Source organism: Mesoplodon bidens, assembly GCF_964165515.1.
Source record: "Mesoplodon bidens genome assembly, chromosome: X".
Taxonomy (NCBI): Eukaryota; Metazoa; Chordata; class Mammalia; order Artiodactyla; family Ziphiidae; genus Mesoplodon; species Mesoplodon bidens.
The window spans coordinates 18,003,428-18,075,516 of NC_138163.1; positions in this window are offsets into that span (position 1 = coordinate 18,003,428).

Genomic DNA, 72,089 nt, shown 5'->3' on the forward strand with positions numbered 1-72,089 from the left:
GGAAGGTAGTTCCTTGTATCAGAAGCCCTTGCAACTAACGACCATCACTGATGGTAGAGGGACTCCAAGATATATGAGAGAAGGTTGCTAAAGCTCCCACAGTGAAGGAATCCCGGGGGGCCGTAACAGGAATGCCTGTTCTATGGCCATTCAGGCAGATTCTAGTATCTTTTTACCGGGGGTCTCATTCAAGTTGGGCCTATTTGCAAGTTACAGAACAAAAAAAAAGCTTTGTAAATGAGGAGTGTTGCCTCCAGAATCTAAACATGTCGAAAACATGTTGGGCTTGTTTTAACAATGTGGGTCCTAAGAAGACTAAAAGCTGTTTCTTGACACTGTCAGGACTGGAGCAGCCCTCAACTTACTAAATAATTTTCAGGAGCTTAACTGAAGTGGTGGGGCCCTGTACTATGGGTCTCATGTGAATCTCCTCAAAGGAGGATGTCATTAGTGTGATGTCATAACTGTGTACCCGAAAAAAGTTAGAGCTGGTTAAAATATTGCCTGTGAAGACTATGTGAGATGGCAGGCCTGGAGACTGAGCCCATTGAGTACCCAGGTGAAGGTGTATTGTGTCCCTTTAAAGGTGAAGGTTAACTGCAGCTGAGAGGTTGTTGAACTAGGCACTGAATAGAACATGCTAGCCAAATACTTTGCTCTAACTGCAAAGTATTTACCAGTTACTTATTTATTATTGGGTGGAATCAGTCATTTCAATAGGTGGGGCCATGACGCCAAGGGTACGAATTCACACTGAGGCACCGGTCCTGTTTTGCCGGGTTTAAGAACAGGTAAAACTTGGCTGTTAAATGCAGCAGAAGTGGGGATAACCACACCTTCTCTAACTAGGTCTTATATAATGGGTTTCAATCTGTGAAAACCGTGCTTTCCTTTAGATTGAACCTTTTCTTAAACACTGAGGTGAAAGGTATTATTTTAACTAGGGGGAAAGGTCCATAGAGTCCCATAGTTTTCAAGCTGATTATAAGGGCCAGAGACTTAACTTGATTACTTATTGGGTCAGGTTCTCCACGTGCACTAGAGGATATTTTAGGGTAATGGATGTCTTGGCTATGGAAAAGTTAGGCATGGAAATAATTTGGATGGTTCAGGTTAGGCATATCTGTTTCTATTTTATGTTCACCTACTCCCTGGCTGGGAGTGGATGAACATAAAGTGTGGCCAGATGTGGGCCAGAAGGGGAAGGGGAATTAATGAGGCTTCAAAACTGTCCATTGTCAAACATCAAAAGTGGAATCAGATGATGACACACACTGCCACCAAGCATACAGCACCCCTCTCCCCATCTGGGACCTCCCAAACACACACGGAAACACCAAGTCCATTTCCTCCTCACCAGCAGGATAAAGTGTTCAGGAAGAAATCTGTCTTCAGAGCTCAGTCCTCACCCAGTCCTTATTCCCGGTGTCTGGCTAACTATGGACTGGCTGGTCTGGGCCCCAAACTGGCAGGATACTACCTCCCTCCCTTCTCACACGCCTGCCCCTTCCTGCCTTCCTTCAGTCCCCATCACCGAAGAACAGACAGAGATACACACACATCTTTCTACAACAGCTTGTACATCAATAGCTGAGGGCTTTTTTATTTGGTCTCTACACAGGTGACCATGTCTCCAGTGCTTTCTCTGGAGAGACAACAGAGACAGCAAGGTCTCAGTCACCTGATAGACCCAGGGCAGCACTTTATGAACTGCTGGAAGAGCCCTCTGGGACGTTTTCATCCTCCTCTGGCTCTTTAGTCATTGTTGTACTCCGCCAGTAATAGAATGCTAGCATCTTTGACTTCTTCTGTGTAGAACCTCTTCCCGAATTCTGATGACGGACTGATTTTCTTAACTCGACCACCTCCTGAATCTGGTCGGAAAACAAAGTGATACAAAAGAGATTGATTTGGGGAAAGAGGATGGGAAGGAGAACTTTGAGAGAATGGGTGTGGATTGAGAAGGGGTTTGTGCCAGGGAAGGGCTGGGTAAGTCTTGGTTGGGGGATGAAGAGGAGGCACGTGAGTCGGGTAATCTGACCTCTTCCATCTTATAGCCCTGGAGTGGAGAATTCACCCTCTCCCTTCTGCGTTGGCCCCCCGGTGTTTGTTGCTCTGACCTCTCGGTGTTTGTCCGTGCATCACGGTTAGGCTCCTGGGGGACTGTAGTTTCCTCTGCCATGTCAGTAGCAACAGTGTGCTCTACTCCAAGGCTCCTGGCCTCTCTAAATATACCCTGCCAGGACAATGAAGAGCCACACCCATCAGTTTTGATTGGTCAGCGAATGGTAGCGCTGGGGTGACTGTGACATCACAAAGCACTGAAGATACGTGGGGGGAGGGGAGGGGTGCAGAGGAGTCTAGGTGCTCTGGTTAGAGAAAGGGAGTGCTTCCTCAACACCCAGTAAAGAGCCTTCCCAAATTGACCTTCCACTCTTCCTCATCTTCTCTGGTTCAATCCTTGTGGTGCACATGTTAGGGAGAAGGTGTTCCCTCCAAACCATTCCACATGGCCACCCCCATTCAGTGTTTAATTCTGTTGTCTCCCAGATCTCATCACCTGGTATTGTGTGGTTTTTAAAAACTTTTTATTTTAGAACAGTTTTAGGTTTACAGAGTAATTGTGAAGATCATATTCATACACTCCACAACAAATTTCCCTTCTTAACATTGCACATTAGTATGGTACAATTGTTCAACTTAGTGAAGCAACACTGAAACAGTATTATTAACTAAAGTCTGTACTTCATCAGATTTCCTTTTTTTTTAAATGTTGAGCCTTCATTTAATTAATTTATTTTTATTTTTGGCTGTGTTGGGTCTTCGTTTCTGTGTGTGGGCTTTCCCTAGTTGTGGCAAGCAGGGGCCACTCTTCATCGTGATGGGCGGGCCTCTCACTGTCGCGGCCTCTCTTGTTGCGGAGCACAGGCTCCAGATGCGCAGGCTCAGCAGCTGTGGCTCACGGGCCTAGTTGCTCTGCGGCATGTGGGATCTTCCCAGATCAGGGCTCGAACCCATGTCCCCTGCATCATCTGGCAGATTCTCAACAACTGTGCCACCGTGGAAGCCCCAGATTGCCTTATTTTTTACCTAATGTTCTTCTTCTGTCCCAGGATCCCAACCAAGATTCTACATTCAATTTAGTCATTCCATGTTATAACTTCTTAGGCTCCTCTTGGCTGTGACAGTTTTTTAGACTTCTTGTTTTTGAAGACTTTGACAGTTTGGGGTCTTGTGTTTTGTCTTTTACATTAGGTCTGCAGATGTTATTGCTCTTATAGGTAAAAGTTTTTATAAGTTTCTTCTTCCAGAGAACCTCAAATCAAGTCAGTACCATCAGTGTTAAGGACTTCCCCGTGGCAATGGTTGAACTAATCTCTTGGCTTTGTCACAGAGGTGACACAAATGTTTTTCTCTAGAGGTCTGAGGATCAGGATCATTTTTATTTATGACAGAGGCACAGGGGCTGCAGCAGAAGCATTTTGTAAGGTACTAGTGAGTCATTTACTTTTAGAAGTATGACCTCAGCATCCCACATAGTTAACGGCTCTTCCTCCACACGAGTGACCATCCAATGGACCTGTATGTTGAACAGACTGTCAGTCTTTCTCCTGAGCTCTATATAGAAAGGGGGCCAACATGTGGTTGAGACACAACCAGTGTTCACAAGGTAAGAGTCATTTCTTTGAGGTTAGTATCAGTCGCACCTTAGTTTGCAATTGAAACACGTGATTCAACCTGAGAATCACAAATAGGTCCAGGTTGAGACACAGGATTCAGGACTGCTTTAAGGAAGGTCCCAATCCAAGAATCCTTTCACTATATGCCAAGTGGCTAAACTGACTTATGTTGGTCAAAGCTTTAGCAGACACTCAGTAGGACTAACAAATGCAGCACAAAGAAGCAAGTTCAAAGCACAAGCTAGCCAGCAGGCAGTAGCCCAAGTGCCTGTTCACCAGCATAGAGCAGAGCCAGTTAGAAAGCCAAAGCAAGAGAAGAAAGACCCCAGGTGGTAAGGGATAGCACCTTGATGTCCTGCTCACAGGACCAGTTGTTGTAATCACACCACAGAGACAGGATGGACCCTTCAACCCAAATTCGGTTTGGATGTCGAGACTGATAACACATACACCTAGAGAGTATGAAAAACCTTACTACATAAGGAGGCTTTCTGGGGAGAGCAGGGCAGGCTCTCAAGCAGGTTCAAGAATGGCTTGAGAGAGCAGAAGAAGGAGACTGGCTTGGCTTTTATGGTGGTGAGGGGATGATGCTGGAGTGTTCCCACACACAGGTCAGGTTTTGCACAGCCTGAACTTCCTCCTGGCCCACAGAAGAGAGAGTACCTGAGCTTCCTTATCCGATCTAGGGAAGCAGGGGAAGAGGCAGTGGTAGGGCTCTTTTATAGAATAATGTTGTGTAAATGCAAGGTGTTTAGCACAGTTTAGAATGCTCATAACCATTATATCCACACTTATATGGTTTTCAGTTAAACTACGTTTCACTAGATTCGTATTTCCCAAAATATGGTCCTTTAAATATTATTTAAGGTGGCTTAGAATTATCTTGGTTCATCACAGAGAAACTGTGTAGAAAGAGAAAAGACTGCTAGCCTCAGGAGGTCTGACACACTGGTCACAAAAGAGCAGACTTCATTGTACTATCTGCTGAATTATGAGGGGTTTCTAACATGTTTCCCATCCTGGGTGACTACTGTAGCACCCAAAGACTGTAATAATAATTACCGAAACTAACATTTATTGACTACTAACTCTATGTAGGAATTATGCTAAATACCCATATACATATTTAATCCTCGTCACAACCCTATTGAGATAAGTGGCAAAAGAGTGGTTTCTGTCATTTCTGCCAGGACATCTCCATTCCAATTGCAGAAGCAGAAAAGAGCATATAGGAGGGCACATGGGAATATTTATGGGCCAGGCTCAAAAGGGGTATGCATTACTCCTGCTCACATTTCCTTGGAAAATCTCACATAGCCACATCTAACTACAAGAGAAAATGAGAAATGTAGTCTACCTGGTAGAAGAGGAGAACTTAAATGTTGGAAATAAGCTAGCAATCTCTGTCTCCACCATCTTGTTCATCACTGTCCCCAGTATTTACAGTAGAGCCTGTCACATAGTAGGTGGCCATGAATATTTCTGTTGAATGAATGAGTTTCAACTTTTTTGGTCAGTTATGGGGATCAAAAGCATATAGAACTTGGTTAAGCAATGGTTTCCTAGATATGACACAAAAAGCACAAGCAACAAAGAAAGAGTAAATTGGACTATATCAAAATTTTAAAATGTTTTCTTCTACAAAAAAATACGATGAAGAAAGGAAAAAGGCACACCAAAGAGAGATCTTGGCAAATCATATATTTAATAAAAGTGTCGTATCCAGAATACAGAAAGAACTCTTATAACTCAACAACAAAAATACAAACAACCCAACTGAAAATCAGGTAAAGGACTTAAATAGACATTGTGCTAATGAAGATATACAAATAGCCAACAAACATATGAAAATATGCTCAATACCATTAGTCGTTAGGAAAATGCAAATCAAAACCACGATGAGATGCCACTTCATACCCACTAGGAAGGCTATAACATTTTTAAAAAGAAAATAACAGGTATTGACAAGGATGTAGAGAAATTGAAACACTCATACACGTCTGGTGGGAACATAAAATGATACAGGTTCTGTGGAAAACATTTTGGCAGTTACTCAACAAGTTAAACATACACTTGCCATATTACCCAGTAACTCTACTCCTAGGTATATAATGAAAAGAGTTGAAAAGGAGGGAACAACAGCAACAACAACAACAAAAAAAGAACAGGTGCATTGAGCAACACAAAAGCAAAGGGCAGATAACGTTTCAAGAAGTAAAAAATGGACAACTTTATTAACTACTTTTACAGGTAATATAGGGACAGACAAATGACGATTGAACTTGTTAGTAGAGAGGTCATTGGTAAATTTGATAAGAAGGAAATTGAAAGAGTGGAAAATATTTTAATATAAACCTGGATGTGTATTAAGGAGAAAATGTGAGATCAGAAAGTGAGGGGCGGATAGACAATTTCTTTTGCGAGTTTTGGTGCTAAGGGGAGGAGAAATATGAGACTATACCTGGAGGGGGATTTGGTATTAAGACAGTGTATTTTTAAGAGGGTAGATTCTAGAATGCATCTAGCCAATATAAATGACTGAATGAAACTGACGACATAAAAATCCAAAGGGATAATTGCAGAAGAAAAAATATTGAGAAAGCAAGAGGGGTATTCAGAGCACTAGTAGATGGGATCGGTAGCAAATGTGGAAATCTTGGCTTTCCATGAGAATGAGTAATATTTATAGATTCTACAGTGGAGAAGGAAACGATTATGGTATGATTACAAATGCAGGTAAGATGGTAGATTTGGTGGGGAAGATATAAAAGAATTTTCTCTTGACTCTTCAGTTTTCTCAGTGAAGGATGAGATAAGGGCATAAAATAACAAGAGTGAGGGTAGGGTTTTGAGAAATTGAGGGGAAGATAAAGTATTGGAGATTCATTTTGTATAATGGAAATGGGTGTATAATATGGAATGATTGATCATTTAAGATATGTGGTCAAGAATTTAAGGTGAGATCAGTTAGCTTTGCCTTGTAAATTTCTACAGCAACATCCATCACTCGTATATAGGAACAAAGCAGGTAGATAGCTAAATTTAACAAGGGTTGTGGTTTTGCCAGGGAAATACTAGGGTGGGAAAGTGAGTAGGGAGATGAAGGTTGATGAAAGTAAGTGATACTAATGATAAATTGGTAAGCAATGAGGAAATGCGAAAAGAGAAATGTGGCTGATGCTGAAAAGTAGTAGAATTCACAGATTGGAGTTCAAAATTGAAGAATTTTTAGAGTTGGGTGTGTATAGGTGTGTATACCTGCATGTGATGGAGGTATTTTGCTAGGAAGGATAATCAGTTGTAGCCCAAGAGATGTATGTTATAAAATCAGGATTTCAGAGTTGCTGTAATTTTTTTTAATTTTTTAATTAGTTTCTGCTTTATAACAAAGTGAATCAGTCATACATATACATCTGTTCCCACATCCCTTCCCTCATGCATCTCCCTCCCTCCCACCCTCCCCATCCCACCCCTCCACGGGGTCACAAAGCACCGAACTGATCTCCCTGTGCTCTGTGGCTGCTTCCCACTATCTATCTACCTTACATTTGGTAGTGTATATATGTCCATGCCTCTCTTTCGCTTTGTCACAGCTTACCCTTCCCCCTCCCCATATCCTCAAGTCCATTCTCAAGTAGGTCTGTGTCTTTATTCCCGTTTTGCCCCTAGGTCTTTAATGACTTTTTTTTTTTAAATTCCGTATATATGTGTTAGCATACGGTATTTGTCTTTCTCTTTCTGACTTACCTCACTCTGTATGACAGACTCTAGGTCTATCCACCTCATTACAAATAGCTCAGTTTCGTTTCTTTTTATGGCTGAGTAATATTCCATTGTATATATGTGCCACATCTTCTTTATCCATTCATCCGATGATGGACACTTAGGTTGTTTCCAGCTCCAGGCTATTGTGAATAGAGCTGCAATGAACATTTTGGTACATGTCTCTTTTGGAATTATGGTTTTCTCAGGGTATATGCCTAGTAGTGGGATTGCTGGGTCATATGGTAGTTCTATTTTTAGTTTTTTAAGGAACCTCCATACTGTTCTCCATAGTGGCTGTACCAATTCACATTCCCACCAGCAGTGCAAGTGTTCCCTTTTCTCCACACCCTCTCCAGCATTTATTGTTTCTAGATTTCTTGATGATGGCCATTCTGACTGGTGTGAGATGATATCTCATTGTAGTTTTGATTTGCATTTCTCTAATGATTAATGATGTTGAGCATTCTTTCATGTGTTTGTTGGCAGTCTGTATATCTTCTTTGGAGAAATGCCTATTTAAGTCTTCTGCCCATTTTTGGATTGGGTTGTTTGTTTTTTGCTATTGAGCTGCATGAGCTCTTTATAAATTTTGGAGATTAATCCTTTGTCAGTTGCTTCATTTGCAAATATTTTCTCCCATTCTGAGGGTTGTCTTTTGGTCTTGTTTATGGTTTCCTTTGCTGTGCAAAAGCTTTGAAGTTTCATTAGGTCCCATTTGTTTATCTTTGTTTTTATTTCCATTTCTCTAGGAGGTGGGTCCAAAAGGTTCTTGCTGTGATTTATGTCATAGAGTGTTCTACCTATGTTTTCCTCTAAGAGTTTGATAGTTTCTGGCCTTACATTTAAGTCTTTAATCCATTTTGAGCTTATTTTTGTGTATGGTGTTAGGGAATGATCTAATCTCAAACTTTTACATGTCCCTGTCCAGTTTTCCCAGCACCACTTATTGAAGAGGCTGTCCTTTCTCCACTGTACATTCCTGCCTCCTTTATCAAAGATAAGTTGGCCATATGTGCGTGGGTTTATCTCTGGGCTTTCTATCCTGATCCACTGATCTATCTTTCTGTTTTTATGCCAGTACCACACTGTCTTGATTACTGTAGCTTTGTAGTATAGTCTAAAGTCAGGGAGCCTGATTCCTCCAACTCCGTTTTTCGTTCTCAAGATTTCTTTGGCTATTCGGGGTCTTTTGTTTTTCCAAACAAATTTTGAAATTTTTTGTTCTAGTTCTGTGAAAAATGCCAGTGGTAGTTTGATAGGGATTGCATTGAATCTGTAGATTGCTTTGGGTAGTAGAGTCATTTTCACAATATTGATTCTTCCAATCCAGGAGCATGGTATATCTCTCCATCTATTTGTATCATCTTTAATTTCTTTCATCAGTGTCTTATAATTTTCTGCATACAGGTCTTTTGTCTCCTTAGGTAGGTTTATTCCTAGATATTTTATTCCTTTTGTTGCAATGGTAAATGGGAGTGTTTTCTTGATTTCATTTTCAGATTTTTCATCATTAGTGTACAGGAATGCCAGAGATTTCTGTACATTAATTTTGTATCCTGCTACTTTACCAAATTCATTGATTAGCTCTAGTAGTTTTTCAGTAGCATCTTTAGGATTCTCTATGTATAGTATCATGTCATCTGCAAACAGTGACAGCTTTACTTCTTTTTTTCCAATTTGGATTCCTTTTATTTCCTTTTCTTCTCTGATTGCTGTGGCTAAAACTTCCAAAACTATGTTGAATAAGAGTGGTGAGAGTGGGCAGCCTTGTCTTGTTCCTGATCTTAGTGGAAATGGTTTCAGTTTTTCACCATTGAGGACAATGTTGGCTGTGGGTTTGTCATATATGGCCTTTATGATGTTGAGGAAAGTTCCCTCTATGCCTACTTTCTGCAGGGTTTTTATCATAAATGGGTGTTGAATTTTGTCGAAAGCTTTCTCTGCATCTATTGAGATGATCATATGGTTTTTCTCCTTCAACTTGTTAATATGGTGTATCACATTGATTGATTTGCGTATATTGAAGAATCCTTGCATTCCTGGAATAAACCCCACTTGATCATGGTGTATGATCCTTTTAATGTGCTGTTGGATTCTGTTTGCTAGTATTTTGTTGAGGATTTTTGCATCTATGTTCATCAGTGATATTGGCCTGTAGTTTTCTTTCTTTGTGACATCCTTGCCTGGTTTTGGTATCAAGGTGATGGTGGCCTCGTAGAATGAGTTTGGGAGTGTTCCTCCCTCTGCTATATTTTGGAAGAGTTTGAGAAGGATGGGTGTTAGCTCTTCTCTAAATGTTTGATAGAATTCGCCTGTGAAGCCATCTGGTCCTGGGCTTTTGTTTGATGGAAGATTTTTAATCACAGTTTCTATTTCAGTGCTTGTGATTGGTCTATTCATATTTTCTATTTCTTCCTGAGTCAGTCTTGGCAGGTTGTGCATTTCTAAGAAATTGTCCATCTCTTCCAGGTTGTCCATTTTATGGGCATAGAGTTGCTTGTAGTAATCTCTCATGATCTTTTGTATTTCTGCAGTGTCAGTTGTTACTTCTCCTTTTTCATTTCTAATTCTATTGATTTGAGTCTTCTCCCTTCTTTTCTTGATGAGCCTGGCTAATGGTTTATCAATTTTGTTTATCTTCTCAAAGAACCAGCTTTTAGTTTTATTGATCTTTGCTATCGTTTCCTTCATTTCTTTTTCATTTATTTATGATCTGATTTTTATGATTTCTTTCCTTCTGCTAACTTTGGGGTGTTTTAGTTCTTCTTTCTCTAATTGCTTTAGGTGCAAGGTTAGGTTGTTTATTCGAGATGTTTCCTGTTTCTTAAGGTGGGATTGTATTGCTATAAACTTCCCTCTTAGAACTGCTTTTGCTGCATCCCATAGGTTTTGGGTCATCGTGTCTCCATTGTCATTTGTTTCTAGGTATTTTTTAATTTCCTCTTTGATTTCTTCAGTGATCACTTCGTTATTAAGTAGTGTATTGTTTAGCCTCCATGTGTTTGTACTTTTTACAGCTCTTTTCCTGTAATTGATATCTAGTCTCATAGCATTGTGGTGAGAAAAGACACTTGATACAATTTCAATTTTCTTAAATTTACCAAGGCTTGATTTGTGACCCAAGATATGATCTATCCTGGAGAATGTTCCATGAGCACTTGAGAAAAATGTGTATTCTGTTGTTTTTGGATGGAATGTCCTATAAATATCAATTAAGTCCATCTTGTTTAAAGTATCATTTAAAGCTTGTGTTTCCTTATTTATTTTCATTTTGGAAGATCTGTCCATTGGTGAAAGTGGGGTGTTAAAGTCCCCTACTATGATTGTGTTACTGTCGATTTCTCCTTTTATGGCTGTTAGTATTTGCCTTATGTATTGAGGTGCTCCTATGTTGGGTGCATAAATATTTACAATTGTTTTATCTTCTTCTTGGATCGATCCCTTGATCATTATGTAGTGTCCTTCTTTGTCTCTTCTAGTAGTCTTTATTTTAAAGTCTATTTTGTCTGATATGAGAATTGCTACTCCAGCTTTCTTTTGGTTTCCATTTGCATGGAATATCTTTTTCCATCCCCTTACTTTCAGTCTGTATGTGTCTCTAGGTCTGAAGTGGGTCTCTTGTAGACAGCATATATATGGGTCTTGTTTCTGTATCCATTCAGCCAATCTGTGTCTTTTGGTGGGAGCATTTAGTCCATTTACATTTAAGGTAATTATCGATATGTATGTTCCTATTCCCATTTTCTTAATTGTTTTGGGTTCGTTATTGTAGGTCTTTTCCTTCTGTTGTGTTTCTTGCCTAGAGAAGTTCCTTTAGCATTTGTTGTAAAGCTGGTTTGGTGGTGCTGAACTCTCAGCTTTTGCTTGTCTGTAAACGTTTTAATTTCTCCTTCAAATCTGAATGAGATCCTTGCTGGGTAGAGTAATCTTGGTTGCAGGTTTTTCTCCTTCATCACTTTAATTATGTCCTGCCACTCCCTTCTGGCTTGTAGAGTTTCTGCTGATAGATCAGCTGTTATCCTGATGGGGATTCCCTTGTGTGTTATTTGTTGTTTTTGCCTTGCTGCTTTTAATATGATTTCTTTGTGTTTAATTTTTGACAGTTTGATTAATATGTGTCTTGGCGTATTTCTCCTTGGATTTATTCTGTATGGGACTCTCGGTGCTTCCTGGACTTGATTAACTATTTCCTTTCCCATATTAGGGAAGTTTTCAACTATAATCTCTTCAAATATTTTCTCAGTCCCTTTCTTTTTCTCTTCTTCTTCTGGAACCCCTATAATTCGAATGTTGGTGCGTTTAATGTTGTCCCAGAGGTCTCTGAGACTGTCCTCTGTTCTTTTCATTCTTTTTTCTTTATTTTGCTCTGCAGCAGTTATTTCCACTATTTTATCTTCCACCTCACTTATCCGTTCTTCTGCTTCAGTTATTCTGCTATTGATCCCATTTAGAGTATTTTTTATTTCATGTATTGTGTTTTTAATCGATGCTTGATTCATCTTTAGTTCTTCTAGGTCCTTGTTAACTGTTTCTTGCATTTTGTCTATTCTATTTCCAAGATTTTGGATCTGGGAAATAGAATCTTGGATCATCTTTACCATCATTATTCTGAATTCTTTTTCAGGTAGACTGCCTATTACGTCTTCATTTGTTAGGTCTGGTGGGTTTTTATCTTGTTCCTTCTCCTGCTGTGTGTTTTTCTGTCTTCTCATTTTGCTTATGTTACTGTGTTTGGGGTCTCCTTTTTGCAGGCTGCAGGTTCGTAGTTCCCATTGTTTTTGGTGTCTGTCCCCAGTGGCTAAGGTTGGTTTAGTGGGTTGTGTAGGCTTCCTGGTGGAAGGTACTAGTGCCTGTGTTCTGGTGAATGAGGCTGGATCTTGTCTTTCTGGTGGGCAAGTCCACGTCTGGTGGTGTGTTTTGGGGTGTCTGCGGACTTTTTATGATTTTAGGCCACCTCTCTGCTAATGGGTGGCATTGTGTTTCTGTCTTGCTAGTTGTTTGGCATAGGGTGTCCAGCACTGTAGCTTACTGGTCGTTGAGTGAAGCTGGGTGCTGGTGTTCAGATGGAGATCTCTGGAAGATTTTCGCCGTTTGATATTATGTGGAGCTGGGAGGTCTCTTGTGGACCAGTGTCCTGAAGTTGGTTCTCCCAGCTCAGAGGCACAGCACTGACTCCTGGCTCCTCAATTTGGGATGATTTGTTGTCTATTCATGTATTCCACAGATGCAGGGTACATCAAGTTGATTGTGGAGCTTTAATCCGCTGCTTCTGATGCTGCTGGGAGAGGTTTCCCTTTCTCTTCTTTGTTCTCACAGCTCCTGGGTCTCAGCTTTGGATTTGGCCCCGCCTCTGCGTGTAGGTCACCGGAGGGCATCTGTTCTTCGCTCAGACAGGACAGGGTTAAAGGAGCAGCCTCTTCGGGGACACTGGCTCACTCAGGCCGGGCGGGAGGGAGGGGCACGGAGTGCGGGGCAAGCCTGCAGCGGCAGAGGTCGGCGTGACGTTGCACCAGCCCGAGGCGTGCCGTGCGTTCTCCCAGGGAAGGCGACCCTGGATCCCGGGACCCCGGCAGTGGCGGGCTGCACAGGCTCCCGGAAGGGCGGTGTGGACAGTGACCTGCACTCGCACACAGGCTTCTTGGCGGCGGCAGCAGCAGCCCCAGCGTCCCACGCCTGTCACTGGGCTCCGCGGTTTCAGTCGTGACTCACGCCCGTCTGTGGAGCCCCTTTAAGCAGCGCTCTTAATCCCCTCTCCTCGTGCACCAGGAAACCAAGAGGGAAGAAAAAGTCTCTTGCCTCTACGGCAGCTCCAGAGTTTTCCCGGACTCCCTGCCGACTAGCTGTGGCACATTAGCCCACTTCAGGCTGAGTTCTCGCCGCCAGCCCCAGTCCTTTCCCTGCGCTCTGACCGAAGCCCGAGACTCGGCTTCCAGCGCCGCCCGCCCTGGCGGGAGAGCAGACAAGCCTCTCGGGCGGGAGAGTGCCGCTCGGCACCGATCCTCTGTGCGGGAATCTCTCCGCTTTGCCCTACCCAGGTATGTGGGGAGTTTCTTGCCTTTTGGGAGGTCTGGGGTCTTCTGCCAGCATTCAGTAGGAGTTCTGTAGGAGATGTTCCACGTGTAGCTGTATTTCTGGTGTATCCGTGGGGAGGAAGGTGATCTCCGTGTCTTACTCTTCCGCCATCTTACCCGGAAGTCGAGTTGCTGTAATTTTTGAGAATGTCAATGTCTAGTGCATGAGCATTAGAGTGAGTGGCTTAAGTATGATGGAAGAAAAATACCATTGGAATTGAGGGCATGAAAGGTTTGCAAAGCCAAAAGTGCTGGATGAATATCCACATAGATGACAGATGTTGAAGTTGCCAAGATGGTGGCAGTACTAAAAGTGGAGAAGAAGACTCAGGAAAGTGTCTAATGAATGAAGGTAAAGAAATAGATGGCGTAGCACATGATATTATCTAATAGCAAGAACTACAAATGAGCTCTGAATTTTGAAAGAGAAAGGAGCAGAAATGGTTTGAAAGTGACAGTGAGTCGACTCCTTGGGGTATGTGAGGAAAACTAACGTTTGCTCAAGAGGACTGCAGGGGAAGTGATTTCCTCAAGGCACAGCCATATTCCAGTCATAAAACAGAGATTAAGGGAACACGGAGAGAACAACTTGAAGCTACTGGGGAGTTTCTTAATGATAGACTATGAGTTACAGAGGGCAGGAAAGAAGCGCTCATGAAGTTGGGGAGAGGGTTGGGTCCAATTCCGTCAAGTGCAGAGCAATACGTGAATAAGGGTCTAGTTAATGATGGATAGTCTGCAGGGTGGTGACTTAAGTAAAAGTGATAAGACAAGATGGACCTTGTGACTGCACGGCAGATTGGGAGGTGAGTAAAGCCCTCCAGACTACAGATTGCTTAATCTAGGCTGACCTAGAACTAAGAAGAATCCAGAAACACCACTGAAACCTGTTTCCTCTAAATATCATGTATCCTGTATGATGATCCAGCATTTCAAAGATAGACTAGTAAGGACATCTAAGAGGGTAGGCTTGAAAGGAAACTAGTGTGTTTGCTCAAGAGTGTGAGTGTGTATGAAAAATATCAACAGCAAATTCTAATGTCAGAGGGTTGCTACTATAGGCTTATGGAGCCATGCACTATTCTTGGACAACCCAAGGTGCCTGCACAGATGTGGCCCAGATGCAAGCACCAACACTTACTGGGCACCTGCAAAGCCAAAGCTGGGGAAGATGGAAGGCCAAGTGGAAGTGGTATTTTCCCAAGACAGGAATGTATTTACTTAGGCTTCCTAAATGGCAGGTGGACAAAAAATGGAAGAAAGGAAATTAAGCTTCTTTTTGCCTAACATCTCTCCTCAGGAGGAAGTACTTGGAGTTGTATTTCCTACGTAAATTCACCTGCTAAAACTCCAGGGAGCTCATCAGTGGGCAGATGTTCCCACCTAAGTATGGTTACCAGCAAACATTTATTCAAAATCATGGCTGCATCTGGCTCACATTAGAAGGGTTCTCTTTGTCATTGTCTTTTAAAAGAACAATTCCCCATGCTTATAAATCCAGACTCAGAACATCAATTCAACCAACCTCAGGAGCCCTGTGGCTACACCTTCCTGCTGGGAATCAGCATGGTCCCCAGAGAATCAATTTGAGGAGTATTACCAAAGTGTTTTCATTTTCAGTGTTTATCCACTGGAATGTCTACGAGTGAAGAATAGACAGGGCAATACAATCCTAAGATTCAATTTCTTTCATCAAATACAAACTGTGTATATGAGCATCAAGGCAAGAGGATGGAGGACTTTAACTGAAATTCCAATAGATATCTAAGTGCAAATCCTGGAACCATCCCATGCTAGCATTGTGAGTTAGGATAGGTACTTAACCACTCTGAGCCTGTTTTCTGATCTCTAAAAAAAAAATAGAAGGATAATATCTCATACAGCTGTTGCAAAGATCAACTCAAATAATTCATGTACAGAATATAGCACAACAACCTACAGAATGGGAGAAAATATTTGTAAATCGTGTATCTGATAAGGGATTTTTATTCAGAATATATAAAGAACTCTTACATGCCTGTGATAAGAAGGTAAATAACCCAACTTTTAAAATGGGCAGAAGATCTAAATAGACATTTCTGCAAGGAAGATATACAAATGGCCAGCAAGCACATTAGAGACGCTTGACATCATTATTCATCAGGAAAACACAAATGAACACCACAGAAAGATACCATTTCATACCCATGCGGATGGCTAGAATCCAAAAGTCAGATAATCATAACTGTTGGTGGGGATTTAGAGAAATCAGAACCATCATACACTGTTAGTGAGAATGTAAAATGGTATACCTGCTTTGGAAAAGTTTGGTAGTTTCTCAGAGGGTGAAACAGTGTTACTGTATGACCCACTTGTAGGTATATTCCCAAGATAAATGCAAATATATGTCCATACAAAAACTTGTACATAAATATTCATAGCAGCAATATTCATAATACCCAAAGATGGAAACAACCCAAATGCCCATCAACTGACCAGTAGACAAACAAAATGTGGCAAATCCATACAACAGAATACTATTCAGACATCAAAAGGAATGAAGAACAAATATAAGCTACAATATGGCTGAACCTTAAAAACATTATGCTAAGTGAAAGAAGTCAGTCACAAAAGACCACATATTATGTGATTCTATTCATATGAAATGCTCAGAACAGGCAAATCTATAGATACAAAATAGATCAATAATTGCTTAAGGCTGAGGCAGAAGTTGTTGGGAGCATACGGGATTCACAGCTACAAGATACGAGGGTTTCTTTTTGAGGTGTTGAAAACGTTCTAAAATAGACTGGAGGGAACTTCAAGACGTCGGAAGAGTAAGACGTGGAGATCACCTTCCTCCCCACAGAAGCATCAGAAATACATCTACACGTGGAACTGCTCCTATAGAACACCCACTGAACGCTGGCAGAAGACCTCAGACCTCCCAAAAGGCAAGAAACTCCCCACGTAGCTGCGTAGGGCAAAAGAAAAAAAGAAAAAGTAGAGACAAAAGAATAGGAATGGGACCTGCACCAGTGGGAGGGAGCCTGAAGGAGGAAAGGTTTCCACACACTAGAAGCCCCTTCACTGGCGGAGACTACAGGTGGCGGACGGGGGCAGCTTCGGAGCCACGGAGGAGAGCGCAGAAACAGGGGTGCGGAGGGAAAAGCGGAGAGGTTCAAGCACGGAGGATCGGTGCCGACCAGTACTCATCAGCCCGCGAGGCTTGTCTGCTCACCTGCCGGGACGGGTGGGGGCTGGGAGCTGAGGCTTGGGCTTCGGTCTGAGCGCAGGCAGAGGACTGGCAGTGTGAACACAGCCTGAAGGGGTTAGTACGCCACGTCTAGCCAGGAGGGAGTCCAGGAAAAGTCTGGAGCTGCCGCAAAGGCAAGAGACTTTTTCTTCCCTCTGTGATTCCTGGTGCACGAGCAGAGGGGATTCAGAGCGCCGCCTAAAGGAGCTCCAGAGATGGACGCGAGGCGCAGCTAGGAGCGCAGACCACAGAGATGGGCATGAGATGCTAAGGCTGCTGCTGCCGCCACCAAGAAGCCTGTGTGCGAGCACAGGTCACTATCCACACCTCCCTTCAGGGAGCCTGTGCAGCCCGCCACTGCCAGTGTCCCGTGATCCAGGGACGAATTCCCCGGGAGAATGCACGGCGTGCCTCGGGCTGGTGCAACGTCACGCCGGCCTCTGTCACTGCAGGCTCACCCTGCCTCCGTACCCCTCCCTCCCCCCGGCCTGAGCGAGCCAGAGCCCCCAAAGCAGCGGCTCCTATAACCCCATCCTGTCTGAGCGAAGAACAGACGCTCTCAGGAGACCTACACGCAGAGGCGGGGTCAAATCCAAAGCTGAACCCCGGGAGCTGTGCGAACAAAGAAGAGAAAGGGAAATCTCGTCAAGCAGCCTCAGGAGCAGCGGATTAAATCTCCACAATCAACTTGATGTACCCGGCATCGGTGGAACACCTGAATAGACAACGAATCATCCCAAATGGAGGAGGTGGACTTTGGGAGCAACGCTATTTATACATTTTTTCCCTTTTTCTCTTTTTGTGAGTGTGTATGCATATGCTTCTGTGTGTGATTTTGTCTGTATAGTTTGGCACTTACCGTTTGTCCTAGGGTTCTGTCTGTCCGTTTTTTGTTTTTTTTTAGTATAGTTTTCAGCGCTTGATATCATTGGTGAATTGGTTTCTTCGTCTGGTTTTTCTCTTCTTTCTCGTTTTTTTAATTACTTAAAAAATTTTAATAAAAAACTTTTGTTCTTTATTTAAATAGCTCTTTAATAATTTAATTTAATTTAATTTTACATATTTATTTATTTATTTATTTATTTATTTCTCCCTTTTATTCTGAGCCGTGTGCATGACAGACTCTTGGCGCTCCAGCCAAGCTTCAGGGCGGTTCCTCTGACGTGGCAGAGGCAAGTTCAGGATATTGGTCCACCACAGACCTCCCAGCTCCACGTAATATCAAACGGTGAAAATCTCCCAGAGATCTCCATCTCAACACCAAGACCCAGCTCCACTAAATGACCAGCAAGCTGCGGTGCTGGATACCTTATGCCAAACAACTACCAAGAAAGGAACACAACTCCACCCAATAGCAGAGAGGCTTCCTAAAATCATAGTAAGGTCACAGACACCCCAAAACACACCACCAGACTTGGACCTGCCTACCAAAAAGAAAAGATCCAGCCTCATTGACCAGAACACAGGCACTAGTCCCCTCCACCAGGAAGCCTACACAACCCACTGAACCAACCTTAGCCACTGGGGACAGACACCAAAAACAACGGGAACTACGAACTTGCAGCCTGTGAAAAGGAGACCCCAAACACAGTAATATAAGCAAAATGAAAAGACAGAAAAACACAGAGCAGATGAAGGAGCAAGGTAAAAACGCACCAGACCTAACAAATGAAGAGGAAATAGGCAGTCTACCTGAAAAAGTATTCAGAATAATGATAGTAAAGATGATCCACAATCTTGGAAATAGAATGGAGAAAATACAAGAAAAGATTCACAAGGACCTAGAAGAACTAAAGAGCAAACAAACAATCATGAACAACACAATAAATGAAATTACATATCCTCTAGAAGGGATCAATAGCAGAATAAATGAGGCAGAAGAACGGATAAGTGACATGGAAGATAAAATAGTGGGAATAACTACTGGAGAGCAGAATAAAGAAAAAAGAATGAAAAGAATTGAGGACAGTCTCAGAGACCTCTGGGACACGATTAAACGTACCAACATTCAAATTATAGGGGTTCCCAAAGAAAAAGAGAAAAAGAAAGGGACTGAGAAAATATTTGAAGAGATTATAGTTGAAAACTTCCCTAATATGGGAAAGGGAATAGTTAATCAAGTCCAGGAAGCACAGAGAGTCCCATACAGGATAAATCCAAGGAGAAACACGCCAAGACACATAGTAGTCAAACTATCAAAAAGTAAATACAAAGAAAAAATATTAAAAGCAGCAATGGAAAAACAACAAATAACATAGAAGGGAATCCCCATAAGGTTAACAACTGATCTTTGAGCAGAAATTCTGCAAACCAGAAGGGAGGGGCAGGACATATTTTACGTGATGAAAGGGAAAAACCTACAACCAAGATTACTCTACCCAGCAAGGATCTCATTCAGATTTGACAGAGAAATTAAAACCTTTACAGACAAGCAAAAGCTAAGAGAATTCAGCAGAACCAAACCAGCTTTACAGCAAATGCTAAACCAACTTCTCCAGGCAGGAAACACAAGAGAAGGAAAAGACTTACAATAACAAATGCAAAACAATTAAGAAAATGGTAATAGGAGCATACATATCGATAATTACCTTAAATGTAAATGGATTAAATGCTCCCACCAAAAGACACAGACTGGCTGAATGGATACAAAAACAAGACCCGTATATATGCTGTCAACAAGAGACCCACTTCAGACCTAGGGAAACATACAGACTGAAAGTGAGGGGATGGAAAAAGATATTCCATGCAAATGAAAATCAAAAGAAAGCTGGAGTAGCAATTCTCATATCAGACAAAATAGACTTTAAAATAATGACTTACAAGGGACAAAGCAGGACACTACATAATGATCAAGGGATCGATCCAAGAACAAGATATAACACTTGTAAATATTTATGCACCCAACATAGGAGCACCTCAATACATAAGACAAATACTAACAGCCATAAAAGGGGAAATCGACAGTAACACAATCATAGTAGGCGACTTTAACACCCCACTTTCAACAATGGACAGATCATCCAAAATGAAAAAAAAATAAGGAAACACAACTTTAAATGATACATTAAACAAGATGGACTTAATTGATATTTATAGGACATTCCATCCAAAAACGTCCAGAGATAAACCCATGTACACATGGTCACCTTATCTTGATAAAGGAGGCTAGAGTATACAATGGAGGAAAGACAGCCTCTTCAATAAGTGGTGCTGGGAAAACTGGACAGCTACATGGAAAAGAATGAAATTAGAACACTCCCTAATGCCATACACAAAAATAAACTCAAAATGGATTAAAGACCTTAATGTAAGGCCAGACACACTAAAACTCTTAGAGGAAATAAAAGAAGAACACTCTTTTGAGATAAATCACAGTAAGAACTTGTTTGACCCACCTCCTAAAGAAGTGGAAACAAAACTAAAAATAAACAAATGGGACCGAGTGAAACTTAAAATCTTTTGCACAGCAAAGGAAACCATAAACAAGATGAAAAGACAACCCTCAGAATGGGAGAAAATATTTGCAAACGAAGCAACTGACAAAGGATTAGTCTCCAAAATTTACAAGCAGCTCATGCAGCTCAATATCAAATACACAAACCACCCAATCCAAAAATGGGCAGAAGACCTAAATAGACATTTTTCCAAAGAAGATACACAGATTGCCAACAAACACATGAAAGAATGCTCAACGTCGTTAATCATTAGAGAAATGCAAATCAAAACTACAATGCGGTATCATCTCACACCGGTCAGAATGGCCATCATCAAAAAATCTACAAACAATAAATGGACCACCTGGAAGAAATGGACAAATTCTTAGAGAAGGTGTGGAGAAAAGGGAACCTTCATACACTGTTGATGGGAATGTAAATTGATACAGTCACTAAGGAGAACAGTATGGAGGTTCCCTAAAAAACTAAAAATAGAACTACCATATGACACAGCAATCCCACTATGGGGCATATATCCTGAGAAAACCATAATTCAAAAAGAGTCATGTACCACAATGTTCATTGCAGCTCTATTTACAATAGCCAGGACTTGGAAGGAACCTAAGTGTCCATCAACAGATGAATGGATAAAGAAGATGTGACACATGTATACAATGGAATATTACTCAGCCATAAAAAGGAACGAAACTGAGTTATTTGTAGTGAGGTGGATGGACACAGAGTCTGTCATACAGAGTGAAGTAAGTCAGAAAGGGAAAAACAAATACCGTATCCTAACACATATATATGGAATCTTTAAAAAAATATGGTCATGAGGAACCTAGGGGCAAGACGGGAAAAAAGACGCAGACCTGGGCTTCCCTGGTGGTGTACTGGTTGAGAATCCGCCTGCCGATGCAGGGGACACGGGTTCGTGCCCCGGTCTGGGAGGATCCCATCTGCCACGGAGAGGCTGGGCCCGTGAGCCATGGCCACTGAGCCTGCGCGTCCGGAACCTGTTCTCCACAACTGAGGAGGCCACAACAGTGAGTGGGCCGCGTACCGAAAAAAAAAAAAAATGTCGCAGACCTACTAGAGAATGGACTTGAGGACACGGGCAGTGGGAAGGGTAAGCTGGGACAAAGTGAGAGAGTGGCATGGACATATATACACTACCAAATGTAAAACAGATAGCTAGTGGGAAGCAGCCACATAGCACAGGAAGATCAGCTCAGTGCTTTTTGACCACCTAGAGGGGTGGGATAGGGAGGGTGGGAGGGAGGGAGATGCAAGAGTGAGGGGATATGGGTATATACGTATATGTATAGCTGATTCACTTTGTTATAGAGCAGAAACTAATACACCATTGTAAAGCAATCATACTCCAGTAAAGATGTTAAAAAAAAATGTGTTTGTTCAAAATAAATAAATAAATAACTTTCCTAACTGCTTAGGAAAGTTATTTCTCCTTCCTATGAAATGAAAAATGATGTATAAGGGCACTTAGTATTGACTATAAATTCCAGTTCTGTCAGTGATGGTATCTGGCGCATGAGGGGCACCCAAGTTAGGGAGCTTTTGGTTAATTTCCCTGGGCCATATAGAGCAAAGTGTTCTCTCAAATACTCTCTGGAAATTCGGAGCCTCAAATATGTTTGCCACCTTCCCCCAAGTCATCATATTTATTAACATCCTTGTCTTATTTTTCTAGAAGCAGGAGTTTCTAGCAGATCTTTTCCCTTTGTGAAAGGATGTATTTCTCTGTGAGGTGGATCTAGGCCGCCTTAGTCTGTCCTCTAATGTTCACCTCAGTAGCACTTTACCTGGTTGATAATATCTTTGAGGCCAACTTCCTGTAATGTTTTTCTTTTTCTTTTCTTTTTTTTACCTTAGGAGAACTGTATAATAAAAACTCCATTAAAGATTCAAAACCAAAGTGAGCCATGAAGCAAGACACGATGGGGCCTATCAGCATTCCTAAGCGTGTTCAAGGCGAAAGCATTTCAGAGGGAGTTAAACAACAGTCATTATAGCTATCTTTGTTGACCTCTGACTCTATATGCCAGTCACTGTGTTTGACATACATTAATTCTCATAAAACTTCTGTCATGTTGACATTATTATCTCCCTTTTACAAATGGGGAAAGAGGTTCACATAAATTAAATGACTTTCTCAGGGCAACAGCTAGTAAGTTTCAGGGCTAGATTTGTATCCAAAATAAAGTGGGCTTTGTTTGGTTTTTTGACTCTATTTTCTTCTTAGTAGTACTGCATACATTTATTATTTATATGTATTAAAAAGGATAAAATAAGTTTGGACTCCTCTCTCACACAACATGAAGTTCTGTATGATCTAAAGATAAAAATGTTGAAGTAAAATATATATATTATGGAAAACCTATGCATAATCTAAGAGTCAAGAAAAATTTCTGTGCAAGCTGGAAAACCTAGACACTCTAGAGAAATGACTGACATATTTGAGTGCTTAAAACTTAAAATGTAATCATATGGCAAACGTAAAGGTAAATAAAACCTGAAGACAAATAATACAGGAACATATATTTGTAAGACACATGACAGATAAAGGGTTCAATATCCAACATATAAAAAATTTCCTACACATTAATAAGAAAAGACAAACACCCTAATTGAAAGTGGTTAAAAAGGGTAAAAAGGGCTGTTCAAGGAGGCAGAAAACCCCCTTGCCAATAAACAAGTGAAATTACTCAACTTTACTAGCAATCAGGCGTATTGAAATTAAATTAACAAGGAAATATCACTTTAAGACCATTAAACATGTTATCACACATTGCTGGAGTTTTGTGGAGGTTAATATGTTATCTCATACATTGGTCGAGGGAAATGTGCAGTATATTAAAGCCATTTGGAAGTCAATCTGGCAACCCCTATTAAAATTAAGAATTTACATAAACTTTAACTTAGCAATTCCATTTCCGGTGCCTTCTTCTATAGAAGATAAAAGCACAGGTATATAACAGTGAATATGAACAAGATAAATTTTACGTATATATTGAGATTAATTGCAACGTTTTTTCTAGTAGCCAAAAAACGAATCAACTTGAATGTCCTCAATAGAGGAATGGTTTAATAAGTTGTCTTTCACTCAAACCATTGCATTTTACATAACTAGTTTAAAAAGTGTGTTAAGTCTATACCAGACGATGTGGAAAACATTTCTCTGAAATGTTTCTAAGTGAGAAAAACTACGTGCAGTAAAGAGTAAAATAGTGCCCCTATATGTTTTTATGCATACATATGTATGTTACCTTATTTATGAACATAGACAAAGATATGCAAAGATTCACACCAGGCTTTTAACACTGCTTATCCAGTGGAGGAGTGGCTAATGAAGTGTAAAAATCCTATAGATGTACAGGCTTTCTCAATATATATGTATATGTATGAATATATATATATATATAATTCTCAACATTTATATATAATTGCTTTATGTAAATGCACATGTAAATTACATATGTGTAAAGCCATGTACAAAGAGATAGTTGCTGAAAGTGTGCATATCATAGAGAGTGTTTTGAGTTTTTAGTGTTTAGGGTTCTTTTTTTTTAACTTTCTTTCTTGTACTTTGAGTTTTTCAAAATAAAAATTTTACATGATTTTAAGTTTAACATTTTCTAAAGCAAACATTATAGAGCAGGTTAAGGAAATGACCCAGTATCTACAGAATGATTTGATTGTTCAGTCCTCCAGCAGTTCATCAAACTACATTGAGCAGCAACCGTGACATTGTGTCAGGTGTGTTAAAGTGGTTGGGATTACAGAGATGAATGAAATATGCTCCTTCTTGTTGTATATTACAACAAGACAAACATATAAATGAACCATTCTAATACAATATGGCTATTGCTTTAATATAAGAATTTGTAGGACCATAGGGGCAATGAACTCTACAGGCATTGGTGGTAGAGAGGCTTCAGAGGGAAAGAACCATTTGAGCTTAGCCTTAAAGACTGAGGATGCTTTCATCACTCACCAGCCTTAGGTGGGGAAGGGAAAGCAATCCCTTCAAAGAGGAAGGAATCAACATCTAGTCCTATTTCATTCATCAAGAATGTGGAGGAGGAAGTAAACAGTTTATTATTTATAGTCTCAAATGATGGTAATGTGTGGAAGATGGGCAAATGGAACAAGAGACTTTGGAAGAGTCCTGATCAGGAACTAATAAAATGAGAACCTGCTTTGAAACATGCAAGCAGGTTTTTCTGAGGGAAGAAGAACTCTAAGCTGCGTTTAATGAAAGGAAGCAACTGTCAAAGCAATCTGACTAAGTTCAGTACATCAGGTTTGCAGTTGGGGAAGAAATATGGGTTGCTGTTCATTTAGGACCTGTGGAAGAGGTTGGAGAAAAGGGGATAGGTATTCAAGCAATGATTCATTAGGTAGAAAGAAGAGAATGTTAGAAATCAGACACTACTGCCACTTACTGAATAAATTCATCATAAGCCATATACAGACACATTATAAAGTATCTCAAGGTACCAGAATGCTTGACCATTGAGGTAAGGTGCCCCAAAATACTGTGTCTTCAAGGAAAACACAAGGGTTCAGTACTCATGGGTTAGCAGCAGTTAACATAAGACACACTAGCTTTGGGGGAGTGGGGGAGAAAGAAGCAAGGATTATGCATGTATGTATTTATATCATAGAGGATAACAACAGAAGCCATTTAATCAAATGCTTATTATTGGCCTAATATAATGTCAGGTGTTTTACATAAATTACCTCATTTAATCCCAGCATGGCTCTAAGATCTAGATACATGTTACTATCATTCCCTTTTTACAGATGAGGAAACTAAGTCTTACAGGAGTTAAAAAACGTACTCAAGGTCAAATAGCTTTTAGGTGGTGAAGCTGTAAATTGAGATCGGACTTTAAATCCTATGCTCCCAACTGCTCAACTAGACACTAAGTTATATTCCCCCTGCTAAACCCTAGTCCCAGCCATCATCATATCACACCTGTATTGTCCCAACAGCCTGTCACCCCTCTGGTCCTACACAGTTCACAACATCCAGTGAACTTTCTAAAACATACATCAGACGACATCACTTTCCTTTATCAAACCATCCAGTGGCCCTCCACTGCACGTAAGATAAAATCCAAGTTCATACCCTGCAGGTCCCTATGTGACCACTTCTCTGCCAGCCTCTCCAGTCTCGGTCATCAATCTCCGCTCTGCCCCTCTCTGACTGCACTCCAGTCACTCACCCTTCTGCTCTTCCTCAACACACTCTTCTCGTTCTGGCCTCACGGCATTGCTACTTGCTAGTCTACCTAAAATGCTCTTCTTCAAAGTCTTCACACAGCTGACTCGACCTCATTATTCAGATCTTGATTCAAATATCAGCTCCTTAGAGAAGGTTCCCAACACCAACAACAAGAACGACCCCTTTGCCCATGAAAACAGAAGTTACTTGAGGACAGGAACTATTGATTTCATGTTCTTCACTCTACTTCCAGAACCAAGAGTAATATCTGACACCTACTAGGCACTCAGGACATATTTCTTTCCTGAAATACTGGTATCTTTTTTAAAGTGTCATACTCATATGCCTATGAGTATATCTACATATATATATATATATATATTTAAGGATATGTGAGCTTGTTGTCACCTCACAGAAGTGGAATGTACATCCCTCACCCAAAATTTGGTTTGAATGTCAAGACTAATGATGCCACACATATACCAAGAAGGTATGAAAATGATTATTACTCACATAATGAGTTATGCATCAAAAATGCAGTTAGACCAAAAAAAGAAAAAAAAAAAACTGGTAACTGTGAAGTGTTGGGTAATTAGATGGTTGTGATTCTTTCATTCTATAGATATAGGAATAGATATAGAAATAATCGAAACATCAAGTTCTACACCTTAAGTATATACAATATTTATTTATCCATTATACCTCAATAAAACTGAAAAAATGGGATCAGTCTCAATGACAACTTACCCATGGTGTTTGTCTGATAACTAAAACATTGCGTGGTTTATTTAATTTAATTTGGACTTGTTTATGTAAGCCATTATGGCACCTGCAGCATGAGACCAATAAGAAAGGTGAACTTTCCATTGAATATCTAGTACTATCAAGAGCTAGTACTATATATTCTGAGAAGTGAAATGAGTGCCTTAGTCTCTCTATCAATGTGCAGAACTTCAAAGAAGGTAAAGAGTGCTATGGTGAGACATTGTATTGTGGCTTTAATATGTGCAGAAGATGTGTGACCTTGATTTATATTTTGGGTATCCGTGAGGCAAGAGATTCTATGAGTTCTTTACCCCAAATGAGGCAACCTTGGAGAAGGAATTGTTTGCATTGGCCAGAACAGATGGTCAGACCGCTGGCAGTGGCCCAAAGATCTATAAAAATGTGAAGATGAGGCCAATTGTTGGCTAAGACATGGCCAAGTGCTCAGATAACTGGCTAAAGTTTGGCCAACTGAGCTGATCCTGTGTCCTGTCCTTTATCAGGAACATTCTGATTAAGAGATGAAAAGCAGCAAGAGTCAAGCAAGCTCCATTAAGTGTGACAGTGGCAATGCCATTGGTTAAGTGAATGAACCCCCTTTGGTATTCACTGTGTTGAGCCTAAGGGGCTCCCCAGGTATCCAAGTGTTCTAAGAGATGACCTCCTCTAGCACTGTGGCATCCGGCAAGGGACCCAGCACAGGGGACGTTACCCTCTCCTGAAAGTAGGGTATGCAGAGAGCCCAGGTTCAGCTCCATCCTGTAGCAAGGAGGCCTCAATAGCTGTGCTGGGCTTGCAGGGTGCTGTTTCCATGATCAAAGGCCTAACGGGCAGCTGTATACTGAGGGTCACAGGTTCAGGACCTGAGATAGTCTATATTTCCAGGAAAGTCCAGTATGCACCCACCAATTGCTACACTAATGGCATACAGCATTGGGCCAAGGAAGGTAGTTCCTTGTATCAGAAGCCCATGCAACTAACGGCCATCACTGATGGTAGAGGGACTCCAAGATATATGAGAGAAGGTTGCTAAAGCTCCCACAGTGAAGGAATCCCGGGGGGCCGTAACAGGAATGCCTGTTCTATGGCCATTCAGGCAGATTCTAGTATCTTTTTACAGGGGGTCTCATTCAAGTTGGGCCTATTTGCAAGTTACAGAACAAAAAAAAAGCTTTGTAAATGAGGAGTGTTGCCTCCAGAATCTAAACATGTCGAAAACATGTTGGGCTTGTTTTAACAATGTGGGTCCTAAGAAGACTAAAAGCTGTTTCTTGACACTGTCAGGACTGGAGCAGCCCTCAACTTACTAAATAATTTTCAGGAGCTTAACTGAAGTGGTGGGGCCCTGTACTATGGGTCTCATGTGAATCTCCTCAAAGGAGGATGTCATTAGTGTGATGTCATAACTGTGTACCCGAAAAAAGTTAGAGCTGGTTAAAATATTGCCTGTGAAGACTATGTGAGATGGCAGGCGTGGAGACTGAGCCCATTGAGTACCCAGGTGAAGGTGTATTGTGTCCCTTTAAAGGTGAAGGTTAACTGCAGCTGAGAGGTTGTTGAACTAGGCACTGAATAAAACATGCTAGCCAAATACTTTGCTCTAACTGCAAAGTATTTACCAGTTACTTATTTATCATTGGGTGGAATCAGTCATTTCAATAGGTGGGGCCATGACTCCAAGTGTACGAATTCACACTGAGGCACCGGTCCTGTTTTGCCGGGTTTAAGAACAAGTAAAACTTGGCTGTTAAATGCAGCAGAAGTGGGGATAACCACACCTTCTCTAAATAGGTCTTATATAATGGGTTTCAATCTGTGAAAACCGTGCTTTCATTTAGATTGAACCTTTTCTTAAACACTGAGGTGAAAGGTATTATTTTAACTAGGGGGAAAGGTCCATAGGGTCCCATAGTTTTCAAGCTGATTATAAGGGCCAGAGACTTAACTTGATTACTTATTGGGTCAGGTTCTCCACGTGCACTAGAGGATATTTTAGGGTAATGGATGTCTTGGCTATGGAAAAGTTAGGCACGGAAAGAATTCGGATGGTTCAGGTTAGGCATATCTGTTTCTATTTTATGTTCACCTACTCCCTGGCTGGGAGTGGATGAACATAAAGTGTGGCCAGATGTGGGCCAGAAGGGGAAGGGGAATTAATGAGGCTTCAAAACTGTCCATTGTCAAACATCAAAAGTGGAATCAGATTATGACACACACTGCCACCACTCATACAGCACCCCTCTCCCCATCTGGGACCTCCCAAACACACACGGAAACACCAAGTCCATTTCCTCCTCAGCAGCAGGATAAAGTGTTCAGGAAGAAATCTGTCTTCAGAGCTCAGTCCTCACCCAGTCCTTATTCCCGGTGTCTGGCTAACTATGGACTGTCTGGTCTGGGCCCCAAACTGGCAGGATACTACCTCCCTCCCTTCTCACACGGCTGCCCCTTCCTGCCTTCCTTCAGTCCCCATCACCGAAGAACAGACAGAGATACACACACATCTTTCTACAACAGCTTGTACATCAATAGCTGAGGGCTTTTTTATTTGGTCTCTACACAGGTGACCATGTCTCCAGTGCTTTCTCTGGAGAGACAACAGAGACAGCAAGGTCTCAGTCACCTGATAGACCCAGGGCAGCACTTTATGAACTGCTGGAAGAGCCCTCTGGGACGTTTTCATCCTCCTCTGGCTCTTTAGTCATTGTTGTACTCCGCCAGTAATAGAATGCTAGCATCTTTGACTTCTTCTGTGTAGAACCTCTTCCCGAATTCTGACGACGGACTGATTTTCTTAACTCGACCACCTCCTGAATCTGGTCGGAAAACAAAGTGATACAGAAAGATATTGATTTGGGGAAAGAGGATGGGAAGGAGAACTTTGAGAGAATGGGTGTGGATTGAGAAGGGGTTTGTGCCAGGGAAGGGCTGGGTAAGTCTTGGGTGGGGGATGAAGAGGAGGCACGTGAGTCGGGTAATCTGACCTCTTCCATCTTATAGCCCTGGAGTGGAGAATTCACCCTCTCCCTTCTGCGTTGGCCCCCCGGTGTTTGTTGCTCTGACCTCTCGGTGTTTGTCCGTGCATCACGGTTAGGCTCCTGGGGGACTGTAGTTTCCTCTGCCATGTGAGTAGCAACAGTGTGCTCTACTCCAAGGCTCCTGGCCTCTCTATATATACCCTGCCAGGACAATGAAGAGCCACACCCATCAGCTTTGATTGGTCAGCCAATGGTACCGCTGGGGTGGCTGTGACATCACAAAGCACTACCCTTGAAGATACGTGGGGGGAGGGGAGGGGTGCAGAGGAGTCTAGGTGCTCTGGTTAGAGAAAGGGAGTGCTTCCTCAACACCCAGTAAAGAGCCTTCCCAAATTGAACTTCCACTCTTCCTCATCTTCTCTGGTTCAATCCTTGTGGTGCACATGTTAGGGAGAAGGTGTTCCCTCCAAACCATTCCACATGGCCACCCCCATTCAGTGTTTAATTCTGTTGTCTCCCAGATCTCATCACCTGGTATTGTGTGGTTTTTAAAAACTTTTTATTTTAGAACAGTTTTAGGTTTACAGAGTAATTGTGAAGATCATATTCATACACTCCACAAGAAATTTCCCTTCTTAACATTGAACATTAGTATGGTACAATTGTTCAACTTAGTGAACCAACACTGAAACAGTATTATTAACTAAAGTCTGTACTTCATCAGAATTCCTTTTTTTTTAAATGTTGAGCCTTCTTTTAATTAATTTATTTTTATTTTTGGCTGTGTTAGGTCTTCGTTTCTGTATGTGGGCTTTCCCTAGTTGTGGCAAGCAGGGGCCACTCTTCATCGTGATGGGCGGGCCTCTCACTGTCGCGGCCTCTCTTGTTGTGGAGCACAGGCTCCAGATGCGCAGGCTCAGCGGCTGTGGCTCACGGGCCTAGTTGCTCTGCGGCATATGGGATCTTCCCAGATCTGGGCTCGAACCCGTGTCCCCTGCATCATCAGGCAGATTCTCAACCTCTGTGCCACCGTGGAAGCCCCAGATTGCCTTATTTTTTACCTAATATTCTTCTTCTGTCCCAGGATCCCAACCAAGATTCTACATTCAATTTAGTCATTCCATGTTATAACTTCTTAGGCTCCTCTTGGCTGTGACAGTTTTTTAGACTTCTTGTTTTTGAAGACTTTGACAGTTTGGGGTCTTGTGTTTTGTCTTTTACATTAGGTCTGCAGATGTTATTGCTCTTATAGGTAAAAGTTTTTATAAGTTTCTTCTTCCAGAGAACCTCAAATCAAGTCAGTACCATCAGTGTTATGGACTTCCCCGTGGCAATGGTTGAACTAATCTCTTGGCTTTGTCACAGAGGTGACACAAATGTTTTTCTCTAGAGGTCTGAGGATCAGGATCATTTTTATTTATGACAGAGGCACAGGGGCAGCAGCAGAAGCATTTTGTAAGGTACTAGTGAGTCATTTACTTTTAGAAGTATGACCTCAGCATCCCACATAGTTAACGGCTCTTCCTCCACACGAGTGACCATCCAATGGACCTGTATATTGAACAGACTGTCAGTCTTTCTCCTGAGCTCTATATAGAAAGGGGGCCAACATGTGGTTGAGACACAACCAGTGTTCACAAGGTAAGAGTCATTTCTTTGAGGTTAGTATCAGTCGCACCTTAGTTTGGAATTGAAACACGTGATTCAACCTGAGAATCACAAATAGGTCCAGGTTGAGATACAGGATTCAGGACTGCTTTAAGGAAGGTCCCAATCCAATAATCCTTTCACTATATGCCAAGTGGCTCAACTGACTTATGTTGGTCAAAGCTTTAGCAGACACTCAGTAGGACTAACAAATGCAGCACAAAGAAGCAAGTTCAAAGCACAAGCTAGCCAGCAGGCAGTAGCCCAAGTGCCTGTTCACCAGCATAGAGCAGAGCCAGTTAGAAAGCCAAAGCAAGAGAAGAAAGACCCCTGATGGTAAGGGATAGCACCTTGATGTCCTGCTCACAGGACCAGTTGTTGTAATCACACCACAGAGACAGGATGGACCCTTCAACCCAAATTCGGTTTGGATGTCGAGACTGATAACACATACACCTAGAGAGTATGAAAAACCTTACTACATAAGGAGGCTTTCTGGGGAGAGCAGGGCAGGCTCTCAAGCAGGTTCAAGAATGGCTTGAGAGAGCAGAAGAAGGAGACTGGCTTGGCTTTTATGGTGGTGAGGGGATGACGCTGGAGTGTTCCCACACACAGGTCAGGTTTTGCACAGCCTGAACTTCCTCCTGGCCCACAGAAGAGAGAGTACCTGAGCTTTCTTATCCGATCTAGGGAAGCAGGGGAAGAGGCAGTGGTAGGGCTCTTTTATAGAATAATGTTGTGTAAATGCAAGGTGTTTAGCACAGTTTAGAATTCTTATAACCATTATAACCACACTTATATTGTTTTCAGTTAAACTACGTTTCACTAGATTAGTATTTCCCAAATTATGGTCCTTTAAATATTATTTAAGGTGGCTTAGAATTATCTTGGTTCATCACAGAGAAACTGTGTAGAAAGAGAAAAGACTGCTAGCCTCAGGAGGTCTGACACACTGGTCACAAAAGAGCAGACTTCATTGTACTATCTGCTGAATTATGAGGGGTTTCTAACATGTTTCCCATCCTGGGTGACTAGTGTAGCACACAAAGACTGTAATAATAATTACCGAAACTAACATTTATTGACTACTAACTCTATGTAGGAATTATGCTAAATACCCATATACATATTTAATCCTCGTCACAACCCTATTGAGATAAGTGGCAAAAGAGTGGTTTCTGTCATTTCTGCCAGGACATCTCCATTCCAATTGCAGAAGCAGAAAAGAGCATATAGGAGGGCACATGGGAATATTTATGGGCCAGGCTCAAAAGGGGTATGCATTACTCCTGCTCACATTTCCTTGGGAAAAACTCACATAGCCACATCTAACTGCAAGAGAAAATGAGAAATGTAGTCTACCTGGTAGAAGAGGAGAACTTAAATGTTGGAGATAAGCTAGCAATCTCGGTCTCCACCATCTTGTTCATCACTCTCCCCAGTATATACAATAGAGCCTGGCACATAGTAGGTGGCCATGAATATTTCTGTTGAATGAATGGGTTTCAACGTTTTTGGTCAGTTATGGGGATCAAAAGCATATAGAACTTGGTTAAGCAATGGTTTCCTAGATGTGACACAAAAAGCACAAGCAACAAAGAAAGAGTAAATTGGACTATATCAAAATTTTAAAATGTTTTCTTCTGCAAAAAAATACCATGAAGAAAGCAAAAGGCACACTAAAGAGAGATCCTGGCAAATCATATATTTAATAAAAGTGTAGTATCCAGAATACAGAAAGAACTCTTACAACTCAACAACAAAAATACAAACAACCCAACTGAAAATCAGGTAAAGGACTTAAATAGACATTGTGCTAATGAAGATATACAAATAGCCAACAAACATATGAAAATATGCTCAATACCATTAGTCGTTAGGGAAATGCAAATCAAAACCACGATGAGATGCCACTTCAAACCCACTAGGAAGGCTATAACTTTTTTAAAAAGAAAATAACAGGTATTGACAAGGATGTAGAGAAAGTGAAACACTCATACACGTCTGGTGGGAACATAAAATGATACAGGTTCTGTGGAAAACATTTTGGCAGTTACTCAACAAGTTAAACATAGACTTGCCATATTACCCAGTAACTCTACTCCTAGGTATATAATGAAAAGAGTTGAAAAGGAGGGAACAACAGCAACAACAACAACAAAAAATAACAGGTGAATTGAGCAACACAAAAGCAAAGGGCAGATAATGTTTCAAGAAGTAAAAAATGGTCAACTTTATTAAATACTTTTACAGGTAATATAGGGACAGACAAATGACGATTGAACTTGTTAGTAGAGAGGTCATTGGTAAATTTGATAAGAAGGAAATTGAAAGAGTGGAAAATATTTTAATATAAACCTGGATGTGTATTAAGGAGAAAATGTGAGATCAGAAAGTGAGGGGTGGATAGACAATTTCTTTTGCGAGTTTTGGTGCTAAGGTGTGGAGAAATATGGGACTATAGCTGGAGGGGGATTTGGTATTAAGAGAGTGTATTTTTAAGAGGGTAGATTCTAGAATGCATCTAGCCAATATAAATGACTGAATGAAACTGACGACATAAAAATCCAAAGGGATAATTGCAGAAGAAAAAATATTGAGAAAGCAAGAGGGGTATTCAGAGCAGTAGTAGATGGGATCGGTAGCAAATGTGGAAATCTTGGCTTTCCATGAGAATGAGTAATATTTACAGATTCTACAGTGGAGAAGGAAATGATTATGGTATGATTACAAATGCAGGTAAGATGGTAGATTTGGTGGGGAAGATATAAAAGAATTTTATCTTGACTCTTCAGTTTTCTCAGTGAAGGATGAGCTAAGGGCATAAAATAACAAGAGTGTGGGTAGGGTTTTGAGAAATTGAGGGGAAGATAAAGTATTGGATATTCATTTTGTATAATGGAAATGGGTGTATAATATGGAAGGATTGATCATTTAAGATATGTGGTCAAGAATTTAAGGTGAGATCAGTTAGCTTTGCCTTGTAAATTTCTACAGCAACATCCATCACTTGTATATAGGAACAAAGCAGGTAGATAGCTAAATTTAACAAGGGTTGTGGTTTTGCCAGGGAAGTACTAGGGTGGGAAAGTGAGTAGGGAGATGAAGGTTGATGAAAGTAAGTGATACTAATGATAAATTGGTAAGCAATGAGGAAATGCGAAAAGAGAAATGTGGCTGATGCTGAAAAGTAATAGAATTCAGAGATTGGAATTCAAAATTGAAGAATTTTTAGAGTTGCGTGTGTGAAGGTGTGTATACCTGCACGTGAGCGAGATATTTTGCTAGGAAGGATAATCAGTTGTAGCCCAAGAGATGTATGTTATAAAATCAGGATTTCAGAGTTGCTGTAATTTTTGAGAATGTCAATGTCTAGTGCATGAGCATTAGAGTGAGTGGCTTAAGTATGATGGAAGAAAATTACCATTGGAATTGAGGGCATGAAAGGTTTGCAAAGCCAAAAATGCTGGATGAATATCCACATAGATGACAGATGTTGAAGTTGCCAAGATGGTGGCAGTACTAAAAGTGGAGAAGAAGACTCAGGAAAGTGTCTAATGAATGAAGGTAAAGAAATAGATGGCGTAGCACATGATATTATCTAATAGCAAGAACTACAAATGAGCTCTGAATTTTGAAAGAGAAAGGAGCAGAAATGGTTTGAAAGTGACAGTGAGTCGACTCCTTGGGGTATGTGAGGAAAACTAACGTTTGCTCAAGAGGACTGCAGGGGAAGTGATTTCCTCAAGGCACAGCCATATTCCAGTCATAAAACAGAGATTAAGGGAACACGGAGAGAACAACTTGAAGCTACTGGGGAGTTTCTTAATGATAGACTATGAGTTACAGAGGGCAGGAAAGAAGCGCTCATGAAGTTGGGGAGAGGGTTGGGTCCAATTCCGTCAAGTGCAGAGCAATACGTGAATAAGGGTCTAGTTAATGATGGATAATCTGCAGGGTGGTGACTTAAGTAAAAGTGATAAGACAAGATGGACCTTGTGACTGCACGGCAGATTGGGAGGTGAATAAAGCCCTCCAGACTACAGATTGCTTAATCTAGGCTGACCTAGAACTAAGAAGAATCCAGAAACACCACTGAAACCTGTTTCCTCTAAATATCATGTATCCTGTATGATGATCCAGCATTTCAAAGATAGACTAGTAAGGACATCTAAGAGGGTAGGCTTGAAAGGAAACTAGTGTGTTTGCTCAAGAGTGTGAGTGTGTATGAAAAATATCAACAGCAAATTCTAATGTCAGAGGGTTGCTACTATAGGCTTATGGAGCCATGCACTATTCTTGGACAACCCAAGGTGCCTGCACAGATGTGGCCCAGATGCAAGCACCAACACTTACTGGGCACCTGCAAAGCCAAAGCTGGGGAAGATGGAAGGCCAAGTGGAAGTGGTATTTTCCCAAGACAGGAATTTATTTACTTAGGCTTCCTAAATGGCAGGTGAACAAAAAATGGAAGAAAGGAAATTAAGCTTCTTTTTGCCTAACATCTCTCCTCAGGAGGAAGTACTTGGAGTTGTATTTCCTACGTAAATTCCCCTGCTAAAACTCCAGGGAGCTCATCAGTGGGCAGATGTTCCCACCTAAGCATGGTTACCAGCAAACATTTATTCAAAATCATGGCTGAATCTGGCTCACATTAGAAGGGTTCTCTTTGTCATTGTCTTATTTTTTTTTTTTTTTTTTTTTTTTTTTTTTTTTTGCTGTACGCGGGCCTCTCATTGCTGTGGCCTCTCCGTTGCGGAGCACAGGCTCCGGACACACAGGCTCCGCGGCCCTGGCTCGCGGGCACAGCCGCTGCGCGGCATGTGGGATCTTCCGGGAAAGGGGCACGAACCCGTGTCCCCTGCATTGGCAGGCGGACTCTCAACCACTGCGCCACCAGGGAAGCCCTGTCATTGTCTTTTAAAAGAACAATTCCCCATGCTTATAAATCCAGACGCAGAACATCAATTCAACCAACCTCAGGAGCCCTGTGGCTACACCTTCCTGCTGGGAATCAGCATGGTCCCCAGAGAATCAATTTGAGGAGTATTACCAAAGTGTTTTCATTTTCAGTGTTTATCCACTGGAATGTCTACGAGTGAAGAATAGACAGGGCAATACAATCCTAAGATTCAATTTCTTTCATCAAATACAAACTGTGTATATGAGCATCAAGGCAAGAGGATGGAGGACTTTAACTGAAATTCCAATAGATATCTAAGTGCAAATCCTGGAACCATCCCATGCTAGCATTGTGAGTTAGGATAGGTACTTAACCACTCTGAGCCTGTTTTCTGATCTCTAAAAAAAAATAGAAGGATAATATCTCATACAGCTGTTGCAAAGATCAACTCAAATAATTCATGTACAGAATATAGCACAACAACCTACAGAATGGGAGAAAATATTTGTAAATCGTGTATCTGATAAGGGATTTTTATTCAGAATATAAAAAGAACTCTTACATGCCTGTGATAAGAAGGCAAATAACCCAACTTTTAAAATGGGCAGAAGATCTAAATAGACATTTCTGCAAGGAAGATATACAAATGGCCAGCAAGCACATTAGAGACGCTTGACATCATTATTCATCAGGAAAACACAAATGAAAACCACAGAAAGATACCATTTCATACCCATTCGGATGGCTAGAATCCAAAAGTCAGTTAATCATAACTGTTGGTGGGGATTTAGAGAAATCAAAACCATCATACACTGTTAGTGAGAATGTAAAATGGTATACCAGTTTTGGAAAAGTTTGGTAGTTTCTCAGAGGGTGAAACAGTGTTACTGTATGACCCACTTGTAGGTATATTCCCAAGGTAAATGCAAATATATGTCCATACAAAAACTTGTACATAAATATTCATAGCAGCAATATTCATAATACCCAAAGATGGAAAGAACCCAAAGGCCCATCAACTGACCAGTGGACAAACAAAATGTGGCAAATCCATACAACAGAATACTATTCAGACATCAAAAGGAATGAAGAACTAATATATGCTACAATATGGCTGAACCTTAAAAACATTATGTAAGTGAAAGAAGTCAGTCACAAAAGACCACATATTATGTGATTCTATTCATATGAAATGCTCAGAACAGGCAAATCTATAGATACAAAATAGATCAATAATTGCTTAAGGCTGAGGCAGAAGTTGTTGGGAGCATAGGGGATTAACAGCTACAAGATACGAGGGTTTCTTTTTGAGGTTTTGAAAACGTTCTAAAATAGACTGGAGGGAACTTCAAGACGTCGGAAGAGTAAGACGTGGAGATCAACTTCCTCCCCACAGAAACATCAGAAATACATCTACACGTGGAACTGCTCCTATAGAACACCCACCGAACGCTGGCAGAAGACCTCAGACCTCCCAAAAGGCAAGAAACTCCCCACGTAGCTGGGTAGGGCAAAAGAAAAAAAGAAAAAGCAGAGACAAAAGAATAGGAACGGGACCTGCACCAGTGGGAGGGAGCCTGAAGGAGGAAAGGTTTCCACACACTAGAAGCCCCTTCACTGGCGGAGACTACAGGTGGCGGACGGGGGCAGCTTCAGAGCCACGGAGGAGAGTGCAGCAACAGGGGTGCGGAGGGCAAAGCGGAGGATTCCCGCACCGAGGATCGGTGCCGACCAGTACTCACCAGCCCGCGAGGCTTGTCTGCTCACCTGCCGGGACGGGCGGGGGCTGGGAGCTGAGGCTTGGGCTTCGGTCTGAGCGCAGGGAGAGGACTGGCAGTGTGAACACAGCCTGAAGGGGTTAGTACGCCACGTCTAGCCAGGAGGGAGTCCAGGAAAAGTCTGGAGCTGCCGCAAAGGCAAGAGACTTTTCCTTCCCTCTGTGTTTCCTGGTGCACGAGCAGAGGGGATTCAGAGCGCCGCCTAAGGGAGCTCCAGAGAGGGGCGCGAGGCGCGGCTAGGAGCGCAGACCCCAGAGATGGGCATGAGATGCTAAGGCTGCTGCTGCCGCCACCAAGAAGCCTGTGTGCGAGCACAGGTCACTATCCACACCTCCCTTCAGGGAGCCTGTGCAGCCCGCCACTGCCAGTGTCCCGTGATCCAGGGACGACTTCCCCGGGAGAACGCACGGTGTGCCTCGGGCTGGTGCAACGTCACGCCGGCGTCTGTCACTGCAGGCTCACCCTGCCTCCATACCCCTCCCTCCCCCCGGCCTGAGTGAGCCAGAGCCCCCAAAGCAGCGGCTCCTATAACCCCGTCCTGTCTGAGCGAAGAACAGACGCTCTCAGGAGACCTACATGCAGAGGCGGTGTCAAATCCAAAGCTGAACCCCGGGAGCTGTGCGAACAAAGAAGAGAAAGGGACATCTCGCCCAGCAGCCTCAGGAGCAGCGGATTAAATCTCCACAATCAACTTGATGTACCCTGCATCGGTGGAACACCTGAATAGACAACGAATCATCCCAAATGGAGGAGGTGGACTTTGGGAGCAACGCTATTTATATATTTTTTCCCTTTTTCTCTTTTTGTGAGTGTGTATGCGTATGCTTCGGTGTGTGATTTTGTCTGTATAGTTTGGCAATTACCGTTTGTCCTAGGGTTCTGTCTGTCCGTTTTTTGTTTTTTTTTTTAGAATAGTTTTCAGCGCTTGTTATCATTGGTGAATTTGTTTCTTCTTCTCGTTTTTCTCTTCTTTCTCGTTTTTTTAATTACTTAAAAAATTTTAATAATAAATTTTTGTCTTTATTTTAATAACACTTTAATAATTTAATTTAATTTAATTTTACATTTTTCTTTCTTTCTTTCTTTCTTTATTTATTTATTTATTTATTTCTCCCTTTTATTCTGAGCCGTGTGCGTGACAGACTCTTGGTGCTCCAGCCAAGCATCAGGGCTGTTCCTCTGACGTGGCAGAGGCAAGTTCAGGATATTGGTCCACCAGAGACCTCCCAGCTCCACGTAATATCAAACGGTGAAAATCTCCCAGAGATCTCCATCTCAACACCAAGACCCAGCTCCACTAAATGACCAGCAAGCTACGGTGCTGGATACCTTATGCCAAACAACTACCAAGAAAGGAACACAACTCCACCCATTAGCAGAGAGGCTGCCTAAAGTCATAGTAAGGTCACAGACATCCCAAAACACACCACCAGACTTGGACCTGCCTACCAAAAAGAAAAGATCCAGCCGCATTGACCAGAACACAGGCACTAGTCCCCTCCACCAGGAAGCCTACACAACCCACTGAACCAACCTTAGCCACTGGGGACAGACACCAAAAACAACGGGAACTACCAACTTGCAGCCTGTGAAAAGGAGACCCCAAACACAGTAATATAAGCAAAATGAGAAGACAGAAAAACACACAGCAGATGAAGGAGCAAGGTAAAAACGCACCAGACCTAACAAATGAAGAGGAAATAGGCAGTCTACCTGAAAAAGTATTCAGAATAATGATAGTAAAGATGATCCAAAATCTTGGAAATAGAATGGAGAAAATACAAGAAAAGTTTCACAAGGACCTAGAAGAACTAAAGAGCAAACAAACAATCATGAACAACACAATAAATGAAATTACATATCCTCTAGAAGGGATCAATAGCAGAATAAATGAAGCAGAAGAACGGATAAGTGACCTGGAAGATAAAATAGTGGGAATAACAACTGGAGAGCAGAATAAAGAAAAAAGAATGAAAAGAATTGAGGACAGTCTCAGAGACCTCTGGGACACGATTAAACGTACCAACATTCAAATTATAGGGCTTCCCAAAGAAAAAGAGAAAAAGAAAGGGACTGAGAAAATATTTGAAGAGATTATAGTTGAAAACTTCCCTAATATGGGAAAGGGAATAGTTAATCAAGTCCAGGAAGCACAGAGAGTCCCATACAGGATAAATCCAAGGAGAAACACGCCAAGACACATAGTAGTCAAACTATCAAAAAGTAAATACAAAGAAAAAATATTAAAAGCAGCAATGGGAAAACAACAAATAACATAGAAGGGAATCCCCATAAGGTTAACAACTGATCTTTGAGCAGAAATTCTGCAAACCAGAAGGGAGGGGCAGGACATATTTAACGTGATGAAAGGGAAAAACCTACAACCAAGATTACTCTACCCAGCAAGGATCTCATTCAGATTTGACAGAGAAATTAAAACCTTTACAGACAAGCAAAAGCTAAGAGAATTCAGCAGAACCAAACCAGCTTTACAGCAAATGCTAAACCAACTTCTCCAGGCAGGAAACACAAGAGAAGGAAATGACTTACAATAACAAATGCAAAACAATTAAGAAAATGGTAATAGGAGCATACATATCGATAATTACCTTAAATGTAAATGGATTAAATGCTCCCACCAAAAGACACAGACTGGCTGAATGGATACAAAAACAAGACCCGTATATATGCTGTCAACAAGAGACCCACTTCAGACCTAGGGAAACATACAGACTGAAAGTGAGGGGATGGAAAAAGATATTCCATGCAAATGAAAATCAAAAGAAAGCTGGAGTAGCAATTCTCATGTCAGACAAAATAGACTTTAAAATAATGACTTACAAGGGACAAAGCAGGACACTACATAATGATCAAGGGATCGATCCAAGAAGAAGATATAACACTTGTAAATATTTATGCACCCAACATAGGAGCACCTCAATACATAAGACAAATACTAACAGCCATAAAAGGGGAAATCGACAGTAACACAATCATAGTAGGCGACTTTAACACCCCACCTTCAACAATGGACAGATCATCCAAAATGAAAAATAATAAGGAAACACAAGCTTTAAATGATACATTAAACAAGATGGACTTAATTGATATTTATAGGACATTCCATCCAAAAACGTCCAGAGATAAACCCATGTACACATGGTCACCTTATCTTGATAAAGGAGGCTAGAGTATACAATGGAGGAAAGACAGCCTCTTCAATAAGTGGTGCTGGGAAAACAGGACAGCTACATGGAAAAGAATGAAATTAGAACACTCCCTAATGCCATACACAAAAATAAACTCAAAATGGATTAAAGACCTTAATGTAAGGCCAGACACACTAAAACTCTTAGAGGAAATAAAAGAAGAACACTCTTTTGAGATAAATCACAGTAAGATCTTGTTTGACCCACCTGCTAAAGAAATGGAAACAAAACTAAAAATAAACAAATGGGACCGAGTGAAACTTAAAAGCTTTTGCACAGCAAAGGAAACCATAAACAAGATGAAAAGACAACCCTCAGAATGGGAGAAAATATTTGCAAATGAAGCAACTGACAAAGGATTAGTCTCCAAAATTTGCAAGCAGCTCATGCAGCTCAATATCAAAAACACAAACCACCCAATCCAAAAATGGGCAGAAGACCTAAATAGACATTTTTCCAAAGAAGATACACAGATTGCCAACAAACACATGAAAGAATGCTCAACGTCGTTAATCATTAGAGAAATGCAAATCAAAACTACAATGCGGTATCATCTCACACCGGTAAGAATGGCCATCATCAAAAAATCTACAAACAATAAATGGACAACCTGGAAGAAATGGACAAATTCTTAGAGAAGGTGTGGAGAAAAGGGAACCCTCATACACTGTTGATGGGAATGTAAATTGATACAGTCACTAAGGAGAACAGTATGGAGGTTCCCTAAAAAACTAAAAATAGAACTACAATACGACACAGCAATCCCACTATGGGGCATATATCCTGAGAAAACCATAATTCAAAAAGAGTCATGTACCACAATGTTCATTGCATCTCTATTTACAATAGCCAGGACTGGGAAGGAACCTAAGTGTCCATCAACAGATGAATGGATAAAGAAGATGTGGCACATGTATACAACGGAATATTACTCAGCCATAAAAAGGAACGAAACTGAGTTATTTGTAGTGAGGTGGATGGACACAGAGTCTGTCATACAGAGTGAAGTAAGTCAGAAAGAGAAAAACAAATACCGTATCCTAACACATATATATGGAATCTTTAAAAAAATATGGTCATGAGGAACCTAGGGGCAAGACGGGAAAAAAGACGCAGACCTGGGCTTCCCTGGTGGTGTACTGGTTGAGAATCCACCTGCCGATGCAGGGGACACGGGTTCGTGCCCCGGTCTGGGAGGATCCCACATGCCACGGAGAGGCTGGGCCCGTGAGCCATGGCCACTGAGCCTGCACGTCCGGAACCTGTGCTCCACAACTGGAGAGGCCACAACAGTGAGTGGCCCGCGAACCGAAAAAAAAAAAAAATGTCGCAGACCTACTAGAGAATGGACTTGAGGACACGGGGAGGGGGAAGGGTAAGCTGGGACAAAGTGAGAGAGTGGCATGGACATATATACACTACCAAATGTAAAACAGATAGCTAGTGGGAAGCAGCCACATAGCACAGGGAGATCAGCTCAGTGCTTTTTGACCACCTAGAGGGGTGGGATAGGGAGGGTGGGAGGGAGGGAGATGCAAGAGGGAGGGGATATGGGTATATACGTATATGTATAGCTGATTCACTTTGTTATAGAGCAGAAACTAATACACCATTGTAAAGCAATCATACTCCAGTAAAGATGTTAAAAAAAAAAGTGTGTTTGTTCAAAATAAATAAATAAATAACTTTCCTAACTGCTTAGGAAAGTTATTTCTCCTTCCTATGAAATGAAAAATGATGTATAAGGGCACTTAGTATTGACTATAAATTCCAGTTCTGTCAGTGTTGGTATCTGGCGCATGAGGGGCACCCAAGTTAGGGAGCTTTTGGTTAATTTCCCTGGGCCATATAGAGCAAAGTGTTCTCTCAAATACTCTGTGGAAATTCGGAGCCTCAAATATGTTTGCCACCTTCCCCCAAGTCATCATATTTATTAACATCCTTGTCTTATTTTTCTAGAAGCAGGAGTTTCTAGCAGATCTTTTCCCTTTGTGAAAGGATGTATTTCTGTGTGAGGTGGATCTAGGCCGCCTTAGTCTGTCCTCTAATGTTCACCTCAGTAGCACTTTACCTGGTTGATAATATCTTTGAGGCCAACTTCCTGTAATGTTTTTCTTTTTCTTTTCTTTTTTTTACCTTAGGAGCACTGTATAATAAAAACTCCATTAAAGATGCAAAACCAAAGTGAGCCATGAAGCAAGACACGATGGGGCCTATCAGCATTCCTAAGCGTGTTCAAGGCGAAAGCATTTCAGAGGGAGTTAAACAACAGTCATTATAGCTATCTTTGTTGACCTCTGACTCTATATGCCAGTCACTGTGTTTGACATACATTAATTCTCATAAAACTTCTGTCATGTTGACATTATTATCTCCCTTTTAAAATGGGGAAAGAGGTTCACATAAATTAAATGACTTTCTCAGGGCAACAGCTAGTAAGTTTCAGGGCTGGATTTGTATCCAAAATAAAGTGGGCTTTGTTTGGTTTTTTGACTCTATTATCTTCTTAGTAGTACTGCATACATTTATTATTTATATGTATTAAAAAGGATAAAATAAGTTTGGACTCCTCTCTCACACAACATGAAGTTCTGTATGATCTAAAGATAAAAATGTTGAAGTAAAATATATATATATTATGGAAAACGTATGCATAATCTAGGAGTCAAGAAAAATTTCTGTGCAAGCTGGAAAACCTAGACACTCTAGAGAAATGACTGACATATTTGAGTGCTTAAAACTTAAAATGTAATCATATGGCAAACGTAAAGGTAAATAAAACCAGAAGACAAATAATACAGGAACATATATTTGTAAGACACATGACAGATAAAGGGTTCAATATCCAACATATAAAAAATTTCCCACACATTAATAAGAAAAGACAAACACCCTAATTGAAAGTGGTTAAAAAGGGTAAAAAGGGCTGTTCAAGGAGGCTGAAAACCCCCTTGCCAATAAACAAGTGAAATTACTCAACTTTACTAGCAATCAGGCGTATTGAAATTAAATTAACAAGGAAATATCACTTTAAGACCATTAAACATGTTATCACACATTGCTGGAGTTTTGTGGAGGTTAATATGTTATCTCATACATTTGCCGAGGGAAATGTGCAGTATATTAAAGCCATTTGGAAGTCAATCTGGCAACCCCTATTAAAATTAAGAATTTACATAAACTTTAACTTAGCAATTCCATTTCCGGGGCCTTCTTCCATAGAAGATAAAAGCACGGGTATATAACAGTGAATATGAACAAGATAAATTTTACGTATATATTGAGATTAATTGCAACGTTTTTTCTAGTAGCCAAAAAACTGGAATCAACTTGAATGTCCTCAATAGAGGAATGGTTTAATAAGTTGTCTTTCACTCAAACCATTGCATTTTACATAACTAGTTTAAAAAGTGTGTTAAGTCTATACCAGACGATGTGGAAAACATTTCTCTGAAATGTTTCTAAGTGAGAAAAACTACGTGCAGTAAAGAGTAAAATAGTGCCCCTATATGTTTTTATGCATACATATGTATGTTACCTTATTTATGAACATAGACAAAGATATGCAAAGATTCACACCAGGCTTTTAACACTGCTTATCCAGTGGAGGAGTGGCTAATGAAGTGTAAAAATCCTATTGATGTACAGGCTTTCTCAATATTTATGTATATGTATGAATATATATATATATAATTCTCAACATTTATATATAATTGCTTTATGTAAATGCACATGTAAATTACATATGTGTAAAGCCATGTACAAAGAGATAGTTGCTGAAAGTGTGCATATCATAGAGAGTGTTTTGAGTTTTTAGAGTTTAGGGTTCTTTTTTTTTAACTTTCTTTCTTGTACTTTGAGTTTTTCAAAATAAAAATTTTACATGATTTTAAGTTTAACATTTTCTAAAGCAAACATTATAGAGCAGGTTAAGGAAATGACCCAGTATCTACAGAATGATTTTTTTGTTCAGTCCTCCAGCAGTTCATCAAACTACATTGAGCAGCAACCGTGACATTGTGTCAGGTGTGTTAAAGTGGTTGGGATTACAGAGATGAATGAAATAGGCTCCTTCTTGTTGTATATTACCACAAGACAAACATATAAATGAACCATTCTAATACAATATGGCTATTGCTTTAATATAAGAATTTGTAGGACCATAGGGGCAATGAACTCTGCAGGCATTGGTGGTAGAGAGGCTTCAGAGGGAAAGAACCATTTGAGCTTAGCCTTAAAGACTGAGGATGCTTTCATCACTCACCAGCCTTAGGTGGGGAAGGGAAAGCAATCCCTTCAAAGAGGAAGGAATCAACATCTAGTCCTATTTCATTCATCAAGAATGTGGAGGAGGAAGTAAACAGTTTATTATTTATAGTCTCAAATGATGGTAATGTGTGGAAGATGGGCAAATGGAACAAGAGACTTTGGAAGAGTCCTGATCAGGAACTAATAAAATGAGAACCTGCTTTGAAACATGCAAGCAGGTTTTTCTGAGGGAAGAAGAACTCTAAGCTGCGTTTAATGAAAGGAAGCAACTGTCAAAGCAATCTGACTGAGTTCAGTACATTAGGTTTGCAGTTGGGGAAGAAATATGGGTTGCTGTTCATTTAGGACCTGTGGAAGAGGTTGGAGAAAAGGGGATAGGTATTCAAGCAATGATTCATTAGGTAGAAAGAAGAGAATGTTAGAAATCAGACACTACTGCCACTTACTGAATAAATTCATCATAAGCCATATACAGACACATTATAAAGTATCTCAAGGTACCAGAATGCTTGACCATTGAGGTAAGGTGCCCCAAAATACTGTGTCTTCAAGGAAAACACAAGGGTTCAGTACTCATGGGTTAGCAGCAGTTAACATAAGACACACTAGCTTTTGGGGAGTGGGGGAGAAAGAAGCAAGGATTATGCATGTATGTATTTATATCAGAGAGGATAACAACAGAAGCCATTTAATCAAATGCTTATTATTGGCCTAATATAATGTCAGGTGTTTTACATAAATTCCCTCATTTAATCCCAGCATGGCTCTAAGATCTAGATACATGTTACTATCATTCCCTTTTTACAGATGAGGAAACTAAGTCTTACAGGAGTTAAAAAACGTACTCAAGGTCAAATAGCTTTTAGGTGGTGATGCTGTAAATTCAGATCGGACTTTAAATCCTATGCTCCCAACTGCTCAACTAGACACTAAGTTATATTCCCCCTGCTAAACCCTAGTCCCAGCCATCATCATATCACACCTGTATTGTCCCAACAGCCTGTCAGCCCTCTGGTCCTACACAGTTCACAACATCCAGTGAACTTTCTAAAACATACATCAGACGACATCACTTTCCTTTATCAAACCATCCAGTGGCCCTCCACTGCACGTAAGATAAAATCCAAGTTCTTACCCTGCAGGTCCCTATGTGACCACTTCTCTGCCAGCCTCTCCAGTCTCGGTCATCAATCTCCGCTCTGCCCCTCTCTGACTGCACTCCAGTCACTCACCCTTCTGCTCTTCCTCAACACACTCTTCTCGTTCTGGCCTCACGGCATTGCTACTTGCTAGTCTACCTAAAATGCTCTTCTTCAAAGTCTTCACACAGCTGACTCGACCTCATTATTCAGATCTTGATTCAAATATCAGCTCCTTAGAGAAGGTTCCCCACACCAACAACAAGAACGACACCCTTGCCCATGAAAACAGAAGTTACTTGAGGACAGGAACTATTGATTTCATGTTCTTCACTCTAATTCCAGAACCAAGAGTAATATCTGACACCTACTAGGCACTCAGGACATATTTGTTTCCTGAAATACTGGTATCTTTTTTAAAGTGTCATACTCATATGCCTATGAGTATATCTACATATATATATATTTATGGATATGTGAGCTTGTTGTCACCTCACAGAAGTGGAATGTACATCCCTCACACAAAATTTGGTTTGAATGTCAAGACTAATGATGCCACACATATACCAAGAAGGTATGTAAAGGATTATTACTCACATAATGAGTTATGCATCAAAAATGCAGTTAGACCAAAAAAAGAAAAAAGAAAAAACTGGTAACTGTGAAGTGTTGGGTAATTAGATGGTTGTGATTCTTTCATTCTATAGATATAGGAATAGTTATAGAAATAATCGAAACATCAAGTTCTACACCTTAAGTATATACAATTTTTACTTATCCATTATACCTCAATAAAACTGAAAAAATGGGATCAGTCTCCATGACAACTTACCCATGGTGTTTGTCTGATAACTAAAACATTGCGTGGTTTATTTAATTTAATTTGGACTTGTTTATGTAAGCCATTATGGCACCTGCAGCATGAGACCAATAAGAAAGGTGAACGTTCCTTTGAATATCTAGTACTATCAAGAGCTAGTACTATATATTCTGAGAAGTGAAATGAGTGCCTTAGTCTCTCTATCAATGTGCAGAACTTCAAAGAAGGTAAAGAGTGCTATGGTGAGACATTGTATTGTGGCTTTAATATGTGCAGAAGATGTGTGACCTTGATTTATATTTTGGGTATCCGTGAGGCAAGAGATTCTATGAGTTCTTTACCCCAAATGAGGCAACCTTGGAGAAGGAATTGTTTGCATTGGCCAGAACAGATGGTCAGACCGCTGGCAGTGGCCCAAAGATCTATAAAAATGTGAAGATGAGGCCAATTGTTGGCTAAGACATGGCCAAGTGCTCAGATAACTGGCTAAAGTTTGGCCAACTGAGCTGATCCTGTGTCCTGTCCTTTATCAGGAACATTCTGATTAAGAGATGAAAAGCAGCAAGAGTCAAGCAAGCTCCATTAAGTGGGACAGTGGCAATGCCATTGGTTAAGTGAATGAACCCCCTTTGGTATTCACTGTGTTGAGCCTAAGGGGCTCCCCAGGTATCCAAGTGTTCTAAGAGATGACCTCCTCTAGCACTGTGGCATCCGGCAAGGGACCCAGCACAGGGGACGTTACCCTCTCCTGAAAGTAGGGTATGCAGAGAGCCCAGGTTCAGCTCCATCCTGTAGCAAGGAGGCCTCACTAGCTGTGCTGGGCTTGCAGGGTGCTGTTTCCATGATCAAAGGCCTAACGGGCAGCTGTATACTGAGGGTCACAGGTTCAGGACCTGAGATAGTCTATATTTCCAGGAAAGTCCAGTATGCACCCACCAATTGCTACACTAATGGCATACAGCATTGGGCCAAGGAAGGTAGTTCCTTGTATCAGAAGCCCATGCAACTAACGGCCATCACTGATGGTAGAGGGACTCCAAGATATATGAGAGAAGGTTGCTAAAGCTCCCACAGTGAAGGAATCCCGGGGGGCCGTAACAGGAATGCCTGTTCTCTGGCCATTCAGGCAGATTCTAGTATCTTTTTACAGGGGGTCTCATTCAAGTTGGGCCTATTTGCAAGTTACAGAACAAAAAAAAGCTTTGTAAATGAGGAGTGTTGCCCCCAGAATCTAAATATGTCGAAAACATGTTGGGCTTGTTTTAACAATGTGGGTCCTAAGAAGACTAAAAGCTGTTTCTTGACACTGTCAGGACTGGAGCAGCCCTCAACTTACTAAATAATTTTCAGGAGCTTAACTGAAGTGGTGGGGCCCTGTACTATGTGTCTCATGTGAATCTCCTCAAAGGAGGATGTCATTAGTGTGATGTCATAACTGTGTACCCGAAAAAAGTTAGAGCTGGTTAAAATATTGCCTGTGAAGACTATGTGAGATGGCAGGCGTGGAGACTGAGCCCATTGAGTACCCAGGTGAAGGTGTATTGTGTCCCTTTAAAGGTGAAGGTTAACTGCAGCTGAGAGGTTGTTGAACTAGGCACTGAATAGAACATGCTAGCCAAATACTTTGCTCTAACTGCAAAGTATTTACCAGTTACTTATTTATTATTGGGTGGAATCAGTCACTTCAATAGGTGGGGCCATGACGCCAAGGGTACGAATTCACACTGAGGCACCGGTCCTGTTTTGCCGGGTTTAAGAACAAGTAAAACTTGGCTGTTAAATGCAGCAGAAGTGGGGATAACCACACCTTCTCTAACTAGGTCTTATATAATGGGTTTCAATCTGTGAAAACCGTGCTTTCATTTAGATTGAACCTTTTCTTAAACACTGAGGTGAAAGGTATTATTTTAACTAGGGGGAAAGGTCCATAGGGTCCCATAGTTTTCAAGCTGATTATAAGGGCCAGAGACTTAACTTGATTACTTATTGGGTCAGGTTCTCCACGTGCACTAGAGGATATTTTAGGGTAATGGATGTCTTGGCTATGGAAAAGTTAGGCAAGGAAATAATTCGGATGGTTCAGGTTAGGCATATCTGTTTCTATTTTATGTTCACCTACTCCCTGGCTGGGAGTGGATGAACATAAAGTGTGGCCAGATGTGGGCCAGAAGGGGAAGGGGAATTAATGAGGCTTCAAAACTGTCTATTGTCAAACATCAAAAGTGGAATCAGATTATGACACACACTGCCACCACCCATACAGCACCCCTCTCCCCATCTGGGACCTCCCAAACACACACGGAAACACCAAGTCCATTTCCTCCTCACCAGCAGGATAAAGTGTTCAGGAAGAAATCTGTCTAAAGAGCTCAGTCCTCACACAGTCCTTATTCCCGGTGTCTGGCTAACTATGGACTGGCTGGTCTGGGCCCCAAACTGGCAGGATACTACCTCCCTCCCTTCTCACACGCCTGCACCTTCCTGCCTTCCTTCAGTCCCCATCACCGAAGAACAGACAGAGATACACACACATCTTTCTACAACAGCTTGTACATCAATAGCTGAGGGCTTTTTTATTTGGTCTCTACACAGGTGACCATGTCTCCAGTGCTTTCTCTGGAGAGACAACAGAGACAGCAAGGTCTCAGTCACCTGATAGACCCAGGGCAGCACTTTATGAACTGCTGGAAGAGCCCTCTGCGACGTTTTCATCCTCCTCTGGCTCTTTAGTCATTGTTGTACTCCGCCAGTAATAGAATGCTAGCATCTTTGACTTCTTCTGTGTAGAACCTCTTCCCGAATTCTGACGACGGACTGATTTTGTTAACTCGACCACCTCCTGAATCTGGTCGGAAAACAAAGTGATACAGAAAGATATTGATTTGGGGAAAGAGGATGGGAAGGAGAACTTTGAGAGAATGGGTGTGGATTGAGAGGGGGTTTGTGCCAGGGAAGGGCTGGGTAAGTCTTGGGTGGGGGATGAAGAGGAGGCACGTGAGTCGGGTAATCTGACCTCTTCCATCTTAGAGCCCTGGAGTGGAGAATTCACCCTCTCCCTTCTGCGTTGGCCCCCCGGTGTTTGTTGCTCTGACCTCTCGGTGTTTGTCCGTGCATCACGGTTAGGCTCCTGGGGGACTGTAGTTTCCTCTGCCATGTCAGTAGCAACAGTGTGCTCTACTCCAAGGCTCCTGGCCTCTCTATATATACCCTGCCAGGACAATGAAGAGCCACACCCATCAGCTTTGATTGGTCAGCCAATGGTAGCGCTGGAGTGGCTGTGACATCACAAAGCACTACCCTTGAAGATACGTGGGGCGAGGGGAGGGGTGCAGAGGAGTCTACGTGCTCTGGTTAGAGAAAGGGATTGCTTCCTCAACACCCAGTAAAGAGCCTTCCCAAATTGACCTTCCACTCTTCCTCATCTTCTCTGGTTCAATCCTTGTGGTGCACATGTTAGGGAGAAGGTGTTCCCTCCAAACCATTCCACATGGCCACCCCCATTCAGTGTTTAATTCTGTTGTCTCCCAGATCTCATCACCTGGTATTGTGTGGTTTTTAAAAACTTTTTATTTTAGAACAGTTTTAGGTTTTCAGAGTAATTGTGAAGATCTTATTCATACACTCCACAAGAAATTTCCCTTCTTAACATTGAACATTAGTATGGTACAATTGTTCAACTTAGTGAACCAACACTGAAACAGTATTATTAACTAAAGTCTGTACTTCATCAGAATTCCTTTTTTTTTTAAATGTTGAGCCTTCTTTTAATTAATTTATTTTTATTTTTGGTTGTGTTGGTTCTTCATTTCTGTGTGTGGGCTTTCCCTAGTTGTGGCAAGCAGGGGCCACTCTTCATCGTGATGGGCGGGCCTCTCACTGTCGCGGCCTCTCTTGTTGCGGAGCACAGGCTCCAGATGCGCAGGCTCAGCGGCTGTGGCTCACGGGCCTTGTTGCTCTGCGGCATGTCGGATCTTCCCAGATCAGGGCTCGAACCCGTGTCCCCTGCATCATCAGGCAGATTCTCAACCACTGTGCCACCGTGGAAGCCCCAGATTGCCTTATTTTTTACCTAAAGTTCTTCTTCTGTCCCAGGATCCCAACCAAGATTCTACATTCAATTTAGTCATTCCATGTTATAACTTCTTAGGCTCCTCTTGGCTGTGACAGTTTTATAGACTTCTTGTTTTTGAAGACTTTGACAGTTTGGGGTCTTGTGTTTTGTCTTTTACATTAGGTTTGCAGATGTTATTGCTCTTATAGGTAAAAGTTTTTATAAGTTTCTTCTTCCAGAGAACCTCAAATCAAGTCAGTACCATCAGTGTTATGGACTTCCCCGTGGCAATGGTTGAACTAATCTCTTGGCTTTGTCACAGAGGTGACACAAATGTTTTTCTCTAGAGGTCTGAGGATCAGGATCATTTTTATTTATGACAGAGGCACAGGGGCAGCAGCAGAAGCATTTTGTAAGGTACTAGTGAGTCATTTACTTTTAGAAGTATGACCTCAGCATCCCACATAGTTAACGGCTCTTCCTCCACACGAGTGACCATCCAATGGACCTGTATATTTAACAGACTGTCAGTCTTTCTCCTGAGCTCTATATAGAAAGGGGGCCAACATGTGGTTGAGACACAACCAGTGTTCACAAGGTAAGAGTCATTTATTTGAGGTTAGTATCAGTCGCACCTTAGTTTGGAATTGAAACACGTGATTCAACCTGAGAATCACAAATAGGTCCAGGTTGAGACACAGGATTCAGGACTGCTTTAAGGAAGGTCCCAATCCAAGAATCCTTTCACTATATGCCAAGTTGCTCAACTGACTTATGTTGGTCAAAGCTTTAGCAGACACTCAGTAGGACTAACAAATGCAGCACAAAGAAGCAAGTTCAAAGCACAAGCTAGCCAGCAGTCAGTAGCCCAAGTGCCTGTTCACCAGCATAGAGCAGAGCCAGTTAGAAAGCCAAAGCAAGAGAAGAAAGACCCCCGGTGGTAAGGGATAGCACCTTGATGTCCTGCTCACAGGACCAGTTGTTGTAATCACACCACAGAGACAGGATGGACCCTTCAACCCAAATTCGGTTTGGATGTCGAGACTGATAACACATACACCTAGAGAGTATGAAAAACCTTACTACATAAGGAGGCTTTCTGGGGAGAGCAGGGCAGGCTCTCAAGCAGGTTCAAGAATGGCTTGAGAGAGCAGAAGAAGGAGACTGGCTTGGCTTTTATGGTGGTGAGGGGATGACGCTGGAGTGTTCCCACACACAGGTCAGGTTTTGCACAGCCTGAACTTCCTCCTGGCCCACAGAAGAGAGAGTACCTGAGCTTTCTTATCCGATCTAGGGAAGCAGGGAAAGAGGCAGTGGTAGGGCTCTTTTATAGAATAATGTTGTGTAAATGCAAGGTGTTTAGCACAGTTTAGAATTCTCATAACCATTATAACCACACTTATATTGTTTTCAGTTAAACTACGTTTCACTAGATTCGTATTTCCCAAATTATGGTCCTTTAAATATTATTTAAGGTGGCTTAGAATTATCTTGTTTCATCACAGAGAAACTGTGTAGAAAGAGAAAAGACTGCTAGCCTCAGGAGGTCTGACACACTGGTCACAAAAGAGCAGACTTCATTGTACTATCTGCTGAATTATGAGGGGTTTCTAACATGTTTCCCATCCTGGGTGACTACTGTAGCACCCAAAGACTGTAATAATAATTACCGAAACTAACATTTATTGACTACTAACTCTATGTAGGAATTATGCTAAATACCCATATACATATTTAATCCTCGTCACAACCCTATTGAGATAAGTGGCAAAAGAGTGGTCTCTGTCATTTCTGCCAGGACATCTCCATTCCAATTGCAGAAGCAGAAAAGAGCATATAGGAGGGCACATGGGAATATTTATGGGCCAGGCTCAAAAGGGGTATGCATTACTCCTGCTCACATTTCCTTTGGAAAAACTCACATAGCCACATCTAACTACAAGAGAAAATGAGAAATTTAGTCTACCTGGTAGAAGAGGAGAACTTAAATGTTGGAGATAAGCTAGCAATCTCTGTCTCCACCATCTTGTTCATCACTCTCCCCAGTATTTACAGTAGAGCCTGGCACATAGTAGGTGGCCATGAATATTTCTGTTGAATGAATGGGTTTCAACGTTTTTGGTCAGTTATGGGGATCAAAAGCATATAGAACTTGGTTAAGCAATGGTTTCCTAGATATGACACAAAAAGCACAAGCAACAAAGAAAGAGTAAATTGGACTATATCAAAATATTAAAATGTTTTCTTCTGCAAAAAAATACCATGAAGAAAGCAAAAAGGCACACCAAAGAGAGATCCTGGCAAATCATATATTTAATAAAAGTGTAGTATCCAGAATACAGAAAGAACTCTTACAACTCAACAACAAAAATACAAACAACCCAACTGAAAATCAGGTAAAGGACTTAAATAGACATTGTGCTAATGAAGATATACAAATAGACAACAAACATACGAAAATATGCTCAATACCATTAGTCGTTAGGGAAATGCAAATCAAAACCACGATGAGATGCCACTTCATACCCACTAGGAAGGCTATAACTTTTTTAAAAATAAATAACAGGTATTGACAAGGATGTAGAGAAAGTGAAACACTCATACACGTCTGGTGGGAACATAAAATGATACAGGTTCTGTGGAAAACATTTTGGCAGTTACTCAACAAGTTAAACATAGACTTGCCATATTACCCAGTAACTCTACTCCTAGGTATATAATGAAAAGAGTTGAAAAGGAGGGAACAACAGCAACAACAACAACAACAAAAAGAACAGGTGAATTGAGCAACACAAAAGCAAAGGGCAGATAATGTTTCAAGAAGTAAAAAATTGACAACTTTATTAAATACTTTTACAGGTAATATAGGGACAGACAAATGACGATTGAAATTGTTAGTAGAGAGGTCATTGGTGCATTTGATAAGAAGGAAATTGAAAGAGTGGAAAATATTTTAACATAAACCTGGATGTGTATTAAGGAGAAAATGTGAGATCAGAAAGTGAGGGGCGGATAGACAATTTCTTTTGTGAGTTTTGGTGCTAAGGGGAGGAGAAATATGGGACTATAGCTGGAGGGGGATTTGGTATTAAGAGAGTGTAATTTTAAGAGGGTAGATTCTAGAATGCATCTAGCCAATATAAATGACTGACTGAAACTGACGACATAAAAATCCAAAGGGATAATTGCAGAAGAAAAAATATTGAGAAAGCAAGAGGGGTATTCAGAGCACTAGTAGATGGGATCGCTAGCAAATGTGGAAATCTTGGCTTTCCATCAGAATGAGTAATATTTACAGATTCTACAGTGGAGAAGGAAATGATTATGGTATGATTACAAATGCAGGTAAGATGGTAGATTTGGTGGGGAAGATATAAAGTAATTTTCTCTTGACTCTTCAGTTTTCTCAGTGAAGGATGAGATAAGGGCATAAAATAACAAGAGTGAGGGTAGGGTTTTGAGAAATTGAGGGGAAGATAAAGTATTGGATATTCATTTTGTATAATGGAAATGGGTGTATAATATGGAAGGATTGATAATTTAAGATATGTGGTCAAGAATTTAAGGTGAGATCAGTTAGCTTTGCCTTGTAAATTTCTACAGCAACATCCACCACTCGTATATAGGAACATAGCAGGTAGATAGCTAAATTTAACAAGGGTTGTGGTTTTGCCATGGAAATACTAGGGTGGGAAGTGAGTAGGGAGATGAAGGTTGATGAAAGTAAGTGATACTAATGATAAATTGGTAAGCAATGAGGAAATGCGAAAAGAGAAACTTGGTTGATGCTGAAAAGTAGTAGAATTCACAGATTGGAGTTCAAAATTGAAGAATTTTTAGAGTTGGGTGTGTGTAGGTGTGTATACCTGCACGTGAGGGAGGTATTTTGCTAGGAAGGATAATCAGTTGTAGCCCAAGAGATGTATGTTATAAAATCAGGATTTCAGAGTTGCTGTAATTTTTGAGAATGTCAATGTCTAGTGCATGAGCATTAGAGTGAGTGGCTTAAGTATGATGGAAGAAAAATACCATTGGAATTGAGGGCATGAAAGGTTTGCATAGCCAAAAATGCTGGATGAATATCCACATAGATGACAGATGTTGAAGTTGCCAAGATGGTGGCAGTACTAAAAGTGGAGAAGAAAACTCAGGAAAGTGTCTAATGAATGAAGGTAAAGAAATAGATGGCATAGCACATGATATTATCTAATAGCAAGAACTACAAATGAGCTCTGAATTTTGAAAGAGAAAGGAGCAGAAATGGTTTGAAAGTGACAGTGAGTCGACTCCTTGGGGTATGTGAGGAAAACTAACGTTTGCTCAAGAGGACTGCAGGGGAAGTGATTTCCTCAAGGCACAGCCATATTCCAGTCATAAAACAGAGATTAAGGGAACATGGAGAGAACAACTTGAAGCTTCTGGGGTGTTTCTTAATGATAGACTATGTGTTACAGAGGGCAGGAAAGAAGCGCTCATGAAGTTGGGGAGAGGGTTGGATCCAATTCCGTCAAGTGCAGAGCAATACGTGAACAAGGGTCTAGTTAATGATGGATAATCTGCAGGGTGGTGACTTAAGTAAAAGTGATAAGACAAGATGGACCTTGTGACTGCACGGCAGATTGGGAGGTGAGTAAAGCCCTCCAGACTACAGATTGCTTAATCTAGGCTGACCTAGAACTAAGAAGAATCCAGAAACACCACTGAAACCTGTTTCCTCTAAATATCATGTATCCTGTATGATGATCCAGCATTTCAAAGATAGACTAGTAAGGACATCTAAGAGGGTAGGCTTGAAAGGAAACTAGTGTGTTTGCTCAAGAGTGTGAGTGTGTATGAAAAATATCAACAGCAAATTCTAATGTCAGAGGGTTGCTACTATAGGCTTATGGAGCCATGCACTATTCTTGGACAACCCAAGGTGCCTGCACAGATGTGGCCCAGATGCAAGCACCAACACTTACTGGGCACCTGCAAAGCCAAAGCTGGGGAAGATGGAAGGCCAAGTGGAAGTGGTATTTTCCCAAGACAGGAATGTATTTACTTAGGCTTCCTAAATGGCAGGTGGACAAAAAATGGAAGAAAGGAAATTAAGCTTCTTTTTGCCTAACATCTCTCCTCAGGAGGAAGTACTTGGAGTTGTATTTCCTACGTAAATTCACCTGCTAAAACTCCAGGGAGCTCATCAGTGGGCAGATGTTCGCACCTAAGTATGGTTACCAGCAAACATTTATTCAAAATCATGGCTGCATCTGGCTCACATTAGAAGGGTTCTCTTTGTCATTGTCTTTTAAAAGAACAATTCCCCATGCTTATAAATCCAGACTCAGAACATCAATTCAACCAACCTCAGGAGCCCTGTGGCTACACCTTCCTGCTGGGAATCAGCATGGTCCCCAGAGAATCAATTTGAGGAGTATTACCAAAGTGTTTTCATTTTCAGTGTTTATCCACTGGAATGTCTACGAGTGAAGAATAGACAGGGCAATACAATCCTAAGATTCAATTTCTTTCATCAAATACAAACTGTGTATATGAGCATCAAGGCAAGAGGATGGAGGACTTTAACTGAAATTCCAATAGATATCTAAGTGCAAATCCTGGAACCATCCCATGCTAGCATTGTGAGTTAGGATAGGTACTTAACCACTCTGAGCCTGTTTTCTGATCTCTAAAAAAAAATAGAAGGATAATATCTCATACCGCTGTTGCAAAGATCAACTCAAATAATTCATGTACAGACTATAGCACAACAACCTACAGAATGGGAGAAAATATTTGTAAATCGTGTATCTGATAAGGGATTTTTATTCAGAATATATAAAGAACTCTTACATGCCTGTGATAAGAAGGTAAATAACCCAACTTTTAAAATGGGCAGAAGATCTAAATAGACATTTCTGCAAGGAAGATATACAAATGGCCAGCAAGCACATTAGAGACGCTTGACATCATTATTCATCAGGAAAACACAAATGAACACCACAGAAAGATACCATTTCATACCCATGCGGATGGCTAGAATCCAAAAGTCAGATAATCATAACTGTTGGTGGGGATTTAGAGAAATCAGAACCATCATACACTGTTAGTGAGAATGTAAAATGGTATACCTGCTTTGGAAAAGTTTGGTAGTTTCTCAGAGGGTGAAACAGTGTTACTGTATGACCCACTTGTAGGTATATTCCCAAGATAAATGCAAATATATGTCCATACAATAACTTGTACATAAATATTCATAGCAGCAATACTCATTATACCCAAAGGTGGAAACAACCCAAATGCCCATCAACTGACCAGTGGACAACCAAATGTGGCAAATCCATACAACAGAATACTATTCAGACATCAAAAGGAATGAAGAACTAATATATGCTACAATATGGCTGAACCTTAAAAACATTATGCTAAGTGAAAGAAGTCAGTCACAAAAGACCACATATTATATGATTCTATTCATATGAAATGCTCAGAACAGGCAAATCTATAGATACAAAATAGATCAATAACTGCTTATGGCTGAGGCAGAAGTTGTTGGGAGCATAGGGGATTCACAGCTACAAGATACGAGGGTTTCATTTTGAGGTGTTGAAAACGTTCTAAAATAGACTGGAGGGAACTTCAAGACGTCGGAAGAGTAAGACGTGGAGATCACCTTCCTCCCCACAGAAGGATCAGCAATACATCTACACGTGGAACTGCTCCTATAGAACACCCACTGAACGCTGGCAGAAGACCTCAGACCTCCCAAAAGGCAAGAAACTCCCCACGTAGCTGGGTAGGGCAAAAGAAAAAAAGAAAAAGCAGAGACAAAAGAATAGGAACGGGACCTGCACCAGTGGGAGGGAGCCTGAAGGAGGAAAGGTTTCCACACACTAGAAGCCCCTTCACTGGCGGAGACTACAGGTGTCGGACGGGGGCAGCTTCGGAGCCACGGAGGAGAGTGCAGCAACAGGGGTGCGGAGGGCAAACTGGAGAGATTCCCGCACGGAGGATCGGTGCCGACCAGTACTCACCAGCCCGCGAGGCTTGTCTGCTCACCTGCCGGGACGGGTGGGGGCTGGAAGCTGAGGCTTGGGCTTCGGTCTGAGCGCAGGGAGAGGACTGGCAGTGTGAACACAGCCTGAAGGGGTTAGTACGCCACGTCTAGCCAGGAGGGAGTCCAGGAAAAGTCTGGAGCTGCCGCAAAGGCAAGAGACTTTTTCTTCCCTCTGTGTTTCCTGGTGCACGAGCAGAGGGGATTCAGAGCGCCGCCTAAAGGAGCTCCAGAGACGGGCGCGAGGCGCGGCTAGGAGCGCAGACCCCAGAGATGGGCATGAGATGCTAAGGCTGCTGCTGCCGCCACCAAGAAGCCTGTGTGCGAGCACAGGTCCCTATCCACACCTCCCTTCAGGGAGCCTGTGCAGCCCGCCACTGCCAGTGTCCCGTGATCCAGGGACGACTTCCCCGGGAGAACGCACGGTGTGCCTCGGGCTGGTGCAACGTCACGCCGGCCTCTGTCACTGCAGGCTCACCCTGCCTCCGTACCCCTCCCTCCCCCCGGCCTGAGTGAGCCAGAGCCCCCAAAGCAGCGGCTCCTATAACCCCGTCCTGTCTGAGCGAAGAACAGACGCTCTCAGGAGACCTACACGCAAAGGCGGGGTCAAATCCAAAGCTGAACCCGGGGAGCTGTGCGAACAAAGAAGAGAAAGGGAAATCTCGCCCAGCAGCCTCAGGAGCAGCGGATTAAATCTCCACAATCAACTTGATGTACCCTGCATCGGTGGAACACCGGAATAGACAACGAATCATCCCAAATGAAGGAGGTGGACTTTGGGAGCAACGCTATTTATACATTTTTTCCCTTTTTCTCTTTTTGTGAGTGTGTATGCGTATGCTTCGGTGTGTGATTTTGTCTGTATAGTTGGGCTCTTACCGTTTGTCCTAGGGTTCTGTGTGTCCGTTTTTTGGGTTTTTTTTAGTATAATTTTCAGCGCTTGTTATCATTGGTGAATTGTTTTCTTCGTCTGGTTTTTCTCTTCTTTCTAATTTTTTTAATTACTTAAAAAATTTTAATAATATATTTTTGTTCTTTATTTTAATAACTTTTTAATAATTTAATTTAATTTAATTTTACATTTTTCTTCCTTTCTTTCTTTCTTTCTTTCTTTCTTTCTTTCTTTCTTTCTTTCTTCTCCCTTTTATTCTGAGCCGTGTGCGTGACAGAATCTTGGTGCTCCAACCTTAGCCACTGGGGACAGACACCAAAAACAACGGGAACTACGAACCTGCAGCCTGTGAAAAGGAGACCCCAAACACAGTAAGATAAGCAAAATGAAAAGACAGAAAAACACACAGCAGATGAAGGAGCAAGGTAAAAACGCACCAGACCTAACAAATGAAGAGGAAATAGGCAGTCTACCTGAAAAAGTATTCAGAATAATGATAGTAAAGATGATCCAAAATCTTGGAAATAGAATGGAGAAAATACAAGAAAAGTTTCACAAGGACCTAGGAGAACTAAAGAGCAAACAAACAATCATGAACAACACAATAAATGAAATTACACATTCTCTAGAAGGGATCAATAGCAGAATAAATGAGGCAGAAGAACGGATAAGTGACCTGGAAGATAAAATAGTGGGAATAACTACTGGAGAGCAGAATAAAGAAAAAAGAATGAAAAGAATTGAGGACAGTCTCAGAGACCTCTGGGACACGATTAAATGTACCAACATTCAAATTATAGGGGTTCCCAAAGAAAAAGAGAAAAAGAAAGGGACTGAGAAAATATTTGAAGAGATTATAGTTGAAAACTTCCCTAATATGGGAAAGGGAATAGTTAATCAAAGTCCAGGAAGCACAGAGAGTCCCATACAGGATAAATCCAAGGAGAAACACGCCAAGAAACATAGTAGTCAATCTATCAAAAAGTAAATACAAAGAAAAAGTACTAAAAGCAGCAAGAGAAAAACAACAAATAACATAGAAGGGAATCCCCATAAGGTTAACAGCTGATCTTTGAGCAGAAATTCTGCAAACCAGAAGGGAGGGGCAGGACATATTTAACGTGATGAAAGGGAAAAACCTACAACCAAGATTACTCTACCCAGCAAGGATCTCATTCAGATTTGACAGAGAAATTAAAACCTTTACAGACAAGCAAAAGCTAAGAGAATTCAGCAGAACCAAACCAGCTTTACAGCAAATGCTAAACCAACTTCTCCAGGCAGTAAACACAAGAGAAGGAAAAGACTTACAATAACAAATGCAAAACAATTAAGAAATGGTAATAGGAGCATACATATCGATAATTACCTTAAATGTAAATGGATTAAATGCTCCCACCAAAAGACACAGACTGGCTGAATGGATACAAAAACAAGACCCGTATATATGCTGTCAACAAGAGACCCACTTCAGACCTAGGGAAACATACAGACTGAAAATGAGGGGGTGGAAAAAGATATTCCATGCAAATGAAAGTCAAAAGAAAGCTGGAGTAGCAATGCTCATATCAGACAAAATAGACTTTAAAATAATGGCTTACAAGGGACAAAGCAGGACACTACATAATGATCAAGGGATCGATCCAAGAACAAGATATAACACTTGTAAATACTTATGCACCCAACATAGGAGCACCTCAATACATAAGACAAATACTAACAGCCATAAAAGGGGAAATCGACAGTAACACAATCATAGTAGGCGACTTTAACACCCCACTTTCAACAATGGACAGATCATCCAAAATGAAAAAAAATAAGGAAACACAAGCTTTAAATGATACATTAAACAAGATGGACTTAATTGATATTTATAGGACATTCCATCCAAAAACGTCCAGAGATAAACCCATGTACACATGGTCACCTTATCTTGATAAAGGGGGCTAGAGTATACAATGGAGGAAAGACAGCCTCTTCAATAAGTGGTGCTGGGAAAACTGGACAGCTACATGGAAAAGAATGAAATTAGAACACTCCCTAATGCCATACACAAAAATAAACTCAAAATGGATTAAAGACCTTAATGTAAGGCCAGACACACTAAAACTCTTAGAGGAAATAAAAGAAGAACACTCTTTTGAGATAAATCACAGTAAGATCTTGTTTGACCCACCTCCTAAAGAAATGGAAACAAAACTAAAAATAAACAAATGGAACGAGTGAAACTTAAAAGCTTTTGCACAGCAAAGGAAACCATAAACAAGATGAAAAGACAACCCTCAGAATGGGAGAAAATATTTGCAAACGAAGCAACTGACAAAGGATTAGTCTCCAAAATTTACAAGCAGCACATGCAGCTCAATATCAAAAAAACAAACCACCCAATCCAAAAATGGGCAGAAGACCTAAATAGACATTTTTTCAAAGAAGATACACAGATTGCCAACAAACACATGAAAGTATGCTCAACGTCATTAATCATTAGAGAAATGCAAATCAAAACTACAATGCGGTATCATCTCACACCGGTCAGAATGGCCATCATCAAAAAATCTACAAACAATAAATGGACAACCTGGAAGAAATGGACAAATTCTAAGAGAAGGTGTGGAGAAAAGGGAACGCTCATACACTGTTGGTGGGAATGTAAATTGATACAGTCACTAAGGAGAACAGTATGGAGGTTCCCTAAAAAACTAAAAATAGAACTACAATATGACCCAGCAATCCCACTATGGGGCATATATCCTGAGAAAACCATAATTCAAAAAGAGTCATGTACTACAATGTTCATTGCAGCTCTAATTACAATAGCCAGGACTTGGAAGGAACCTAAGTGTCCATCAACAGATGAATGGATAAAGAAGATGTGGCACATGTATACAATGGACTATTACTCAGCCATAAAAAGGAACGAAACTGAGTTATTTGTAGTGAGGTGGATGGACCCAGAGTCTGTCATACAGAGTGAAGTAAGTCAGAAAGAGGAAAACAAATACCGTATGCTAACACATATATATGGAATCTTTAAAAAAAAATGGTCATGAGGAACCTAGGGGCAAGACGGGAAAAAAGACGCAGACCTGGGCTTCCCTGGTGGCATACTGGTTGAGAATCCGCCTGCCGATGCAGGGGACACGGGTTCGTGCCCCGGTCTGGGAGGATCCCACATGCCGCGGAGCGGCTGGGCCCGTGAGCCATGGCCACTGAGCCTGCGCCTCCGGAACCTGTGCTCCACAACTGGAGAGGCCACAACAGGGAGAGGCCCGCGTACAGAAAAAAAGAAAAAAAAGTCGCAGACCTTCTAGAGAATGGACTTGAGGACACGGGGAGGGGGAAGGGTAAGCTGGGACAAAGTGAGAGAGTGGCATGGACATATATACACTACCAAATATAAAACAGATAGCTAGTGGGAAGCAGCCACATAGCACAGGGAGATCAGCTCAGTGCTTTTTGACCACCTAGAGGGGTGGGATAGGGAGGGTGGGAGGGAGGGAGACGCAAGAGGGAGGGGATATGGGTATATACGTATATGTATAGCTGATTCACTTTGTTATAGAGCAGAAACTAATACACCATTGTAAAGCAATCATACTCCAGTAAAGATGTTAAAAAAATAAAGTGTGTTTGCTCAAAATAAATAAATAAATAACTTTCCTAACTGCTTAGGAAAGTTATTTCTCCTTCCTATGAAATGTAAAATGATCTATAAGTGCACTTAGTATTGACTATAAATTCCAGTTCTGTCAGTGATGGTATCTGGCGCATGAGGGGCACCCAAGTTAGGGAGCTTTTGGATAATTTCACTGGGCCATATAGAGCAAAGTGTTCTCTCAAATACTCTCTGGAAATTCGGAGCCTCAAATATGTTTGCCACCTTCCCCCAAGTCATCACATTTATTAACATCCTTGTCTTATTTTTCTAGAAGCAGGAGCTTCAAGCAGATCTTTTCCCTTTGTGAAAGGATGTATTTCTGTGTGAGGTGGATCTAGGCCACCTTAGTCTGTCCTCTAATGTTCACGTCAGTAGCACTCTACCTGGTTGATAATATCTTTGAGGCCAACTTCCTGTAATGTTCTTCTTTTTCTTTTCTTTTTTTTTACCTTAGGAGCACTGTATAACAAAAACTCCATTAAAGATGCAAAACCAAAGTGAGCCATGAAGCAAGACACGATGGGGCCTATCAGCATTCCTAAGCGTGTTCAAGGTGAAAGCATTTCAGAGGGAGTTAAACAACAGTCATTATAGCTATCTTTGTTGACCTCTGACTCTATATGCCAGTCACTGTGTTTGACATACATTAATTCTCATAAAACTTCTGTCATGTTGACATTATTATCTCCCTTTTACAAATGGGGAAAGAGGATCACATAAATTAAATGACTTTCTCAGGGCAACAGCTAGTAAGTTTCAGGGCTGGATTTGTATCCAAAATAAAGTGGGCTTTGTTTGGTTTTTTGACTCTCTTTTCTTCTTAGTAGTACTGCATACATTTATTATTTATATGTATTAAAAAGGATAAAATAAGTTTGGACTCCTCTCTCACACAACATGAAGTTCTGTATGATCTAAACATAAAAATGTTGAAGTAAAATATATATATTATGGAAAACGTATGTATAATCTAGGAGTCAAGAAAAATTTCTGTGTAAGCTGGAAAACCTAGACACTCTGGAGAAATGACTGACATATTTGAGTGCTTAAAACTTAAAATGTAATCATATGGCAAACGTAAAGGTAAATAAAACCAGAAGACAAATAATAGAGGAACATATATTTGTAAGACACACGACAGATAAAGGGTTCAATATACTACATATAAAAAATTTCCTACACATTAATAAGAAAAGACAAACACCCTAATTGAAAGTGGTTAAAAAGGGTAAAAAGGGCTGCTCAAGGAGGCAGAAAACCCCCCTTGCCAATAAACAAGTGAAATTACTCAACTTTACTAGCAATCAGGCATATTGAAATTAATTTAACCAGGAAATATCACTTTAAGACCATTAAACATGTTATCACACATTGCTGGAGTGTTGTGGAGGTTAATATGTTATCTCATACATTTGCCGAGGGAAATGTGCAGTATATTAAAGCCATTTGGAAGTCAATCTGGCAACCCCTATTAAAATTAAGAATTTACATAAACTTTAACTTAGCAATTCCATTTCCGGGGCCTTCTTCCATAGAAGATAAAAGCACGGGTATATAACAATGAATATGAACAAGATAAATTTTACGTATATATTGAGATTAATTGCAACGTTTTTCCTATTAGCCAAAAAACTGGAATCAACTTGAATGTCCTCAATAGAGGAATGGTTTAATAAGTTGTCTTTCACTCAAACCATTGCATTTTACATAACTAGTTTAAAAAGTGTGTTAAGTCTATACCAGACGATGTGGAAAACATTTCTCTGAAATGTTTCTAAGTGAGAAAAACTACGTGCAGTAAAAAGTAAAATAGTGCCCCTATATGTTTTTATGCATACATATGTATGTTACCTTATTTATGAACATAGACAAAGATATGCAAAGATTCACACTAGGCTTTTAACACTGCTTATCCAGTGGAGGAGTGGCTAATGAACTGTAAAAATCCTATAGATGTACAGGCTTTCTCAATATTTATGTATATGTATTAATATATATATATATATAATTCTCAACATTTATATATAATTGCTTTATGTAAATGCACATGTAAATTACATATGTGTAAAGCCATGTACAAAAAGATAGTTGTTGAAAGTGTGCATATCATAGAGAGTGTTTTGAGTTTTTAGTGTTTAAGGTTCTTTTTTTTAACTTTCTTTCTTGTACTTTGAGTTTTTCAAAATAAAAATTTTACATGATTTTAAGTTTAACATTTTCTAAAGCAAACATTATAGAGCAGGTTAAGGAAATGATCCAGTATCTACAGAATGATTTGATTGTTCAGTCCTCCAGCAGTTCATCAAACTACATTGAGCAGCAACCGTGACATTTTGTCAGGTGTGTTAAAGTGGTTGGGATTACAGAGATGAATGAAATATGCTCCTTCTTGTTGTATATTACAACAAGACAAACATATAAATGAACCATTCTAATACAATATGGCTATTGCTTTAATATAAGAATTTGTAGGACCATAGGGGCAATGAACTCTGCAGGCATTGGTGGTAGAGAGGCTTCAGAGGGAAAGAACCATTTGAGCTTAGCCTTAAAGACTGAGGATGCTTTCATCACTCACCAGCCTTAGGTGGGGAAGGGAAAGCAATCCCTTCAAAGAGGAAGGAATCAACATCTAGTCCTATTTCATTCATCAAGAATGTGGAGGAGGAAGTAAACAGTTTATTATTTATAGTCTCAAATGATGGTAATGTGTGGAAGATGGGCAAATGGAACAAGAGACTTTGGAAGAGTCCTGATCAGGAACTAATAAAATGAGAACCTGCTTTGAAACATGCAAGCAGGTTTTTCTGAGGGAAGAAGAACTCTAAGCTGCGTTTAATGAAAGGAAGCAACTGTCAAAGCAATCTGACTAAGTTCAGTACATTAGGTTTGCAGTTGGGGAAGAAATATGGGTTGCTGTACATTTAGGACCTGTGGAAGAGGTTGGAGAAAAGGGGATAGGTATTCAAGCAATGATTCATTAGTTAGAAAGAAGAGAATGTTAGAAATCAGACACTACTGCCACTTACTGAATAAATTCATCAAAAGCCATATACAGACACATTATAAAGTATCTCAAGGTACCAGAATGCTTGACCATTGAGGTAAGGTGCCCCAAAATACTGTGTCTTCAAGGAAAACACAAGGGTTCAGTACTCATGGGTTAGCAGCAGTTAACATAAGACACACTAGCTTTTGGGGAGTGGGGGAAAAAGAAGCAAGGATTATGCATGTATGTATTTATATCATAGATGATAACAACAGAAGCCATTTAATCAAATGCTTATTATTGGCCTAATATAATGTCAGGTGTTTTACATAAATTACCTCATTTAATCCCAGCATGGCTCTAAGATCTAGATACATGTTCCTATCATTCCCTTTTTACAGATGAGGAAACTAAGTCTTACAGGAGTTAAAAAACGTACTCAAGGTCAAATAGCTTTTAGGTGGTGAAGCTGTAAATTGAGATCGGACTTTAAATCCTATGCTCCCAACTGCTCAACTAGACACTAAGTTATATTCCCCCTGCTAAACCCTAGTCCCAGCCATCATCATATCACACCTGTATTGTCCCAACAGCCTGTCACCCCTCTGGTCCTACACAGTTCACAACATCCAGTGAACTTTCTAAAACATACATCAGACGACATCACTTTCCTTTATCAAACCATCCAGTGGCCCTCCACTGCACGTAAGATAAAATCCAAGTTCTTACCCTGCAGGTCCCTATGTGACCACTTCTCTGCCAGCCTCTCCAGTCTCGGTCATCAATCTCCGCTCTGCCCCTCTCTGACTGCACTCCAGTCACTCACCCTTCTGCTCTTCCTCAACACACTCTTCTCGTTCTGGCCTCACGGCATTGCTACTTGCTAGTCTACCTAAAATGCTCTTCTTCAAAGTCTTCACACAGCTGACTCGACCTCATTATTCAGATCTTGATTCAAATATCAGCTCCTTAGAGAAGGTTCCCCACACCAACAACAAGAACGACCCCTTTGCCCATGAAAACAGAAGTTACTTGAGGACAGGAACTATTGATTTCATGTTCTTCACTCTAATTCCAGAACCAAGAGTAATATCTGACACCTACTAGGCACTCAGGACATATTTCTTTCCTGAAATACTGGTATCTTTTTTAAAGTGTCATACTCATATGCCTATGAGTATATCTACATATATATATATATATGTATATATATATATATTTATGGATATGTGAGCTTGTTGTCACCTCACAGAAGTGGAATGTACATCCCTCACCCAAAATTTGGTTTGAATGTCAAGACTAATGATGCCACACATATACCAAGAAGGTATGAAAAGGATTATTACTCACATAATGAGTTATGCATCAAAAATGCTGTTAGACCAAAAAAAGAAAAAAGAAAAAACTGGTAACTGTGAAGTGTTGGGTAATTAGATGGTTGTGATTCTTTCATTCTATAGATATAGGAATAGATATACAAATAATCTAAACTTCAAGTTCTACACCTTAAGTATATACAATTTTTATTTATCCATTATACCTCAATAAAACTGAAAAAATGGGATCAGTCTCAATGACAACTTACCCATGGTGTTTGTCTGATAACTAAAACATTGCGTGGTTTATTTAATTTAATTTGGACTTGTTTATGTAAGCCATTATGGCACCTGCAGCATGAGACCAATAAGAAAGGTGAACGTTCCATTGAATATCTAGTACTATCAAGAGCTAGTACTATATATTCTGAGAAGTGAAATCAGTGCCTTAGTCTCTCTATCAATGTGCAGAACTTCAAAGAAGGTAAAGAGTGCTATGGTGAGACATTGTATTTTGGCTTTAATATGTGCAGAAGATGTGTGCCCTTGATTTATATTTTGGGTATCCGTGAGGCAAGAGATTCTATGAGTTCTTTACCCCAAATGAGGCAACCTTGGAGAAGGAATTGTTTTCATTGGCCAGAACAGATGGTCAGACCGCTGGCAGTGGCCCAAAGATCTATAAAAATGTGAAGATGAGGCCAATTGTTGGCTAAGACATGGCCAAGTGCTCAGATAACTGGCTAAAGTTTGGCCAACTGAGCTGATCCTGTGTCCTGTCCTTTATCAGGAACATTCTGATGAAGAGATGAAAAGCAGCAAGAGTCAAGCAAGCTCCATTAAGTGTGACAGTGGCAATGCCATTGGTTAAGTGAATGAACCCCCTTTGGTATTCACTGTGTTGAGCCTAAGGGGCTCCCCAGGTATCCAAGTGTTCTAAGAGATGACCTCCTCTAGCACTGTGGCATCCGGCAAGGGACCCAGCACAGGGGACGTTACCCTCTCCTGAAAGTAGGGTATGCAGAGAGCCCAGGTTCAGCTCCATCCTGTAGCAAGGAGGCCTCACTAGCTGTGCTGGGCTTGCAGGGTGCTGTTTCCATGATCAAAGGCCTAACGGGCAGCTGTATACTGAGGGTCACAGGTTCAGGACCTGAGATAGTCTATATTTCCAGGAAAGTCCAGTATGTACCCACCAATTGCTACACTAATGGCATACAGCATTGGGCCAAGGAAGGTAGTTCCTTGTATCAGAAGCCCATGCAACTAACGGCCATCACTGATGGTAGACGGACTCCAAGATATATGAGAGAAGGTTGCTAAAGCTCCCACAGTGAAGGAACCCCGGGGGTCCGTAACAGGAATGCCTGTTCTATGGCCATTCAGGCAGATTCTAGTATCTTTTTACAGGGGGTCTCATTCAAGTTGGGCCTATTTGCAAGTTACAGAACAAAAAAAAAGCTTTGTAAATGAGGAGTGTTGCCCCCAGAATCTAAACATGTCGAAAACATGTTGGGCTTGTTTTAACAATGTGGGTCCTAAGAAGACTAAAAGCTGTTTCTTGACACTGTCAGGACTGGAGCAGCCCTCAACTTACTAAATAATTTTCAGGAGCTTAACTGAAGTGGTGGGGCCCTGTACTATGGGTCTCATGTGAATCTCCTCAAAGGAGGATGTCATTAGTGTGATGTCATAACTGTGTACCCGAAAAAAGTTAGAGCTGGTTAAAATATTGCCTGTGAAGACTATGTGAGATGGCAGGCGTGGAGACTGAGCCCATTGAGTACCCAGGTGAAGGTGTATTGTGTCCCTTTAAAGGTGAAGGTTAACTGCAGCTGAGAGGTTGTTGAACTAGGCACTGAATAGAACATGCTAGCCAAATACTTTGCTCTAACTGCAAAGTATTTACCAGTTACTTATTTATTATTGGGTGGAATCAGTCATTTCTATAGGTGGGGCCATGACGCCAAGGGTACGAATTCACACTGAGGCACCGGTCCTGTTTTGCCTGGTTTAAGAACAAGTAAAACTTGGCTGTTAAATGCAGCAGAAGTGGGGATAACCACACCTTCTCTAAATAGGTCTTATATAATGGGTTTCAATCTGTGAAAACCGTGCTTTCATTTAGATTGAACCTTTTCTTAAACACTGCGGTGAAAGGTATTATTTTAACTAGGGGGAAAGGTCCATAGGGTCCCATAGTTTTCAAGCTGATTATAAGGGCCAGAGACTTAACTTGATTACTTATTGGGTCAGGTTCTCCACGTGCACTAGAGGATATTTTAGGGTAATGGATTTCTTGGCTATGGAAAAGTTAGGCACGGAAATAATTTGGATGGTTCAGGTTAGGCATATCTGTTTCTATTTTATGTTCACCTACTCCCTGGCTGGGAGTGGATGAACATAAAGTGTGGCCAGATGTGGGCCAGAAGGGGAAGGGGAATTAATGAGGCTTCAAAACTGTCCATTGTCAAACATCAAAAGTGGAATCAGATTATGACACACACTGCCACCACCCATACAGCACCCCTCTCCCCATCTGGGACCTCCCAAACACACACGGAAACACCAAGTCCATTTCCTCCTCACCAGCAGGATAAAGTGTTCAGGAAGAAATCTGTCTTCAGAGCTCAGTCCTCACCCAGTCCTTATTCCCGGTGTCTGGCTAAATATGGACTGTCTGGTCTGGGCCCCAAACTGGCAGGATACTACCTCCCTCCCTTCTCACACGGCTGCCCCTTCCTGCCTTCCTTCAGTCCCCATCACCGAAGAACAGACAGAGATACACACACATCTTTCTACAACAGCTTGTACATCAATAGCTGAGGGCTTTTTTATTTGGTCTCTACACAGGTGACCATGTCTCCAGTGCTTTCTCTGGAGAGACAACAGAGACAGCAAGGTCTCAGTCACCTGATAGACCCAGGGCAGCACTTTATGAACTGCTGGAAGAGCCCTCTGGGACGTTTTCATCCTCCTCTGGCTCTTTAGTCATTGTTGTACTCCGCCAGTAATAGAATGCTAGCATGTTTGGCTTCTTCTGTGTAGAACCTCTTCCCGAATTCTGACGACGGACTGATTTTCTTAACTCGACCACCTCCTGAATCTGGTCGGAAAACAAAGTGATACAGAAAGATATTGATTTGGGGAAAGAGGATGGGAAGGAGAACTTTGAGAGAATGGGTGTGGATTGAGAAGGGGTTTGTGCCAGGGAAGGGCTGGGTAAGTCTTGGGTGGGGGATGAAGAGGAGGCACGTGAGTCGGGTAATCTGACCTCTTCCATCTTATAGCCCTGGAGTGGAGAATTCACCCTCTCCCTTCTGCGTTGGCCCCCCGGTGTTTGTTGCTCTGACCTCTCGGTGTTTGTCCGTGCATCACGGTTAGGCTCCTGGGGGACTGTAGTTTCCTCTGCCATGTGAGTAGCAACAGTGTGCTCTACTCCAAGGCTCCTGGCCTCTCTATATATACCCTGCCAGGACAATGAAGAGCCACACCCATCAGCTTTGATTGGTCAGCCAATGGTAGCGCTGGGGTGGCTGTGACATCACAAAGCACTACCCTTGAAGATACGTGGGGGGAGGGGAGCGGTGCAGAGGAGTCTAGGTGCTCTGGTTAGAGAAAGGGAGTGCTTCCTCAACACCCAGTAAAGAGCCTTCCCAAATTGACCTTCCACTCTTCCTCATCTTCTCTGGTTCAATCCTTGTGGTGCACATGTTAGGGAGAAGGTGTTCCCTCCAAACCATTCCACATGGCCACCCCCATTCATTGTTTAATTCTGTTGTCTCCCAGATCTCATCACCTGGTATTGTGTGGTTTTTAAAAACTTTTTATTTTAGAACAGTTTTAGGTTTACAGAGTAATTGTGAAGATCATATTCATACACTCCACAACAAATTTCCCTTCTTAACATTGTACATTAGTATGGTACAATTGTTCAACTTAGTGAACCAACACTGAAACAGCATTATTAACTAAAGTCTGTACTTCATCAGAATTCCTTTTTTTTTAAATGTTGAGCCTTCTTTTAATTAATTTATTTTTATTTTTGGCTGTGTTGGGTCTTCGTTTCTCTGTGTGGGCTTTCCCTAGTTGTGGCAAGCAGGGGCCACTCTTCATCGTGATGGGCGGGCCTCTGACTGTCGCGGCCTCTCTTGTTGCGGAGCACAGGCTCCAGATGCGCAGGCTCAGCGGCCTTGGCTAACGGGCCTAGTTGCTCTGCGGCATATGGGATCTTCCCAGATCAGGGCTCGAACCCGTGTCCCCTGCATCATCAGGCAGATTCTCAACCTCTGTGCCACCGTGGAAGCCCCTGATTGCCTTATTTTTTACCTAATGTTCTTCTTCTGTCCCAGGATCCCAACCAAGATTCTACATTAAATTTAGTCATTCCATGTTATAACTTCTTAGGCTCCTCTTGGCTGTGCCAGTTTTTTAGACTTCTTGTTTTTGAAGACTTTGACAGTTTGGGGTCTTGTGTTTTGTCTTTTACATTAGGTCTGCAGATGTTATTGCTCTTATAGGTAAAAGTTTTTATAAGTTTCTTCTTCCAGAGAACCTCAAATCAAGTCAGTACCATCAGTGTTATGGACTTCCCCATGGCAATGGTTGAACTAATCTCTTGGCTTTGTCACAGAGGTGACACAAATGTTTTTCTCTAGAGGTCTGAGGATCAGGATCATTTTTATTTATGACAGAGGCACAGGGGCAGCAGCAGAAGCATTTTGTAAGGTACTAGTGAGTCATTTACTTTTAGAAGTATGACCTCAGCATCCCACATTGTTAACGGCTCTTCCTCCACACGAGTGACCATCCAATGGACCTGTATATTGAACAGACTGTCAGTCTTTCTCCTGAGCTCTATATAGAAAGGGGGCCAACATGTGGTTTAGACACAACCAGTGTTCACAAGGTAAGAGTCATTTCTTTGAGGTTAGTATCAGTCGCACCTTAGTTTGGAATTGAAACACGTGATTCAACCTGAGAATCACAAATAGGTCCAGGTTGAGACACAGGATTCAGGACTGCTTTAAGGAAGGTCCCAATCCAAGAATCCTTTCACTATATGCCAAGTGGCTAAACTGACTTATGTTGGTCAAAGCTTTAGCAGACACTCAGTAGGACTAACAAATGCAGCACAAAGAAGCAAGTTCAAAGCACAAGCTAGCCAGCAGGCAGTAGCCCAAGTGCCTGTTCACCAGCATAGAGCAGA